This window comes from Trichosurus vulpecula, chromosome 1 (assembly GCF_011100635.1).
Source record: "Trichosurus vulpecula isolate mTriVul1 chromosome 1, mTriVul1.pri, whole genome shotgun sequence".
NCBI lineage: Eukaryota > Metazoa > Chordata > Mammalia > Diprotodontia > Phalangeridae > Trichosurus > Trichosurus vulpecula.
The window spans coordinates 13,465,675-13,525,550 of record NC_050573.1 but is presented as its reverse complement, the minus strand read 5'-3'; the positions used below and the strand labels follow the sequence as shown (position 1 = coordinate 13,525,550).

Here is a 59,876-nt window from a genome sequence, read left to right as displayed (position 1 = left end):
CCCCTACTGGCCTGGCCTGGCCTAGCCCAGCCCATGGATGGGTCAAAGTTAGGGTTCTTTGGGAGGGGGGGGACCTGCCTCCTTGCCTCCTCCCCAGCTGCTCCCAGCTCCCCATCAAGAACTTGCTTGGCAAGCCCAGGCAGCCCAGGGCAGTCAAAGCTGTTAGTCCTAGAACATAGGACCAGATGGGCGCTCTCTTAGAGATCTTGTGGACAAAGGCCATTGGGGTGGTGGAGAACTCATCACCCAGAGATCTGCTATTGGTTGTGCAGGCAGCCTAGGACGCTTTGCCGCTCCCCCCCTCCCCCAGAGCTTCCACTTCATCCTGAGTCCCATCTCACCCTTCCTACCTCCCAGGGCTACTGCCAGGAGCCTGCTTTTAAGGGTGATATAAGGCCTGTTGCTATTGCCGGTTAATCCAACCCACCTCTTTTTATCGGGGAGGAAAGCTGAGGAGGAACCATGTGGAGAGAGTCCAAGGTCACAGACAACTCTTCCTCAGCCCAGTCATCAGTTTATGAGCTCCAGGGGAGGGGAGGTCAGGGTACTGGTACCTGAAGGGGGGGGAGGGGGGAGGGGAGACACAAGAGAAGGGAGCGGAGGCAGGAAGAGGAACTTTTCTGACTTGCCCAAGGTTGGGAATTGCAAAGGACAAGAGAGGCTATATATTCACTCATTCTACAGATAGAGAAACTGAGGCACAGAGAAGAAATGCCAGTAAGAAATAAGGAGCTGAGCTACAATTGGAAGCTGGGTCTTTGGATCCCAGCTTTCTTGCTACAATCTCTTCCTGGACTGGGCCTTATTTCCTGACCACTGTTTGAGGGCAGGGAGCAGGGGGCAGGGGGCAGGGAGAGGAAAAGTCATTGGCGACCCTGTCCAAAGTTCTGACAATTCTCTGAATCCTTCAAGAATGGGGGAGAAAAAAATTAAAATAAAAAAAATTTTTAAATGGGGAAGATCCTAGGAGATCCCAGCTGGCAGGGGCTGCTAGGCTGGGGGTGTCCAGAAGGACATTGAGGACTTCTGAGTGACACACTTCACTGGGTTTCCAGTGGCTGGGCTAGCTCTGCCTCCCTGGCCCTACAGCCTGGAGGTAGGCATTCCACTCCCCCTTCTTCCCTGCTCATAGCCAGCTGCTCCCCCCACCTCCACCCCTTCCCAGCCTCCTGCAGCTCAGCTCCTACTCAGGGACTCAGGGGACTGTCTCAGAACAGCTCCACTGTAGCAGATAGGACTCAGCAGCCTCTCCCAGCATTAACTCGTGGGCACCTTGGCCTGCATGTCCACAACACCAGCCCAGAAGCATTCCACCACAGCAGGTCCCTCCAAAAGCAAGGGCAGGGCCAGACCCAGTGGGAGGTTCTAGTGGTCATGCCCTGGGCTGTCCTTGCTCCAGTCTCACATGGATGCTCAATATTATTGAAGCCTTTGGGCTGAGGATGAGGAGGGACCCTCATCCTCCTTCCTACTCTTTCCCTTGGCCCTGGCAATGGTCCAGGATCAACACCACCCCACAACCTTTGCCATCCTTCAAGCAAGCAATGAGCATTTATTAAGCACCTATCTCTGCCAGGAATCCTGGCGGGGGGTGGTGTGGTGTGGAGGGTGTTTCAAAGACTAAAAGGAACTAGTACCTGCCCTCAAGGAACTTATATTCCACAAGGGAGAAACAGCATGCACAGAAGTATTTGCAAAACTCAGACAAAACAGATACAGGGTAATCTGGAATGCTGAGAAAGACTGAGGGAAAGGCCTCCAGAATAAGTGGGTGTCTTAAAGGAAAGCAGGAATTCCAGGAGGAGAAACTGAGGAGGCAAAGAATTCCAGGTTTTGGGGAGAGCCAGTGCTGGAGCCTGGGAAGGGGAAATGGATCACCTTGGGTGAGGAACAAGAAGGCAGCCAGTGTGGCTAGACCATCATCATCACTACAGTCATAACACAGGAGCAATTGCCAACGTTTCAACCTGACACTCAGCAGCCTCCTCATCCTTCTCACCATCCCCATCATTCCTGTCATTCTAATCACCATTCCCATCCTCCTCTTCACCATCCCCATCATCCCCATAACCAACCCCATCACCCTCACCATCCTCACTATCCTCACCATCTCCACCATCTCCACCATCCCCACCATTCTCACCATCTCCACTACCCTTACCATCCCCACCATCTCCACCATCTCCACCATCCTCACCATCCCCACCATCCTCACCATCCCCACTATCCTTACCATCCCCACCATCTCTACCATCCCCATTTCCATCATCTCCACCATCCTCACCATCCTCAGATCCTCACCATCCTCACCATCCTCACCATCTCCACCATCCTCACCATCCCCACTATCCTTACCATCCCCACCATCTCCACTATCCTCACCATCCACACCATTTGCACCATCCTCACTATCTCCATCATCTCCACCATCCCCATCATCCTCACCATCCCCACCATCTCCACCATCCCCCTATCTCCATTCATGCCAGCAGAATGCCGTGTTGGCCCATGGTACTCAGCACAAAGAAAATCCCGAAGTTTCAGTCTCTTCTCCCATAAGCCACAATCCAAAACAGATTGAGATGCTGGCACATGTACAAGTTACAGGGCCAAAAGAAGAGAAGCCTTCCATAGCCTTTCTGTGCCCTAGACAGTGGGGGTGTCCTTGTGTTTGGGGGCAGGTAGGGGAAGGGTGTGGTCAGGGAGAACACTGGCAAAGGGAGGATTACTGGGCACTGGGAAGAGCACACTCTGGATTTGGAGTCTGAGGAGCTGGGTTCAAATTCCTGCCTTCCTCTTTTCAGGGTGACCCTAGTTAAGTCAGTTCTCTCTGTCTTAGCTATTCACCTGTGCCCGTGTAGTGGTGGAGGTACAGGATGGGGAGGGAGTATGGTCTCACTCTGGCTTTTGAGGTTCCTCCCAGTCCTAAGTCTGATCCTCCCAAGAGTGGGAGTTCTCTGTCTAAACTGAGAGGGAACAGACACAAGCTTTTCTCTCCGAAAACTTCAGGGAGGTGAGAGAAGAACCAGCAGTTGGGCACATGTCTGGCTGGGGTCCTACCCCTAACTTGAAGAAAACAGTCTGTCCTTCCAACCTCTGACCTCCAGGGATCGGCTGAACCTGTTTCCAACTCCCCGGACTCCATTCCAGGCATGCCCCTGTCTCAGGTTTCCCTCAACCCCACCTCTCTTTAGAATACAGATCAGGGACTAGCTCCTCTCCGATGGATTCTCCCTGGAGGTTCGCTTTGCTCTGCCTCCACATAGAGCTTGGGGCTGAGGCCAGAGACCCACTGGCTCCCCAATCTTCTCAGCAAAACAGCTCAGGCTTCCTCCATCAGTTGTCTTAGCTAAATGAACAGAGCTCACTCTTGCTGGAGAAACCCTGAGTCCTAGTCCAGGCTTTGTGACTAAATAAGTCTATGACCTTGAGCGGGTCCTTCCCCCTCTCCGTCTGGGCCTGTTCTGTCTTCCGTAAAATGAGAGGGCTTGGCCTCAAAATCTCCAAGGTTCCTTCACATCTGAACATTCCTGTCTACCCTTGACTCCCTGAATCTCTATCCCCCCAGGGATGCAGGCTTTCAGAAGAGGGCTCTGAGAAAAGATTTAGAGAAAAGATAACAGCAGCCTGGTCTGAGGGAGCTGGGGAAGGGGGGGGAAGGGGGGGGAAGGGAGGGAACCAGGGCGAGGGATGAGGGGAGGGACTTGGGGAAGGTGACTAGGGCAGGCTGAGTCCAGTAAGTCCCGAGGGATGGAGAGAGGCAGGGCTGAGACTTGGGAGGGAGGAGAAAGCATCCGGATCTGGTGACAGTCTGAAAATGGGGCGAGGGGGGGTGCATGGGAGGAGCTCAGAACCAGCAGAGCAGAGCTGGTCATAGACAAAGTCAGAAGGACAAGGAGTTACTCAGAGAGAAGGAGAGGGGATGCTGGGGACGCCAGCAAGACTTTCAGCCTCTGACTCTCTCAGGGAAAACCAGAAGGGGGAAATGATGCTCTGGAACCAGTGGCCTTTCTATAAGTTATGGAGAAAAGACGTAAGGGACCTTAGAACCTAGAACGTCAAACCCAAAAGGAACATCAGATCCCAGAATGCTGGGGAGAGAAGGGATCTTGTATTGTCGATTTGGAGCTAGAAGAGACCTTGGAGACCAAGCAGTACAGTTCTCCCCATTTTACAAATGAGGAAACTGAGACACCCAGAGAGGAACTAGCTTGCCCAAAGTCTTAGAAGTGAGATTTGAATCCAGCATGCCAGAGCAGGGAGGGACTTTAGAATAGGGAATACCAGAGCAGGAAGGGGCCTTAGAAAGTCATTAGAGCTTAAAGGAACCCAAGAACCGAGCAGGCCACATCTGACAGGGTCCTTAGCTGCTCAAAGGCTTCATTTCTCAGATAAGGAAACTCAGTCCCAGAGAGGTCGAAGGAGATGCCCAGTTGACTCTGTAGTAGGGCGGGGATCAAAATGCGGCTCCACTGACTGGGGACCCTGGAGATCCCCCTTTCATCCATCTCCAAATGCCCCATCCCACCAAATATCGGCCCTGGAGAAGGGTGAGAGTGCAAGGCATTGAACCCAGGTTCCTGCCCACCTTGGGCTAGGACAGGCCTGAGGCTCGGATTACATTAGGGGCAGGCTAGCTTGTTTCCTCCTAGGACCCTAGCCAGCGTCCTGCGCTCCCGATGATCCAGTATGCCTGTCCCAAAGGGGCCCCTGGAGTCTCTTGGGCGGACAAAGGTCTCCCCCACCCCATCCGGGCTGGGCTCCCTTAGTCCCCACCCCTACCCCACTCCTCCACCTGCTGCCACCCTGCCCCTCCCCACCGGCCCGTGGCCCAGACGGGCGCACCGTTAGGGCACAGGGGCCCTGCGCCTTTAAATCCTCAGCAGGTTAGGGCGGTGAGTGACATCACTGGCAGCCTCCCGGGGAGCCGGGGAGCCGGGGCCGGCCGAGCTGAGCCGCAGGAGCCAGCGGAGCCCGAGCCGAGTCGGGAGCCGGGAGCCGGGAGCCGGGAGCCGGGAACCGGGAACCGGGAGCCGGGAGCCGGGAGCCGGGAGCCGGGAGCCGATCGCGGGCACCCATGGAGCAGCAGCGGCAGCAGCGGGGAGGCGGCGGGGGCCCCCGGAGGCCCGGCCAGGTGGCCCCTCCCCGGGCCGCCCCGGAGCCCCGCAGCCGAGCCAAGGTAAGCCCCCGCGGCCCCCAGCCCTCCCCTCCCCGCCCCGGGGGCCACACACCCTGCACCAACTCCACCTGCTCGCACCTGCCCCCAGGGCCGGAAAAACCATCCCTGCGCCCAAGGGCAGCTGAGCGGCTGGAGTCTGGAGGCTGGCTGCGCTGGACTGGAAGTTGGGGCTCCCCTGGGCTGGGACCCCCGCAACACACACAACACACGCACATACACTTGGGAAACTCAGAGCCTAGCCATCTCCCCCTCCCTCTTAGAGGGGTCTGGCCAAGGTGGGTGGTCCCTGGTTGGAGTAAAGAGGCCTGCACATTCACCCTAGGTCCTGCCACCCCCCCTCCCCAGGGTTTTCTCGGAATGGGGGGAGACGGGGGTCGCTTCTCTCAAGCAGCGTTCACTAGCTGGGGAGGTGAGGCTCTCTCTTCCCCACCCCCACCCCACCCCCAATTGGGACATTCCCCCTCTACACCTTGGGGTGGGGGTGTCTCCTGAGACCTGCAATCCATCCCCCACAAGGGATGCCTGGTTGGGGGAGAGAGGCTGCTCAGAGTGGGTGAGCCTTTCTCAAGCTCTTGGTTACTTGACCCCAGAAGAACAGGGTGGCAGAGTGGGACCTCCCCAACCTGGGGACCACAGAGTCCTGCTACCCTTCTCTGAAAGAGGTACAGAGTGGGTGGGGAGCAAGCTCCCTTCAAGGCTTGACCTCAGAAAGGCATGAGGGGCAGTCAGGGGAGGGGTCACCAGAGGAAGGTAGGGTGGGTGGGGGCAAGATTGCAAGCCTTCCTCAGACACTGTGCAGCTTCTCCAGTCTGAGAGGCCAGCCATCAAGTCATACATGAGAGGGAACCGGGCAGGAGGAGGAGGCAGAGGCACCTCAGGGAGTCAAGTCCACATATATATGTCCCATTATATCCAAGGACGGCTTCACCCTGGCTTCCGGCAAATGGGGGCATCATTGGCGGCAGCTGCAGAGACAGCACCAGAAATTAGGCACCCAGGGTTCCTCGACTTCTTAGATCTTGGCAGTTTGGGGCCCCCAGGACAGGAAGGCTAGGCAAGTGGGGGGGCACACTGGTCAAGAAAGTGCTGGAGGGGGTGCTGTCAGATTGAAGTCCTGGGGCCTAGGAGGCCAGAAGGCTCTCCTGTCCCTGCTGGCTGCCGTCCAAGGGGCAGGGAGGGAAGAATGGGACAAAGTAGGGGAAATGAAGGGCAGGGGCAGGGTAGGGAGAGGCGTGGGGTCAGGAGGGGACACTGAGGCAGGGAAAGCCGAGGAGGTTGGCCTCTAGGAAGAGGTCAGAATGGTAGGATCCTAGAACGTCAGAGCCAGGAAAGACCTTGGCTCTCAGTTAGCAGTCTTCTAGCTTTGGAGCAGGGAAGGACCTTCAGGGCCATCTGGTCCAAGTTCTTCATTTTCTAGCAGAGGAAGGAAACTGAAGTCCAAGGAAGTGAAGAGCTTGCCCTGAGTCCCATGAATAGGAAGAGGCCAAGTCTGGATTCAAACCCAGGTCCTCAGACTCCCCAATCAGTGTTCTTTCTACTTCAGGAAAGGATTGCATGCTTAGAAGGGATTGCAGAGGTCATCTTTTACAACCCCCTTAGTTAGCTGAAGAGGAAACAGCCCCAGTGAGAGCAAGCGACCTGCCCCGTGAATTCATCGTGTGACCAGCACGAATTTAGGGCTAATTTTCAAATGTTCTCCTTCCCTGGCCTGGGATTTCTCATGCTCCAAGGTGAAAAGGAACAGTAGTCCAGGCAGGGGGCAGCAAGAGAAGGGAATCAGGAGGACAGGAAGGGTCAGTACCCAAGGCATGGGATGGTAAGACTTCAGGAGGCATGTGTGCAGGGGCCAGCCAGGACCTCTAGGGGCCTGTTTGCTCCCCACCTTGGCTTCTCCATGGCTGTTTCAATTTTCTTCCCAAACCTCAGGTCATGAGAACCCCTCTCCCCAAGCATTCTGAGAGCAACAAAGTCCCAGGGTTCCAAGAACCCCAAGGTCCCGAAAGCCCTAAGTTCTACAAGTTTGTAGGTCCTGTGGTTCCATGTCTGCTGGATGGTAGGGAAGTGGGAGGGGAGGGCTGAGCCCAGAGTGCAAACTGACCCCAAGCTGGTCCCCCTGGGATGGGAACAGGGCCAAAGACTCCCTGGGGTGGGACCCTGGTCAGTCACCCTCCCATTGTACCCTTTCCTGAGGAAAGGGGATGGGGCTGCCGTCTTGGCTTGGGAGACTGGCACCGTGAAGTTCTCCTCTGACCCACAAGGGGTGGGTGGGAGACTCTCTCCTCCCCATCCAGAGCCTCCCACCTGCCCTTCCCTGGTAAGTTAGAAGTACGACCCACCAGAAGCCTCCCTTGGGGAGTAGGCAGGAAGGAGGTGGGGAACCAGTACCAGCCACCCACTCTATCTTTCTCTGGTTCTCTTTGGGCTTAGGGGCAGGCACAGAGGTGAGGTGAGCCAGTTGGGGGGTTGGAGGCTGGTTGGGGTATGGGTCTGATGGTGCCAGGGGCTTGGGCCCAAGTTCAGGTACCCTCCAGGGAGAAACTCTTAAGGGCTGCTTTGGGACTGGTTTGATTTGGGGGTGGGGGGACACTTTAGCGATGACCCATTCCAATCTTGAGCTAGTCTGTACCACGAGGGAGGTGGGCTAGTGGTCTCTAAGGCCTGTCCTCCTCTCCATTCTATGGACCTCTGATCTTTGGAGAGAGAAGCTCTTACAGAGAGGGTGGTCCCCTCTCGGGGCTGGTAGACAAAGGCATGTCTAACTCGGGGTGAATAGGTATCGGGGAGAGGATCAGTGAGACAGCTGGGCTTGGACACTTCCCAAAAGCAAGGCAGGCTGAGATGAATGCTCCTCGTAAGGACCAGATAGCTTTGCGCGAAGCTATGAAATATCATTCTTGTTAAGATGGAGAAGGGGCAACATAGGCTCATAGATAGGGAACTGGAAGGGGGGAAGCTCAGAGGCCACCTAGGCTACCCCGTCACTTTACAGAGGAGGACCACACAGTGACTTGCCCAAGGTCACACGGGTAGGGAGTAGTCTGTTCGGAATTCAAGCCTACATCCCCTCTGTCTCTGAAGTCTCTGCTTCTGTAGCTTCTGCCTGGCATGGGTTAGTCTAGTCTGGAAGCAGAGGGCTAGGCTGAGTGACAGGCTGCCTTAGGTTCCTTCCCACTCTTGGGATATCTCCCCAGCCTTCTCCTATGGTGGAATCCAGCTCTTTAATCACCATGCAGGAGCAGGCAGCCCCCAGGCCCTTGGGACAGAGACCAAGTCCAGCACCCACGAGACTAAGGCCAGATCCACCAGCCAAGGAGCAGAAGCCACCTTTGTCTTCCACCGTGGAACAGAGAACAGCCCTGGCCCCCAGCTCTATTCCAGCGCCAGCAGAGCCCTGGTCAACGACCACCTCCACAGGGCCGAGGCTGTCTCTGACATCCCTGGGACCCAGCCAGGCTCCAACACCTGTGGAGAAATGCCAGCCCCCCACCTCCACAGGGCCGAAGTCGTCTCTGACATCCCTGGGACCCAGACAGGCTCCATCACCCGTGGAGCAGTGCCAGCCCCCCACCACCATGGGGCCAAGGCCGTCTCTGACATCCCTGGGACCCAGCCAGGCTCCATCACCTGTGGAGCGGTGCCAGCCCCCCACCACCATGGGACCGAGGCCATCTCTAACATCCCTGGGACCCAGCCTGACTCCATCACAGGCTGGGCTGTGGCCGGCAGCACCCTCTCCCTCCTCCTCAGTGGGGAACAGGCCATTCCCGCCGCCACCAGTGGAGCAGCACCAACCCTTGTCATCCTCCTCCTCCTCGGGGCAAAGGCAGGGTCCTGGATCCTCAGGGTTAAGTCCAGGACCACCAACTCTAGAGCAAAGGCCCTCCTCTCCCTCCCCCCAGGGGCAGAGCCTGGCTCCAGCATCCACAAGCCATAGTCCTGCTCTGTCCTGCCCATTACTGTGTCCAGCTTCATCCCCTGTGGAGCAGAGACCTCTGTCACCCCCTGGAGAGCCCTCATGGGCATCCCTTGAACCAGCTCCAGCCCCATCAGCCACGGATTGGATGCACACAGAGCCCAGACTGACCTCCTCTTCTGAGAGACTCCCTGTCCCCCAGCCCCAGGGCATGGGTGGTGCTGGCATCCCGTCACCAGCTGGGAGCACCCACACTCTAGGCCAGACTTCACCTGATCCCTCCCTCTCTCTCTCCTTCCGGCCTCGGCCTGAAGCCCCCCGGAATCCCAGTCCAGAAGACTCTCTCTTGCCTCGGCCACCCCAGGCCCTACCGCTGGACACAAGCCACAGCCAGTCGGAGGCAGGGGCCCGCTCTCCCGTCCTGCTGTCTCCGGGGTCACTGAGGCCAACATTCCCCGCCTCGACAGGAGGTCCCATGGCCATCCCAAAGCCACCCCCCTCCCCTAACCGTTCGCCTAACCGTTCCCCTGGCACTAGCCAAGCTAACGTGGCTGGGCACTTAGGACCACCACCCCCTAAGCCTCCGGAAACGTCCCCCTCTAAGCCTGGTACAAATGGGGCCAGCCCAAGCGGGCACAGGAGCCCTGTCCCACCAATGCAAGGCCTTCAGGCCCCTCTCCCTTATTCCCCCTCTGGATCTGCCTGGTCAGCACAATCTACCTGCAAAGGAGACCCTGGCTTCCGGTGAGAAGGGGGAGTTCCTAGAGATCCTGGGCCCAGGGATGGGGGTGGGGAGAGGGAGGCCTCACAGAATGGGGGCAGGGGTTAGCTTGGATACTAGCCCCGCATTTCTTCCCAGACAAGCCCCTGTGCCTCACTTCTGATCCCCCAGGGCAGCAAAAGTCCTGGCCCAAGGGACTGGAGGGGCTAGCGGGGGGACCTCAATCCATTCAATGTGCCCTCTACCTGACCAGGAGAGAAGATGCTCCTTGTGGAAGGCCTTGGGGATGGGAGGGAGGACAAGGGTGTACTGCTCCTCCCATGCCCAGTTTGGCTTGCCTGGCAGGATCACCATAGTGACATGGAACGTGGGTACCGCCATGCCCCCTGACGATGTCACCTCCCTCCTGCATCAGAATGGGGACGACAACGGTGGTTCAGACATGATAGCCATTGGGTGAGGGCCATGGGGCAGGGGCACTCTCCCTTTTAACACCCCCTACTTTCCCTGCTCCAACACATACCGAGATGAAACTCAACAGACATAGCAATTTTTCAAGAAACTGAGAGCCTGGACTGTCTTTGTATGCCACTTGGCCCAGTGCTTTACACACAGTAGGTACTTAATAAATGCTAGTTGACTGGTTGATGGATGCAGTGGGAAAGGTCTTGGATTTGGAACCAGGGAACCTGGAGCAGGCACTCTGATGTTACCTATGTGACCTTGGGCAAGTTGCTGTCCCTCTCTGGGCCTCAGTTTCTCCTTTTGTAAAAATTGGGAAGGTGGACTAGATGCCCTCAGATGCCTTCTAGATCTAGGTTTCTGATCTATGACCTTAGGGTCTCTCCTCTACACACCATTTAGAACCCCATATTCTTTCCAGACACCCACCAAGATCACTAAGTGCCCTGGAGCATCTCCTGTGCTCCAGGCACTGCACTAGGCATTAAGGACACAATCGTTCTCCTCTAAGAGTTTACATTTGCCTGGGAGATGCAATAGATGCTTCAGACATCCCTGGATTCCTCTTAGCATCCCCCACCTCTGACTGAGGGGGAGGGGAATGGAAGCAAGGAGCTAGAGAAAAGGAGGGAGGGAGGATAGGAGGAGTGTCCCAGCCATTCCCCTGCTTGGGAGTGGGGGAGGGCAGCTAGAGCTGGGGGGAGCACTCCTTTAAGGGTCAGAGCTGGGTGCTCCTCCAGCTGAGCCCCAACATGCTTCCCTCTTCTCTTCCCCAGGCTGCAGGAGGTGAATTCCATGATCAACCAGCGACTCAAGGATGCCCTCTTCACTGACCAGTGGAGTGAGCTCTTCATGGATGCATTGGGGCCCTTCAACTTTGTCATGGTAGAGACCACTGCCCCGGCAGAGGTTCCCTCCTCCTGGACCCTGTGAAGGGTTGGGAGCTTCCCATAGCTAGGAGTGGGTTGTGAGGCTGCTTACCTCTTTCAGAGTCCTTGGATTCTAATCCTGGCTAAACTGCTAGGCCTCAGTTTCCCGACCTATAAAATGAAACTAGATGGTCTCTGAAGTCCCTTCCTCTAGCTCTAGGATTCTGTGACCTCATGAGCAAATCGCTTCATCTCCCTGAGCTTCAGCAAATGGGAACCTCTGAGGACCCTTGCATCTCTAGTTCTGGGTGTCTGTCCTTGCTTCTGTCGTTTTCCACGTAGCCCCGCACGGCCTTTCTGCCGCTTCCTGGGAATTGGGTCCCCTGCTCGTCCCCCCTTCTCTCCTCCCCCCAGCCCACGGCCTGCTCTTCCCCAGGTGAGCACAGTCAGGATGCAGGGAGTGATTCTCCTGGTCTTTGCCAAGTATTATCACCTGCCCTTCCTCCGGAATGTCCAGACAGACTGCACCCGGACCGGCCTAGGGGGCTACTGGGTGAGCACCTGAGGGGACTGAAAGAGAAGAAGGGAGGGCCGAGTCTCCAACCTGACGGCCCCATGGGGCAGAATGACTGTCTGACTTTGGGGGACTTACGTAGTAACCTCTTTGGATATCAGCCTCTTCATCTGGAAAATGGGGTGATCACAGCACTTGTCTCATAGAACCGTAAAACTAGGGGCTGCAGCAGCCATTTCATTGTTGTTGGGGACTCCCAGGTGAGAAAACTCCCTCCAAGGATGCAGGTTTTTCATCTTGGAGAGAGTTGTCTAGAGCATGCATGTCAAACCCAAACAGAAACTGTTCCCTGCAGGCCACTTATTGACTTAGAAACCACAGATTAACATTATCTATGTTGTATGGTATTTTAATTTTGTTAGACATTTCCCAATTATGTTTTCATCTGGTTCATCCCCCAATGGGGAGAGGGGCTGTGAGTTGTTTCCTCTGCTTTAGAGCCCTGAGAGACTGTGACCTGCCCAGGGTCTCCCAGCCATCACGGCACATGAGAAGCAGTGTGGGGGAACAGACAGAGCACCAGCCTCCAGTCGAGAAGGCCTGCCTCTGACCCATGCTGGCTGTGTGACCTTGGGCAAGTCACGGAACCTCTGAGACCATGAGCTGCAAATGAGTGGCCGTTTCTATCTGTGAATGGAGTGTCCCCATTGGAAGTCCCAGGACTGTCCACACACAAGAAAACTGTGGTTATTATGATTTCAGGGCAACAAGGGCGGGGTGAGCGTCCGCCTCTCAGTCTTTGGCCACATGGTCTGTTTCCTCAACTGTCACCTGCCTGCCCACATGGACAAGGCTGAACAGAGGAAGGAAAATTTCATGACCATCCTCAACATGCAGCAGTTTGAGGGGCCCATGGCCCACGGCATCCTGGACCATGAGTACGAGGGGCCCTGGGGCAGGGTTAGGGCAGTGTTCCCATCAGTCAAAAGAGGGGCTCAGATCTCCCAGCCCTGACTGGGACCCTCAGCTGAGCTGCTTCTGCTTGTGACTGTGGCCAGGTCATTTCCCGCTTTGGAAAATGGGGATGGTGGAAATATTCATGCTCCCTCCTTGCTCCAGGGTTTTAAAGAAAACACCTTAAGGCTTGTGATGCCCCAGAGAATGGGAGTCATGATCATTCCAGCTCTCCTTCCTAGGACAGTGACCTAAACTCTATTTTTTTTTAAAAAGTTGACTTTCTGAGCAAAGGGGGCTGGAGGGAGGTGGGATACATAGGATGCCAGGCCTTGGATCTGGAAGAGACACCTCAAATCATCTAGTCCAAGCCTCTGATCCTATAGATGAAGGGCCTGAGACCCAGAGGCTAAGGACCTATTCAAGGTCACACAAGAGCAGAATTCTCACCCAGACCTCCTGACTCCAAATTCAGTGCTCTTTCCACTTGGAGGAGTCTGGCTTTGTGATAATGTTTTCTGGTTTTGGGGGGGGAGGGGGGAGTGTCATGGGGAGCCTCTATCCACCCCCAAGCCTCAGCCTTAGTCACTGGTAGGGTGCTCCCCACACTTACCCCCATACCCCTGCCCCACCATGCCCTCTGCATGGCCCCCTTCGGGTGAGCCAGGACCCTCACCCACATCTCTTCCCTGCCCCCCAGCATTGTCTTCTGGTTTGGGGACCTGAACTTCCGCATTGAAAGTTATGATCTACACTTTGTCAAGTTTGCCATCGATAACGACCAACTTCAGAAGCTCTGGGAGAAGGACCAGGTAAGGGCCAGGCCAAGGACCCCAGCCCATCCCAGCTCTGGCTATACCCCACACATCGCACACAGAGAGGGATCTGTCCAGTTCTGCTATTGGCAGCTACTCTGGCCCATCTTTGAGCCTCTGAGGCTTCGAAGGAGGCCCCAAGGCCTTTCCTCCCCCCACCCCTCCATTCCTTTTCCTACCGTGAGTTACATCAAGAGCCCTGCTCCAAGCCAGGCCCTGTCTCCTGGGCCTGGGGCCAGTGGGAGGGGGGCACTGGTACCCAGGCAGCCTTTTCCATTGTTAATTATTCAGGAGGTTGGAGCCACGATGGCCAGACAACCTCTTCCTCACTGGCCTCCCCTCCTTAGCCAGGCTTCTAGGTCTGGCCCAGTCTGTGGGGACCTCAGGTGAACTCAGGCCAGGGGAGAAGTCCAGGCCAGGGCCCAGGAACTGGGCTAGGAGGATTGGGCAAAAAGATCTTAGGAATGGGAGTGAGGAGTCTGGCCTCCATCGTATACTTGATGGCGGATCTCGGGCAAGCCCGTGGAATTCAGAGGCTGGAGCTGAGGCCCTTTGACGGTCCTCCTAGTACTGACATAGAATCAGAGCTTCAGAGCTAGAAAAGACCCCAGAGGTCATTAAGCACAAACTCCCCACTGGAGACGAGGAACTGGAACCCAGAAGGGTTAAGTGACTTACCCAAGGTCATGCGGGTTGTAAGAAGCCAACAAAGGATTCAAACTCAGGCCCTTTGCTTTCAAATCTAGCCCTCCCTGCTGTGTTCTGTGTTCTGAGAGCCCAGTTCTCATGCTCTGACCTTCTAGGCTCTAAGGTCCCTCCCAGCATTAGCTTTCTGTGTTCTAAGATCCCTCCCATCTCTGACATTCTAAGCCTTAAAGTCCCCCCTGCCCTAGAAGTAGCTTTCTGGGTTCTAAGGGCCCTTCCCAGCTCTGATGTTCTAGGCTCTAAGGTCCCTCCCAGTATTAGCTTTCTGGGTTCTAAGGGCCCTCCCAGCTCTGACATTCTAGGCTCTAAGGTCTTTCCAATATCTGCCATTGTGTCTAGCTCCCATAATTCTATGAGCTTGGTCTTGGTAACTGAAGGGCTCTAGGTCTGAGCAAACCTTGTCCCCTGGGTTTAGAATAGGCCCAGTGACCTGGGTTCAGGACTATCCCACACTATCCTGACTCTGCTCTCGTCCCTCATCCTAGCTGAACATGGCCAAAGGCTCCTGGCCAGTCCTCAGGGGCTTCCAGGAGGGGCCCCTCACCTTCGCTCCCACCTTCAAGTTTGATGTGGGAACCAACTACTATGACACCAGGTAAGTCTGCTCCCAGGAGCCCATGATGACGGAGGGCAGGGAGGCCCAAGGAGAAGAAGGGAAAAGGCATCCTGGACCTGCTCTGATTTCTGTACTCACTTTCCCTGTGCCTTTCCCCCTGGAAACAGTGCCAAGAAGCGAAAGCCCGCTTGGACGGACCGAATCCTCTGGAAGATCAAGGCACCAAGTGGGGGGCCTAGCCCCTCTGGCCGAGAGAGCTACCGGGTACAGGTGACCCAGCACAGTTACCGGAGCCATATGGAATATACTGTCAGTGACCACAAGCCTGTGGCTGCCCTCTTTGTCCTGCAGGTGAGGACCGTCCCCACCACCACCTAGGCCTCTCCTGGACCCCTTGTGGTTCCTGCTTCATTTCTCTCACAAGTCTGATTCTCCAGCTCTTCTACTGTTCAGTTTCCCAGAAGCCTTCTCCCTGTCCCTTGCCCTCCACCCACCAAAGCTAGGACCCAAGGCACCCCAAGTATCCATCCATCTACCCTGGTGGGAGAGGTCCTGTCCAACAAGGAAAAGAGTATAGGAGTCTGGAGGCCCTCAGTCCTCCTCTTGAATCTGCCATGAACTCATTGGCTAACCTCAGGCAAGTCGCCTCAGGGTCAGGGAATTGGGTCAGATCGGCAATTTCCAAATCATTCCACAGACTGTAAATTGCAGAGAAGGTATGACCTGCTTTGATAGAAAGGGTTGTCTCACCTGGGAGTTCCCTGAACCAGCGAAATCACAGGCCTGGTCCAAAAATTTAGATGGCAGGAACGATGATAATGCCACGGATACAGCTGAGTAGCAGTACAGTATTGGATCTGGAACCAGAGAAACACGCCCTTTGGCACTTATGACCATGTGACCTTGAGCAAGTTACCCTCTGAGCCTTGGGTTCAGGATATATAACATGACAGCATTGGAGTAGCAGGCCTCGGTGGCCCCTGGCAGCTCTAAAACTCTGATCCTTAGCCTGACGCGAGGCACGGTTTCTTCTCTTTTGTCCCAATATGACTTAAGCCCCCAAGTCTCTTCTCAAGTCTTTCTCCCAGGACTACTCCAGCCCTTCCCTCAGCCCCTTCCTACTTGGAGCAGCAAGCACAGGTTCCATCAATAGACTTCAGGTCCCAAAGGGAAACAAGCTAGATGGTCTGTAAAGCCTCCTGTAGGTTTAGCATTTCCCTGTGAGTGATGATAATTCATCTAATACAAACCACAATTACAGTTATTTCTATAGTTCTTCATGGCTACAAAACACTTTTATTATGTCATTTAATCTGTACAGCAACAGCACGAGTGAGGCAGGCAGGGAATCTTAACCCCATTTTCAAGGCTAGAAAACTGAGGATGACAAAGGCAGTATAGTTTGCCCAACGTCTAAGAAGGGAAATAGCATTCCACAAGTTCCCATTGAGCAGCTGGCTGAGGCAAAAGCAACCTTGGTGGCCTCCCTGGGTGAGGGCAGGGGATGGAGCTCTCCCTCCTGACAGTCCTACACTTTCCAAGATGACTCCCTCCTCCCTCCTCCTTCCGCCCTCCTCCCTCTATGCACCCCTTCCCATCGGTGGAGACAGTTTGCCTACAGAGACGATGTGCCCCTGGTGAGGATTGATGTAGCAGATGAGTGGCTGAGGCCCGAGCAGGCTGTGGTCCGTTACCGCATGGAGACTGTCTTCTCACGAAGTTCCTGGGACTGGATCGGCCTCTATCGGGTGAGACACCCACCTATGCCCCCCCTGAGAGCAGTGGGGAAAGGGTATAGGGCATGGCACAAGTGTCCGGCACCTTGAACCTGTCCCATGGAAGATACAGTCAAGCAGCAGGGCTGAGAGGGCCCGTAAGGCTTAGTGGAACCTGGAAAATCAGTGTGGGAGGGTTCTTAGAACACGGAATGTCAGAGCTAGCAGGGATCTAAGAACAAAATGTCAGAGGTGGGAGGGGCCTTAGAACAGGGGATGTCAGGGCTGGGAGGGGCCTTAGAACAGGGGATGTCAGAACTAGGAGGGGCCTTAGAACAGAGGATGTCAGGGCTGGGAGGGGCCTTAGAAACACAGAATAGAGAATATCATGGCTTGGAGGACCCTTTTTTGTTAATTTAGTTCCAAAATTAAGCATCTAAAGGAAGGCTTGTGGGGAGCAGATTCAGGGGAGGCTACTTCCAGCCCTCCTTCCCACCTGGGCATGAGCTGATGGGCAGGGCATGGTGCCAGCCACCTCCATTCACCCCCAGCTCCCCAGCCCCTCCTGGGCTACGTCTGCCTGGGTGGGGCTCCTAGAGGCTGGAAGGAGGCAGTAGCCTTGAGCGGGGAGAAGGTGCAGAGTCCTCTATGCTTTCTATCTTGACTCTGCCCCTTCTACCTGTGAGATTCTTCCCCCAAAGTATTTCCTTACCTGTAAAGTTGGAGAATGGGGGGTGGGGGCGGGGTTGGACCGGATGGCCTGGGAGCCCCTCTGGTTCTCAGCCTTAGCCCCATTTTCAGAGGCTTTTAAGCAAACATAACAAAACCAAAGCTGTTTTTCTCCTCTTCCCTGGAGGGGGCTGGGCTCTGTACAGATTTAAAATAACAATAACAGCCTATGACGCCGGCGGGCACAGAGACCCTTTGGCACAGGCCGCTATCACGCCCATTTGACAAGATGAGGAAACTGAGGCTCGGAGGCATTAAGTCACTTGCTTACACCCTGTTTAGTCTGGATCTGAGCTGGGATTCCAACACCAGCCTTCTGACTTGGAGCCCCCTGAGGGAAAAAAAACCCTCGTGACAAATATGCACAGAGAAGCCAAACAAACTCCTGCATAGGTTGTATCCAAAAATGTGCGCCTTGTTCTGCCCCTGTGTCCACCACTCTCCATCAGGAGGCGGGTAACGGGCTTCTCTGAAATGATGCTCGGTCCTTGCAGTGGGCGTGGCTTTCGGCACGAGGGTCCTAGCCAGAGTCAGGGCCCCGAGATCTCCAACAGCCCACCAGACAGACCAAGGCTGACCCCGGGGGAAGGGCAGAGTGAGAGCTCACCCCCTACTCTGCCTCCTCTCAGGTGGGCTTCCGGCACTGTAAGGACTATGTGGCGTATGTGTGGGCCAAGCATGAAGACGTGGACGGCAGCACCTACCAGGTGACCCGCTCCTTCACATCCTGCCTGGGGCTCTGCTGCCCCTCTGAGACCCCTGTGTACATCCTTCCCACCCCACATACACACACATGCACACACATGCACACACACACGCACACACACACGCGGGATCCAGCCTCCTGTGGAACAGTGTCACCTAACACCCCCCTCCATCTCCCGCAGGTCACATTCAGTGAAGAGTCACTCCCCAGGGGTGGGGGCGAGTTCATACTGGGCTACTACAGCCACAACCAAAACATCCTCATTGGGGTCACTGACCCATTCCAGGTTAGAGGACGGGAAGGAATGGGGAGGGGGGAATAGGAGGCAGGAGGGGGGAGAAGATGGGGGAAGGGCTGGGAGGGAGGAGGGGACCAGAGAGAGGGAGTAAGAGGCAAAGGAGTAGGAACGGACGGGAAGTATTTCCAGGTTCAGGGAAATCTATTGGTGCTGAAGTTCAAGACAGGGACCTGAGTTCAGATTCTGAATCTAACACTCTCTGGCCACAAGACCATGAGCGCTTCTCTGGGGCTGTTTTGTTCTGTCTAAGCATGAAGCTGGACAGCCCTGGAGGCTGTGCTGAGTCTCGGATCATATGGCTGGAGTGGAGCTTGGCAGGGCCAGGGGTAAGGGGCCTGCGTGGGCTGGCTCCTGCCTCTCACCATCTCTGGCTCACACTTGCCCCGGTCTGCCCTGACTCCTCCTCATTGTCCCTGATACCCAGATCTCCCTGCCCGCCTCGGATGAGGGCAGCAGCCCCACGGACAGCTCGAGGGCCAGCTCCGAGGGGGAGGATGACAGCACCCTGGAGCTGCTGGGCCCCAAGTCCCGGAGCCCCAGCCCAGGCAAGATGAAGAGACACCGGAGCCGCAGCCCCGGCCTGTCCAAGTTCCCCGGACTGGTTCTCCGGCCTTCGTCCCGGGAGCGGGGGACCAGCCGCAGCCCCTCCCCCCAGGGCCACCGGCCCCTCAAACCCCCCAGCTCCGGGCCGGGCACGGGAATGAGGGGTAAGGAGAAGAAGGGGAAAGCGGGCTTGAGCCCTGAGGAAGAGGATCCCCCCCTGCCTGAGATGCCCGGGCCCTGGAACTTCCCCCTACCCAGCTCCCTGCCCCGGCCTGTGCCCCGAACCCTGGGCCTCCTGCCATCCCTTAGGCTGGAGCCTGTCCTCGGTAGCCAGTGGCGAGGCGAGCGTGAGCAGGAGGACCAGTCCGGTGCAAAGAGCCCCAGCCGTCCCCCCCGGAGCCCTTCCCCCACCCCCAAGAGCCAGCAGGGGATGGAAGAAGCGTCCCTGGGGCCCTGAGTGGGAGCCATCCCCAGTAGTATGTCCCCCTCGCTGCATCCACCTACCCCACCCATGGCTCCTCCTGCAGGGCCTGCTGGCCATCTGGCTGCCCCATCCCGTGGGCAGGGTCAGGAGGGGCCCTGCAGGGGTGTAGGGCTGGCCAGGGTCTCTACCTCCGGGCTGCACCGTGAAGAGGGGCCCTCCCTCCCTCTCTCCATCCTGGACCCTAACCTGTGACAATCACAGCTCCCTTGCTTTCCCCAAGCCCAGAGCTGGGTGCAGGGGGGCTGGGGGCTGTGCCGAGCCCCAGCTGCTAGCCATCATCCTGAGGGTTGTTTATTAGGAATAAAAGTCTCAGATCTCTTTTGAGTCTCTTGTTTGGATGGGGTTGGGAGTGGAGGGGAAGGGGTGTGATTCTAAGAATCTCAGAGCCAGGCGGAACTTCAAAAGTCCAAGCTGCACGTCAGCTACAGCATTCCCCACAAGCAGGCATCCCGCCTCCCACATTTAGACCTCCACTGACAGGGAGCTCACTACCTCACAAGGGAGTTCATTCCACATGTGGCTGACTTTAGCTGCCATTTGTCTCTGTCCATTAAGGATGGTAGATTCAGAGTGGGAAGGGATCATCTCATCCAAGTCCCTCTTTAAAAAAAACAAACAGATAAGGAAAGAGATCTGAAAAGGTTGGTCACTAGCCCAAGGTCTCACAGGTCATGAATGAATAGCAGGGCTGGCTCTCCAGGTTCTCTCATCCCAGATCCATTAACCATGATGCCTGGTCCTGCCTTCTAGAGCCAAACCTAATTTCTTTTCCACCCAACCGAAGCAATGAGTGTTTATTAAGCACCTACTATGTGCTCAGGGCTTTACAATCTTCTAATTTGATCCCTTCAAGGTAAATATTATCCCCATAACAGATGAGGAAATGAAGGCAGACAGACATTAAGAAGTGACTTGCCCAAGGTCACACAGCTACTAAGTGTCTGAGACTGGATTTGAACTCAGGTCTTCCTGACTCCAGGCCCATATAAAAAACATCAGACTGGGCCTTGGGTCTCAGTGAACTTCAAATGACTTCCTAGGGCTTCCAGGTCTTTTTTAAGATGATATTCCCCCAGAATACCTTGAGGTTTTCACTCCAAGGCTTCTAAGGAACTATTCTTAACGCCACACATGAAGTGTATATTGTGTCCAATGCACTGTACGGATAGGGGGTGGGGAAACACTTAGGCCACATGTGTCCAGGTGTGTCCAGGTGCATCCAGGTGTGTCCAGGTTCATCCAGGTGCATCAGCACCTCCTCAGGGGAGACCTGCCTGGGGCACTGAGCCATTAAGAAGCCTTCCTGGGGTCACAGGCAGCCAAGGAGAATGTTTATCTACTATAAAAGTGAAAAATAGTCGCCCAAGGAGCTTATGTTCTTCCATCCCGGGGATGTGCTCCTACACATCCACAGACGAGTAAATGCAGAGGAATTTGAGGGGGGAAGGTTCGCTAATAACTAGGGGATCTATCAGCAAGCATTGATTAGGCACTTACTGTGTGCCAGGCCCCAGGGATAAAGACAAAAATGAAAGTCTATGCCTTCAAGCTCCCATCTGAAGGGAGAAAAAACACATCCACATCTAAGACAAGACAAAAATAAATTTGTGGTAATTTTGTGGAAGCCTGGTTATCTTGGAGGACCAGGAAAGTGCTCATGTTGAAGGTGGTTGTTTAGGCAGTGATGGTAAGAGGCAGAAAGAGGGGAAGCAGGAGGGCATTCCAGGCATGGGGAACAGCTGCAGCAAAGGCATAGAGGTGGGAGATGAAGGAACCAATGAACCAGAGTGATTAGTGATTGTGAACTCAGGGCTTCCTTCACTGTACCAAAATTTACAACAGTCACTTACCTGTCACCTCATAACATGGGGCAGAAATTAATCTGGATAAAGCCTGCTTCCCTCCATCAACATCCCCCCCAAAAAAGTGTGGTGGTCCCCCAATGACTTTAAGCCTATATCATAAGCCCCGGGACTTGGCTCAGCAGAAAAGAAAGACCTGCAGGCCACTGGGAACATGGGTTTGTCTGGCATGGCCGATGTAGCTGGCAAAATGCCCCAAGAAACACATCTGGGAGATCTTATCACCATCCTGGGTCATTAAAAGTGTCACTGAGAAGCTAGAGAGGATGAGAAGATGGCATGTGCCAATCACTGTGTGCCAGGCATTAGTGGGTACCAAGACAAAGCCAGGGGTTCCTGCCAACCAGGAGTTTCCATTCTAGGGGGAAAGTTGGAGTGCCCATATCACGTCAATTAGAGGAGGGGATGTGGGACAGACGTCAGCTGTGCAGGAGCCGAGTACAGGCTTCCACCGGAGGAGAGCATAGAAGGATGTTGCTGTTTGTCCTTATTCTTGAAGAGGATCATGATGTCAGGGAGGTGATGCCGTGACATGCAAGGGAGCTGGTTCTAAGTGAGATGGGTGACTAATCCTTGAAGGAAGCCGAGGTTCAATCGCTCCCCAGTTCCCAAGACAATTCCTTCCTATAGAGGCTGTCCGTGGAGACAGAGATTAATCCCTTTTCTGCTTTTCCTGAGGTTAGAACTACAAGTAATGAGTGGAAATTACAGGGCATTCAAAATGAGCAAAGACTTCCTAGCAATTAGAGCATTCTGACAATGGAATGGGCGTAGTATGGAGGTGGTGAGCTCCCCATCACCAGAGACCTTCAAGCCAAGGCTGGATGAACACTGCTCAGGGCTGGCAGGGACTGTAGACACCAAGGCCAACCCCCTTATTCTACACATGGGAAAACTGAAGGTCAGAGAAAGCAAGGAATGCTCTCAAGGTCAACCAGTTGGGAAACCTCAGAGGTGAGATTTGAACTCAGGTCTTCTGACCCCAGTACTGGGGCTCTGTCCATTGTACCAGATCCTCCACCTCTACGGTGAGCAGCAGAATGGGTGCCAGGTCCTGTCTCTAAGGTCCTTCCCTTCCCTAGCAGCTCTGGGAGCCCAGCCCTCTGCCTTGGAAACTGAGGCTGGGGAGGAGGGAAGGTCCATCAGCAACCACTGAGGCTGGGGGCTGCCCTTTTGGCCATGCAACCTGTGGTGCAAGGGGAAAGGAGAATGCTCTGGCAGTCATGGACAGTGGGGGGTGGGGGGGGGGACCTTCCCAGACACTGAGGAGTCATAGAATGGAACAGAGACCAGGAGGGTTGTGGGGAGAGAGGGAGTGGAACAGGCAATGTCAGAGCTGGAAGTGGGAATGTCAGAGCTGGGAGGGGCCTCAGAACAGGGAATGCCAGGGCTGGGAGGGGCCTCAGAATAGGGGATGTCAGGGCTGGGGGGGGGCCTTAGAATAGGGGATGTCAGGGCTGGGAGGGGCCTCAGAATAGGGGATGTCAGGGCTGGGGGGGGCCTTAGAACAGGGGATGTCAGGGCTGGGAGGGGCCTTAGAACAGGGGATGTCAGGGCTGGGAGGGGCCTTAGAACAGAGAATTCCAGGGCTGGGAGGGGCCTTAGAGCAGGGGATGTCAGAGCTGGGAGGGGCCTCAGAATAGGCGATCTTAGAACATGGAATGTCAGAGCTGGGAGGGGCCTCAGAACAGGGAATATCAGAGCTGGGAGGGGCCTTAGAACAGGGGATGTCAGGGCTGGGAGGAGCCTCAGAACAGGGAATATCAGAGCTGGGAGGGGCCTTAGAACAGGGGATGTCAGGGCTGGAGGGGGCCTTAGAACAGGGGATATCAGGGATGGAGGGGTCTTAGAACAGGGGATGTCAGGGCTAGAGGGGGCCTTAGAACAGGGGATGTCAGGGCTGGAAGAGGCCTCAGAACATGGAAGGTCAGAACTGGGAGGGGCCTGAGAACATGTCAGAGCTGGGAAGAGCTTCTGTTTTATCAAGTCCAACTCCATTTTACAGATGAGGTAACTGAGGCTCAGTGGAAGAGACTTCCCTAAGGTCACACAGCTAGGAGAGAGAGACTATGTATACATCTACACGTGTCTGTCTATCTGTCTCAGAGCTAGGACTGGCCCTCGTGAGTGCTGACTCCCAGCCCACAGAGAGATCAGGAGCACGGTGTCCTGGGTTGGGGGAGCAGGCACACTCCCTGGCCTTGCCCCTGCCCCAACTCCCTCCCTGAGATCCCCCTGAGTTCAGTGTCCATTCATTCCCAGCCCTGGAACAGAGTCTAACAATGTCCTCCAAGGCTGAGCCCTGGGGAGAGGGGTGATGTACTCTGGTCTCCATCCCCCCACCCTCCTCCAGACACCCTCTCCAGCCCTCAGCTGGGCTCAGAGAAGAGCAGCCTAACCAAGGGGGCAGGAGCCTTCCTGCCAGGGACCTTGGTGCTCTGGACAGAGGGATGCCAGATGCTTACCCTGGGAAGCTCAGACTCAGCCACCAAATGACCTTTATCATTCCATCCTGGGCCCACTTGGCCCGAGGTAGTTACCAGCCCCCAGCTTTACAATATTCCAAATATAAAACAGACAACACAGGATGGGGCCCCCAATAATTTACCCCCCTTCCCCTACCCCTCATCCCAAGGGCGGAGGCAGCCCAATAAGTTAAATGGCAGGAAGCCCAGGCTGGTGAAAGCCGGGCATCAAGGCACATGCTGAGCATGGAAACTGAAAGCCCGGAGCCAGGATGTGTCTTTTGGAGTGGGAGGCTAAAGCCTGCATTGGCTGGCTCAGACTAGCAAGAAAGGGTCCTAGCTCCAGACCTGGGAGGGCCTCAGAGGCCATCTAGTCCAGCTTTCATTGTCCATATTTCACAGACAGAGAAACTGAGGCCCAGGATGGTGGATCGCCTTGACCCAAATCGTCACGTCCCTCACGTTACAGATGAGTAAAGCAAGGCCTACCCAGGTGAAGGAACTTGCCCGTGATCATACGAAGAATACATGAAGAGCTAGGACTGAACTCCGGTCTCCTGCCTCCCAGTCCAGAGCTCATTCTGTTGTGCCAGTGATTGCTCACCCACTGCTAATAATGGCAACGCCCTCAGCCTTATGCCCTGTCTGAAGGAGCCGGGCCAGGCTGCCTGGTGGGGGGCAGTGATGCCCCCTGGTTCTCAGGGCGATGCGCTGTTTGTCCTGAGTAGGAAGGGCAGATGCTGCCCAAGAACATAGTGGATGGGGTGGACCCACTGCCAGTCAGTATGAAGCCCCAGCCAGGCCTGGCACGCCCCTCAAAAGGTCTGGGCTCCAGGGTGGGCACAGTCGGGCGTCAGGGGCCCCTGCACAGCTGACCCTGAGGCTCCCAGCAGCCGCCTCCAGCATCACTGGGGTGCCCACTACATGGCTGAAAGCACCTCCCGGCACCTGTCATAGAGAGTCACGGCCCCCTGAAGCTCCTGCCAGTGCTGCCAGGTCCCCCGTCTCCTCTCTCTTCTCCTCTTCATTCTCCGCTCCTCAGCCTTCCCTTCGACTCTACTCGGCCATCCAGCCTGCTTCTTCCATAAACGCCGCAGGTGCCTGGCGGGGACCACCACAGCCCGGAAGTTATCCCTGCAGCTAGGAAAGGAGAAGAAATAGGTCAGGCGGCATCTCTGAACCCTAAAATGGTGGGACTGGGAGCACCCTTAGGATAGGGAGTGTCAGAGCTGGGAGCGAGCTTAGAACAGGGAATATCTGGGCTGGAAGGGAGCTTAGAACAGGGGATGTCAGAGCTGGGTGGGGCTTAGAACACAGAAGGTCAGAGCTGAGAGGGGCCTTAGAGATCATCTATTCCAACATCCTCATTTTACAGGGGAGGAACCTGAGGCCCAGAGAGGTTCTGTTCCTTTGTACAGCCAATATGACTCAGAGCAGAGAATACTGAATCCAGAACACAGAGTGCCAGAGCTGGAAAGAGCTTTAGAGAGAGCTAGTCCAAAGTCCTCATGGTGGAGATGAAGAAACTAAAGCTTAGCTGGGAATGTGAACTTTCCGAGGTCATGGAGGAGCGGGGAGAAAAGCAAAGCCTGGGGGTCAGGCCTTCTGCACCCCCCCTTCCCTGGGGCGCCCAGTCCGCTCACCTAGAACCCCAGCGGTTCTGCCCCTCCATGCTGAGTTCACTATGGAAGCACAGAGGACCTCTCCTGCCACCTGCTGGACAGGGAGCCATGGGTCTCCAGGGCAGGGACAGTGTAGGCAAGGCAGGGATAGGAGCATTGGACACCAGAGGAGTGACAGTCCCAAGGGACCATAGAGGCCATCTAGTCTAACTTCTGCCCAGATCGAGGCAGGGGCTTGCCCAAGATCACATGGTCATTAGCAAGGATTGGGACTCCGGTCCAGTGCTCTCAGCACCGCATCATTCAGCCTCAAAGCCAGCACCTCTGTAGTATGTGACCACTCACCCATCGCTGGGCTCACAGTCTTCAGGGGGTCTCAGCTCAAAGCAAGTCAGCGCCAACAGCTTCCAAAGTTTGTCCTCAGCCTCGTTGGGACTCTTGGTCCTCAGCACCTTGGCCAGCCTGCAGGGGAGCACGCGGACTCAGCCCTTCCCGCTTGTCGCTACCCTCCTCCTTTCTTCCCTCCCTCCAGCTGCTGGCCCCCCAGGGCCCGGCTCAGCCCCCTCACCGTCTTGTACAGTTGCAGTGGAAGAGGGTTTGGCTCTCCGAGTTATACAGCTGGTACTTGGTCTCCCTAGGTTCGATCTTGTGCTGACATTGGTCCAGATGCTGGTAGCATTGGCAGGTTTCTGAAAAATCTGGAGGTAGAGAATGTGGTCTCTGAGGGACAGAGGAGGGGGCTGGGGCACGGATGCAAACAAGCCCCTAAACATGCACCCTCAAGACAGATGAGCATGAAGGGAAACCTGTTGAGAACATACACACTTAGGAACACACACCTAACACACAAGTAATCAAAATCACAGTGACCACACAGTGGTTACAGTAGAAAGAGGTGGGTTCGAATCCCACCTTGGATGCTTAGTACCTGTGTGACTTTGGGCAAGCAATTTCAACCCACTGAGCCTCAGTTTCCTCAACCGTAAAATGAGGAGGAGCTGGACCATGTACTCCCTGAGGACGCTTCCTGCTCTGGCCCATTTAGACAATGGGCTATGAAGCCTGAGTTTGTCTCCCTTCTAATACTTACTACCTGCATAGCCCTAAGTGAGGCAAATCACCTATCTGGGCCTCAGTTTCTTTTTTTTTAAATGAGGGGGGTGTACTAGGCGGCTCCTGAGGACGCTTCCAGGATCTATGATCCTATAACACCTGGGTTCAAATCCCAGCTCTGACAATTAACTGCCACTATGACCTCGGCCTCAGTTTCCTTATCTGTCAAATGGGGAGGGCTGTTCTAGATGGCTTTTGAGGTCGGTCTCTTCCGACTCTAAATCAAGAACACTATGACGCTCAAGACACACAAGCGTTTAAGGCAGGCCCACACAGCTGCAGGCTGCCTCGGCCGCCTGCTCCACGCCAAAGGATTTCGGGCAAAAAACGTAGAGGAAAACATGCTTCGTATGTAGAGGAAATCCTTCGGCAGAGGCAGCAGGTCATGCAAGCCCGACTGAAGGACACGTGCTCAGGTGTGGTTCCTTGTGGTTTGCCATTGCCTCCTCCGGCCCATTTTACAGATGAGGAAACTGAGGCAGACAGGGTGAAGAGACTTGCCCATGGTCACACAGCAAGTATCTGAGGCCAGATTTGATGAGTCTTTCAGGCTGGGTTCTCTGTGCACTATGGCGCCACCTAACTACCCTTAAGGCAGGGATTCAGTCCAAACCAAACTTGAACAAGAATTCCCTCTACAGATCAACAAAACAAGCATTTATTAATCGCCTACCATGTGCCAGGCACATAAAGAAAAGGAAAAATCAGTCCCTACCCTCAGGAAGCTAACATTCTAATGGAGGCAACAACATGTGCTGAGGTAAATAATCAATAAGCATTTATTGCGTGCTTACTGTATGCCTTGCACAGCGCTAGGGATACAAGGAAAGGCAAAACCCAAGTCTTTGCTTTCAGTGAACTCCCAGTCTAATGGGGGAGAAAGAGGCAGCCCATCCCACTTTGGGACATCTCTCACTGTCAGGAAGTCTGTCCTGATTTTCATCTTCAATCAGCTTCCCTCCACCCCCCTCACTCAAGTACAAGCCTTCATGAACACACTCAGGTAAACACCCAGGCACATGTATCAGTAACAACAGCTGCCATTCATTTTTACAGTGATTTAGGGTTTTGAAAGCCCTGTACATCCATTATCCTCTTTGAGCATCACAAATGTGAGGTGGGCTCTACAGGTGTTTTTTGCTTCCATTTTACAGTCACATCTCCCGCCATCACCCAGGGGACCACAGGCACTTTAGAGATCCCGACCCTTAGGAAGCCACTCACCTTGGTAGAGCTTCTTATCCACTGGGGGGAGATTGGGCTTTGAACGTGCATCACCAGGAGCTGGGATATCTGCTGGTCCCTGAGCAGCTCCATCTGTGGGGCCTGTGGCTGCTTGTCTCCCACCAGGCCTGTGGCCTCTGCCCTGAGGTCTCCCCTTAGGGTAGTGGTCCTCAGCCACCCTCACCTGCTTTCCCAGGGTGGTCACCAGGCTGGGAGCCAGGCCAGGGAGGGTTGGAAATGGTGGATGGGCACTAATGTTAGCTTTCTGGGGACTGCTGGGCAGAGGTGGGGGAGGATGGAAACCGGTCATGGGCCCCGTGGGCCCTACGCCTTGCATTCGATGCCTCTGTCTCTGCTGCTTCTTCCTGGAAGGCTTTGCTCCGTGGCCTGGCTGGGTCCGAGTCACATTATAGCGACCCTGTTGTAGAAGTCGGGCTCGGGGAATGGGGCCACGTTTCTTACACCTAGTGAGGAGACAGAGGGAGGAGAGGAAGGTCCATAGGCTCCTAGATGTCCAGCTCGAATGGCCCAAAGAGGCCATCTGGCCCTACCCCCTCCTTCTACAGTTTGAGGAAACTGAGTTTCCAGGGGCCTTGGGGTCTCTACCTGCACTTTGGGGACTCTCCAGCCACAGCTCAAAGAGATATCTTCACAGGGTGGGATAGTGCACAGCAAGCATTTAATAAAGGCTCTTTAACTGCCTGACTGGGAAAGGCCCCAGAAGACCAGCCTGGAGCCTGACACTGCTCTGAGACTCAGTTTCCTCCTCCGTCAAATGAAAATAGACATTCTGGTTCTACTGCCTCACAGTGGGGGAGAGCAAGCTAATCTGTGACCTCACATTACAATGTCAACGTAAGCAAGCACGGGAAAAGATTGTGACTTCCTATCGCTGGCACCAACCCACCAGTGGGGAGGGAGAGGGAAAGGCAGAAGCCTATAGTGCCTACTATGTGGCAGACACTGTGCTAAGTGCCTTCTGACAAATACTGTCTCTTCTCATCCTGCTCCCTGACTGTCTTCACGAAAATTCTGTTTTCTGTTCCAAGCCCCATCCCAGCCCTGACATCCCCTGTTCTCAGGCCCCTCCCAGCCCTGACATCCCCTGTTCTCAGGCCCCTCCCAGCCCTGACATCACCTGTTCTCAGGCCCCTCCCAGCCCTGACATCCCCTATTCTGAGGCCCCTCCCAGCTTGACATCTTATGAACCTGCTCTGAGAGATCATAGCCCTGGAGCTGGTGAGGATGGGCTGTACCTTCTACCTCTTCCCCTCCCGGGCCTCCAAGCCTCCCGACCAAGGAAGGCCTCCTGGAGAAGGCTGTCAGGAGGCTGCCTTACTGGTTTAGTGCCCTCAGGGATGGGCTGACATCTATTTGTGGGCAGGCAGATAATACAATAGAAGATTCCTAGATACATCTAATCCAGGCCCCTCATTTTGCAGATGAAGAAACTGAGGCCCAGAAAGAAATGACCTGCCCAAGGTCACACAGCAGTTGAAATAAGAACTACCCATTTCTCTACAGGTTAAGATTCCAAAGACTGTCTCCCCAAAACAATCCTCTGAGGATCAGAAGAGGGTGGTTACTTATCATTATTACCTCATCTCACAGGTGGTGAAATTGAAACTGGAACAGTCACACAGGTAGGAAATGTGGAGCCCAGAGAGGGAGGATCACTTCCAGGCACAACCTCTTACCCACTCTACAAAGGGCTCCCTTACACTGGCCATGCATCCCCAGAAAAGGCCTCATGGGGTGGATGTCCCCAACCCTCCAACTAATGGGGAGGGAAGTGGGGGCAGAGAAGGGGAAGGAGTCCCTGGAGGCACAATAGGGAAAGGGCACGGGGTGGGGGGGGGGGAGGAGGGATCAGCTGGGGTTTTGGTTAAGAGGAGGATTTAGGAAGGAAGCCCTAAAAGTCTGGAATGTGCTATCAAGCTACCTACCCGCCCCACCAGTACCACTGGATACACTCCTCCTTCTCCTCCAGCACAAAGCAGGGAATTTCCAGCAGATTGAAGAAGGTGGTGCCCACAAAGTCCGAAATTGCATCCTGTTGACTCTGGAGACAACCTTGGAACCTAGTACCCAGAGCCCAAAGGTTGGTCCCTTCAACCCATCAAGGCCGGGGGACCCTGAAAGTTGGGACAAGTTGGAAAAGCCCTCATCAAACTCCCCTGCCTCCCAGTCCTCTGCCCCCAGGAACTCAGAAAATTCAGAAGACCGAGGGATTAGAGATGGAAGAACCCTCATTTAACGCAGGGCTCCTCAGACTTTTTTATGGCATGGACCCCTCACTCATTCCCCTTTTCAGAACAATAGCTTTAAATGCATAAAATGAAATACCTCAGGTATCAAATGAAGGCCATTCTATTAAAATAAAGATGTACATTTTTCCCATCTAAGTTTACTCCCCTTTGAACTCTGTCCATCTGTCCAACCCCTTGGTTTTCCACGGGTGGGTTAAAAACCTCTACTCTATTCCACCCCTACCCCACCCCACCCTCCCATGTTCAAAGTAAGACAGCTGAACCCCAGAGAGGTCTAAGAGACTCACTCAAATCCAGGTTCCCCCAAGCGCCAACCCAGGGCTCTTCCCATGACACTGTGGTCCCCCTCTACTGGGATTCCTTCCTCACCCCCAGGAATAGGATCGATGTAGACCTTGCTCCCCATTTGACAAAGAAACTGAGACCCAGACAAATCACTTGACTGGCCCAAGATCACGGATGGAGCAGTAATGGAGGTAAGATTTGAACCCTGGTCCCCTGACTCTGCTTCCTGCATCCCGTGCCTTCCATTAGCTCTGATCCAGGAGCATCTCCCGAGTAGGGCAGGCCCCTGCGCGTCCACTCACCTGGAATCACAGTCACAATGGGAGATGGTGTGGAAGCGATAGTTGCGAATCCCATAGTTATAGCGGAAGGGCGCGATGGTGTGGGCACAGAGGTCGTGGTCCCGGCAGCAGAGGTCTGGCCCCTGGAAGATCCCTGTGGGATGAGATCAGGCTCGGCAGGCAGAGGGAGGACGCCCCATCTCCCCGCACTGCTCTGGGGGCCAGAGGAGCCCGGGCTTCCCCTCTCTGAGTCCTCCCATCCTCAGTCCTTGGGTCGCCGCTCCCCTCCGCGGAGTACAAGAGCTTCCTTTTCCATCATCCGCCCACAGGAGGAAGAGAGATTTGGAGCCTGCCGCCGAATCCAACCCGCTCATTTACCGAGGGGGAAACTGAGGCTCGGATTGGTAAAGCGATCTGCCCGCCCTAGTTATCGTACAGGTTGGAAGTGGCTGCAGGATTTGAACCCAGATCGTCCGACTTTAAATCAGTCCACCTTCCCACTGCTGTGTCTTGCCTCCTGCAGCCTTAGGCCAGTCCAAATCAGAATCTCCTTTAAATCAGGCCTTTCTGCTGGGCAGCCTGGCCCTCTCCTTGAAGACCCCCGCGGTGAGCGCATACTGACTTACCCAGTTCTGTGGAGTTCGCCGCAGAGTCCCCCACTCCGCACCAGAGAGTGCCGGGCATGGTCCAGCCCCTCTTCACACGCCGGTGGCCGGCGGCTGCCTGGTGCCGGCCTTCCCCTTCGGCTCGCCCTTCGATCCCCTCCCTCCCGGTGCGGGGTGGTTCCTCCTCCGTGCTGCTACAGGCGTCCTGCCGCTCCTGGAGGGCTTCCACAGCCCGCTGCAGCAGAGGACTTGGGGTGTGCGCAAAGATTCCAGACGAGGTCTTGCTGCCCCTCTCCTGAGCGCACGCAGCCTGGTAAGGCAGAACAATGGTAGCCCCCTCCCAAAAGGCACACTCGAGCAGGTACCCCTGCTCATCCCAACTGGCATGGAACAGAGCCAACCCATTTGGGCCCCGGCTCAGGAAATTCAGGGACTGGAGGGGAGAGGCGGGCACCGTCCTAGGCACTGCCAAATGACAGAAAGTGCTGCCCCAGCTGAAATTTGGCACTGCCCCGCCCTTTGCCAGCGCTGCCCCCAGGGGGACCAGTGCCCACAGGAACCAGCCTGGGTGTCCCATATCAGCTCCCCTCGCCTCCAGCCTGGTCAGAAAGAGCACCAGACCCTTGTTCCCTTCAGCCCACTCGCGGAGGGTCCCACGAGGCTGCCCAGCAGCGGAAGTGAAGCCCCGGTTGGGGGAGAAGCAGCTTCTGGTCCAATGAATGGAAGGGCAGGCAGGCAGGCGCCAGCACCAGACTTCCAGGAGAAGGATGGAGCATATGGGGTGATCTCTGCTCTGTAACTGAATCCACCAGCCACGCTGAGCCCCAGGGAGGACTCTGATTGGCTCAAAAGCTTTAAAGCCACCTGGCCCCATGCCCCACCCACCCTGGGAGTTTCTGCCTGTTACCTGAAAGCCGGGACTCGGAAGTCAGGAGAGGGAGGTTGGAATGACATCCTCTGATCCTTAGCCTGCTCCTCCTTAGTAAAACAGGGAGGTCCCCAAGCTTCCCTTTCCCCTAGAGCAGTGGACCTGGGAGCATTGGGAAGCTCCCTCGTTCCATATGGGAGGAAAGCGGAGGACTTTATTGCAAGGTGATGGGCAGGGCTCCAGTGCCAGGGAAGGGGCTGGTACCACCCTACCTGTCATACATCAGTTGGCACTGGGCCATCGAGGAAATTGGCTAGTAATGAGGTGCAGAGCCGAGAAAGGCTTTGGGCCACCAGGGTCGGGGGTCCCAACCAATATGGGGGTAAGTCCTGGATATGTCCCCAGCTCCCCAGCCCTGTCTCAGAAGCAGCCATCCCAGTTCTTGGTAAACCTTAGGGTGACAAGGGCCAGGCTGCAGTGCCAGCTGCCCAGGGCCACACTTGTCCTATCTTTCCTCACCCCACCCTCTGACCTGGGCCTTGGGCCTAGAACTCTAAGATTGAGCCAAAGTGCCTGCAATACAGCCGAGTCATCCAGTCGATGTGTTAGGGCATTGGGAGGCAGCCCACAGTGACGGAGGAGCCCTGCATTTGGAATGGGGCACCTGGGCTCCAGGCCCAGGCTGGTGCTTTGGCCAGTAGCAGCTCCGGAGGCCCAGAGAGGGAGAGCGAGGGACTTGCCCACAGCCACACGTCCAGTGAGCCCCAGAGATAGCTCACTAAGGGATTGACTGCTGGGCTGGAAGTCCAAAAGAGCTGAGTTCAAATTAGGCCTGCAACCCTATCGGCATGACCCTGAACAAGTCAACCACCTCTCTGAGCCTCCTTAATAAAATTGGGAAGTTTGACAAGATGGCCTGTGAGATGTTTCAGTTCTAGACCAAGGATACTATGATGTGTGTGTGTGTGTGTGTGTGTGTGTGTCCCCGAGTGCATGTGTGTTTATATGTGTGTGTGACTATACAATTCAAACAACTCCATTAACAGACAAGGAAAATAGCCAGATAAAATCATACACATCTTCACAGACACACATGAATCCAGAGGCCACTGAGCCCAACCCCTCACTTTACAGAGAGGGAAACTGAGGCCCAGACAGGGGAAGTGACTAACCTCAAGGCTCAGGACCCTTTCCTCTGGGCCACAATTCTGATTCTCATCCTGAGCCCCCATTTTCCTTTCTGGAAAAGGGGGAGAAAAACAACACCAACCTTTTCTTAGGGGGGAAGTGAATGTGGGGTTTGGGGAGAGGCTGTGGGTAGAGTAGCTATTTGTAGCTGGCAGCTGTTCCCTCCTTGGTCCTCCCTCTTCCAGCCCAAGGTCACCCAGTCAACCTGGCAGCTGTAGGTGGGGGGTGGGGCGGAGAGGGGGCGGGGGGGAGCAAGCCTCCATGGGGGAGGGGAGGCAGGCTGGTCTGAGCCACCAAAGGGAGACTTGAGGGGACAGACAGGCCTTTTGTCTCCATCTCCAGGGTCCTCAGCTGGAAGCTTTGGGATAAGCCCGGGACCTAGGGCCAGGAAGCCTGAGTCCTGGTTGTGATGCTGCCCTTTGCTTTCTGTGGACTCTGGGCAGGGCAGGCCTCAGTTTTCTCATCAGGGCTATGTAGAAGCACCTCTTAAACCCTCGCCTTCTCCAGAACTGTGAGGCATCACCAGGCAGCAGCATCCAGAATCTAACTCATCTCTGGATCTCAGTGTCCTCCACTGCAAATATGCCAGTTAGACTTCCTGATCCCTTCTGATCCTTTGTTATGGGTTTGAATCTTGGCCATTTTCCCTTTGTGACCTTGGGCATGTCTTTTCACCTTTCTGTGACTCAGTTTCCTCTTCTGTAAAAAGAGGTTGGCTCAAGATGTGCTCTGAGGTCCCTTTACACTTTAGAGCTTTGGTTCTATCAACACTGTGAATAATTAATAATTGATAATAATGCCTCAGCTCCTGCTGCTTTCTAGCTCTGACATCCTCCTCCTCCTGCCCCCAGGCACAGCCTCATCCTTCTTAACTCTTATCAGAATACAAGTCTGTCTCAGTAAGAAAGAGTCTGGGATGGGGAACCAAGGCCTCCTCTCCTTGGTGGTGAGCAGATGGAAGGGCAGGGAAGAGAGCCAGAGTCTCAGGGCCTTCCCCTCCTCAGCTGGAGCCTCCCCCCAGAAGCGGAGGCCAGTATCTCTCCTCAGCCCCACCCCTCTGCCCTGCTTTGCTCTCTGAGGCACCAGGTCAAGCCTGAGACAATGAGGAAAGAAATCAAATGGTCTGAAAGAGCATATGGGCCACCTGGGAATCAGCCAAGCCCAGGCCTTGCCTGGCCTGACCCAGGAGAGAGGGAACCTGGGGCACTCCCTGGTGAGGGCAGGGAGCTTTTCATTGTGGAGAGAGAGAAGGGGGGAGGAAAGGAGGAGGCCCAGAGATCTGAGGGCCTGGACTGGGGAGAGGAGACCACCTGCTCAGACCAAAGGAAGCTCTGCCCTTCAGGAACGTGTGACCAGGGCCCCTGCGTAAAAGGTTTAGAAAGGGGAAATTCCAAAGAGAAACCAATCAGTGACTGTTCATTATCAGGTCCTTCTCTGTTCTATGCTAAGATTCCATTCACAGTCCAACACAACAGAGCAGACGTCCTGCCAGTCAATCTGTGAGCGGTACCCAAAGCATGGGAGTTCAGAGGAGATTGGGCTGGGGAGTCAGAGTGGGGCTTTCTGGAGGAGGTGGCCAAAATTCCCACAGGCAGAGGGAAAGGGCATGTTACATTGAGAGCCAGGAAAGAGACTTGGTGACTGAGTCAAGGATTAGGCCCGGGTTTGCTGCTCCAGAGCCAAAAAGAGAATCCTTTTCAGGTTGGCCTTGGGCTAGCAGTTAAATATGGTTCTACCCAACCAGGACGCCTTGTGTGAGTGAGGCACAGAGGCCTTCCCTGGGGAAGGAGTCAGGAGCGGTGAGGAGGGACACAGGGAGGGAAGGAAGGATGGGCAAGAGCACAGCCCAGTGAAAAGGGAATCAGGAGACCCGGGTCGGAGGCAGATGAGTGTGCTGCTCATTTACCATGTGATAGGAGGCAAATGTCTTCTGCCCTCTGGGCCTCGAGTGACCTGTCAGTAAGAATGAAACAGTTGGACTAGGTGGTCCTTCTGGTTCTGAGCAGCGTGGTCTTAGGGTTTCAGAGTTAGGGCTCAACTTGGTCATTTGCTGCCAGCCTCAGTTTCCTGTCCCTTAAAAAGAAGAGATTGACCTTGATGGCTTCTGAGGCCCTGTTCAGCTCTGGAACTAGGAGTATGAGCCCGAGAGGGCACAGGCTGGCGCCTGCCAAGGCCCAGAGGGAGGGCTGGGGGACCAGTTAATCATCAGGGAGTTCTTTCCAAAGGGTTTACCAGGGGACGTCACATGGGATCAATGTGGAAAGTGAGGTGGGAGCTGGATGGCAAAGGGCTTTCAATGCCGTGTTTTATGCAGAAGGCAACAGGGAGCCATACAAGGTTTTTGAGCAGGGGAATGACACGGTCAAACTTGTGCTTTAGAAATATCCTTTTGGTGACTGAGAAGAGGATGAACTAGAGAGGGGAGAGACCAGTGAGGCAGACCCACTGGCAGGCCATCAAAGTAGACCAGGGAAAAGGAGATGAAGATTAGGATCAAGGCTGCGGCCGGCCGTGTGAGAGGAGGGAAGGGCATGGGCAGCATGGGGCTTGATGTATCGAGGAGGATCAACAAGACTGGCAGCTGATCAGATGTGAAGAGAAGAGCAGGGAAGAACAGGGTTGACTCTGAGGTTTAGACACTGGAGAGATGGCTGCTCCCTTAACAGGCATCGAGAATTAGAAGGAGGGGAGGGCTTACACTTTAGATGGGTTGGGTTTGAAAGGCCTGTGGGCATCCAGTTGGAGGGGTCTAGTGGGCAGCTGGAGATGAACGCCTGAAAATCAAGAGAGAGGTCAGGGCTACGCATATAGATCCAGGGACCATCTGCATAGAGGGGAGAGCTGACTTCATGGGAGCTGATGAGGTCACCAGGAGTGAGAGGACAAAGGCTCAGTTAGTACCCAGTGAGGATCACTGATTGGGGTTGTTTATTCCGGGAGGGACAAGAGCATCTTCCAGCACTGGAAGGGCCACCATAAGGAGGAGGGGTGAGGTTTGGATGGCTTGGCCCCATTGGACAGGGCTGGGGGCATCGGCTGACTGCAGAGGGAGATTGCTCCGGCGCTGTCTGCTCCCCCTTCCTGGGGGTCTCCCATCTCTGGGCAAAGCTGAAGAGGAAATACTCTGTCCCATGCAGCTTTACATGAGTTAGTCACAGATTCCCACCATGCTTGGATCTGTGACCTAACCAGGACGGGGTGGAGAGAACAGGCAGGTAGTTTCTGGAACACATGTGTAGACACGTTATCGGAAGCCCTGGATCTAGGGCCTGCCTCCTCCACTGATTCACTTTGTTGTCCTGAGAGTCTTCCTCCCTGTTTCAACAATCCGGCTAGCAGCTTCTGTGGGGGTGTAAGATCCACCTACAACCAGCACCCAGAAAGCTGCCAACACGCTACAAAAGTACAGGTTCTTTTGATCTGCTTTAATAAGGAAAGCAAGGTTAAGGGGTTGGCAAGCTTACTTTAATTCAGCACACAAATATCATTCACTTAGTTCAGGGGAAGAGACCAGCACACTGAACTTCAGAGCAAAATACAAACAAATTACAAACATCAACGGACAGACCCAACATAGATTCATAGTTACCAACATCTAGGTTTAGCCCGGGAGCTCAGAACAAGGGCTGGCCCAGAGTCACACGCACTACCACGGCTGTGGGTAAGAGCTCCAAGGAATAGGAGGCCAACCCCTGGTTTTATATCTTTTTCAGCGTCAGGGGTGAGTCACACATGAGACTCACCCACGTGACCTAGAATCGTCACAAAGAGGTGACTTAAACCCACGTGGTCTAAGAGTCTCTGCTGTCCCAGACATGTAAACTAGGCCCTCCCTGGAATTAGCCCCACCTTGGGCACCACCTTAGCTGCCAATCCACACCCAATAAGGTTTTACACCTAATAGGGATTTGGGCCTGGGGCTTAGGGGCTTAGCACTTAGTAAGGCTCAATGAAATACACTGAATTACTCAAAGGAAACAAAAAGCCAAACTCTTCAAGGGCACTTGTTGAACTAAGTGCTAAGGAGCCCATTTTGCCTACCAACACACTCTCCTCTCTAGAGATGGTTTTCTTATCCACACAATGGGGGGGGATACTAATTAATAGCTTGTCCTATTCCCCCATGGGGAGCTAGGGGGCGCCATGGTGCATAGAGCTCTGCACTTAGAGTGGGGAAGATTCAGTCTGACTTCAAATCCAACCTCAGATACTTACTAGCTGTGTGGCCCTGGGCAAGTCACTTAACCTTGTCTGCCTTAGTTTCCTTATCTGTAAAATGAGCTGGAGAAGGAAATGGCAAACCTTTTCAGTATCTCTGCCAAGAATACCCCAAATGGGGTCTCTGAGAGTCAGACGTGACTGAACAACCAAACCTCATATTTTACAGACCAATCACCAAGTGTTTATTAAGTGTTTACTGTGTGCCAGCCATTGTGCCGGTTGCTGGGGATATAAAGGCAAAGCCAAAGAAAAGAAAAAGAAACAATCCCTTCCCTCCAGAGGCTCACATTCTCCAGGAAGAGGCAAAGTGCATTTTGTACGAATATGGAAAACACATACGAGCAAATACAAAATAATTGGGGGAGGAGGATGAGGGGGTAGGGGAGGGGGCCCTGAGAAAGGGCCCTGCAGAAGATGGGTTGAGCAGAGTCTTTAAGGAAACTGGGGATTTCAGGGGGTGAACATGAAGAGGGGAGAGTGATCCAGGCAAGGGGGATGAGAGATGAAAGGCCATCTGTGAGGGAGGGACAGTCTGGCGGCACTGTGGAGTGGAGGAAGAGGATGAGTGAATAAGGAGGGTGGCAAGATCATTGGGGACCAAGCTCTGAAGGGCTTTAAATGACAGAGGATTTTATATTTGGCCCTGGAGGTAATAGGGAGCCCCTGGAGGTTATTGAGGAGGGGGTATAGGAGTGGAATTTGATTCAGTCAGACTCATGTTCTGGCAGGTGTGTGTGTGTGTGTGTGTGTGTGTGCACGCATGCTCGAGCTCAGATGAGGGGAAGTGACTAAGGTCACTAAGCTGACAGTCGAGGCCAACTTTTCACTACACTTCACTCCCTTTTAATGACTCACATGTGAAATTCTAACTAGAAGGCAGCCTGGAGTCCCTGTGGACGCTTGGAGTCTGAAGCAGTCATCAGTCAGGGGATGAGCATTTATGCTGTGCTCCTGATGTCTGATAAGGGAGGGAGGGAAGAAGAGAGACCAAGTGCAAACAGCTCTGGACAGATAAGTTACAAACCAGATAAAGGCACCAGCACTAAGGGACATTGGGAAAGGTAAGCCCAGAGGAGGAGGAGATGAGGAGGGAGTGTGCTCCTGGCAGGGGACACAGCCAGGGGAAATGCCCGGAATCTGGAGATGGGGTGTCTTGTGTGAGGAGCAGCTGGGAAGCCTTGCCGCTGGGTCACAAAGCACATGGGGGGAGGGAAAGGGTAGAAGACTACTGGGAAGTAGGAAGGTGGGCAGCTTATGAAGGGCTTCACAAGCCAAAAGGCCCTAGGTTCAAGCCTTGCCTCTCCCACACACGACTGGGTGGCAACTCCCTCAGATCCTCCATTACAGAAAAGGTGCCCATCTGTCCTGGCAAAATCCCAATAAATAACCAACATTTCTCTAGTGTCTTCGAGTTGGCCAACCACTTTATGAGTATTATCTCACTTGAGCTTCCTAACAGTTCTGCGAGGTATTGAAGTATCTTTATCTCCATTTTACAGTTAAGGAAGCTGAGTCTTAGAGGAGTGAAGACCCTTGTACACAGGCTCACACAGCTAGCATGCCCTACCACCAAATCTAGCCCTCCACCCACCACCCCTAAATTGCTGCACACACTCAGTCTCCCATCGTGTCCAACTCTTCGTGACCCCATTTGGGGTTTTCTTGGCAGAGATACTGGAATATAAAATATATGGAGTAAAAGTCATGTCTCTCTCCAGCTCATTTTACTGGTGAGAAGACTGAAGCCAACAGGGTTAAGTGACTTTGCCCACGGCCACCTAGCTAAGTAAGAGTCTGAGGCCAAATCTGAACTCACGAAGATGAGTCTTTCTGACTCCAGGCTAGCAGCTCAATCCATTGCACCACTTAGGCTGCTCTCCATCAGTAGTTATGAGCAATAGGTGTTTGCTGTACACAACAGGCACTTAATATGTGTTTATTTTGGTTCATTCCCCTCCACAACCCCATCAGAAAGTACCTTGATATTACAAATGGCACCTCCAAGAGAAATCACTTGCCCCAAGTGAGGGGAAACCCTGCCTACCTCCCAGGGCTGGAGAGGTGAGACTCAGGTGAGGTCTCGCTGGGGAAAGTGAGGGGAGCGGAGGGGAGGGATTAGGAGGAAGCTCTCTCAGTTTGGGAGGATGAGCCCCTGAGGGTGTGGACAGGAGGAGGAGGAGGATTACAAAAGAGAAAGTCGAGTAAGGAGCAGGAGGTGGCCCTTGAGGTTGATCCAGGTCTGGGCTTCCCCAGGGAAATACAGTCTGGGAGGCGGGGTGACCCCACTCAATTCCTCAGGCTCCTACTTTGTGCCTGGTGAGAAATGCCTAAAAGTCTCTGTCCTCAAGGAGCTGACGCTCTACTGGGAAGAATGCAGGCACACAGACAAGGAAATATTTTTAATTTTTTTTATTTATTTCATTAAACATTTCCCAATTATTTGTAAAAAAAAAAATCTACCATTCATTTTTTTAAATGTTGAGTTCCCACTTGTCTCCCTTCCTCCCACTCCTCCCCCATCCATTAAGAAGGCAGGCCAGATGATATCAGTTATGCTCCTGAAGTCAAACAAAACCTATTTCCATATCAGATAAGTAAATATTTTTTAAAATTTAGACAAACATTAAGTAACCATAATAAGCTCATAGGTCAAGAGCCAGAAGGGTTTCTAGTTCAAACTTCCACTTGATCAAGAGGGAAACTGAGACTCAGAGAGGGGTCCCACAGCCAGTGAGGAGCAGACCCAGGGGTCATCACTCTAAAGACCCACATGGTTTCCAAGAGCACTTGTAGCCCCAGACCTAGGTTCCCAAGACTTGGTTCTGTCACCCTCTTATTGTACAGAAAAGGAAACTGAGACCTCAATCAAGGAAGCTGAAGCTGGAAGGCGGCCCCAGTGGCCCTTCAGTCCAATCCCTCACTTTAGAGATAAGGAAGCTAGGGCCCGGATAAAGGGATTTACCCAAGGCTACTCAGTATAGATGGGGAGGACTTGTCACTGGCCCCAGATGGCTCAGAAGGAGAAAGTGAGGCTGGAGACCTTGTATAGCCCTGCTTCACTTAAATCCAGTTCACTTGCATGTCATGGCATCATCTTCCTGACATCATGGTTCTCTTTCAGAGTGAAGAATAAACAACTCAGTACTTGTCAGAGATGAAATTTGAATCCAGGCCCTCTGGCTCTTCCCTCTGCCCCTTACTACTCCCCTACCGGGGGCCCTTCGAGAGAATAGCAGAGATGGAATTTGAAGATCCCACTTTTTGTTTTCTCTGAGTCCAGTGCTTTTCACCCCTCAATAGGACAGCGGGAGACCATCGTTATTCCCTAGGGGTGAGGAGAAATCTTTGGGGTCAGAGAGCTGGGCCCAGCTCACACGTAAGGGCCTGGAGCCACAAAAGCTGGTGTTGAGGAATCCTGGGGGCAGGAGGGAGGTCTCAGACTGTAGAGCCCTCTCAGACTGACAGCTGGAATAACAGGTGTCTGCCCCTCCCCCTTCCCCTCTGGGACCCTGCTACTGACCTTTGTCCCCTTGAAGACCTCCAACACCACGTGGTTCCCTTGGAGACCTCTGAAAGGAAAAGGGATTGAGCTTTGGAGGGCTGCAAGGGGCACAGGGCTTGGTTAGGGGACCACCTGGCCATGGTGCTGAGTGGGTATGGGAGGGTCCATGCTGTGGGCACAGGACAAAGGACATCTGAATGAGAGCTTTAGGCAGGGACCAACCCCTTCAGTAACATAGGGCAAAAGACTTGTCCAAGGTCACACAAGTAGGGGCTTGAAGCCAGGCACTCAGACTCCAGGTAGTTGCCGTCACTCCCATGTTTGTTTACCGTGGTCACTTCTTCCAACAACCCCTTGAGGTAGGTACTTGTTGGTCCTTGTTGCTCCTGATGCTTCTGAAGAGGACAGCCAGCTCACTCCCTTCCTCCCCACCACCAGGCTGGGGTTGGGACTGCAGCCTCCAAAGGTCCAGCCAGGGACGTCCCCAAGGAGCCTTAGGCATGGCAGTCTTCATGGGGGACTCCAGGGCTTGGCACATGGTGACATGAAGCCCTCGTTGGGTCTCCTATGATATCTTCCCTCTACCTCTGGGAAGCTGACGTGTTTCATGGGGAGGGGAGAGATCCCTCAGATAAGGATAAGTGGTTTCTCTCCCCTCTCTCAGGCTAAGAGGAGCTAGGAAACCAGCTAGGAAACTCAACTTTTCTAGCCTTTCACCACCTACTACCTGGGCAGTCACCTGACCTCCCTGAGACTGTCGCGTCACCTGTAAAATGAAGGAGTTGAACCCAATGGTCTCTGAGACCCCTTAGACCTCAATCCTGAGAGTTTTTGTGACTGTGGGGCATGTGTCCCGGCCCTTCCTTGGGCCTCAGTTTTGTCATTTGTAAAATCAGGGGGGTTGGGCTACTTGGCCTCTTGGGTCTCTCCCACCCCTAGGGCTCTGATCTCATGACCCAAGCTGTGTGACCTTTATTAGGCTTCACCTCCTGGGGCTAGAAATCCTGCTAAAAATATTTTTGTCCTGGTGGATCCTCGGCTTCCTTCTTTGATCTTTTTGGGTAGAGACCTAATGGAGGTATCCCTGGGTCAAAGGGTAGGCACAATTTAGTAACTTGAGAGGCATAATTCCAAATTGCATTCCAGGATGGCTAGAGCAGTCTATAGCTCCACCAACAATGCATCACTGTGCCTGTATTCCCACAGCCCCTCCAGCATCTGTCAACTTTTTGTCAACTTTGCAAATCTGAGGAGTGTGACTTGGAACCTCAGAGTTGCTTGAATTTTCCATTTCTCCAATTATTGGCGATTAGGAACTTTTAAAAATATGGCCATTGATGCTTCGGATTTTTTTTCTCTGAAAATTGCCTGTTCTAGTTCTCCCTTTTTTTTCACTATTTGCCTTGAGTTTCTAGATCTTCGTTCTTCCAAATTAGTTTTTTCTTATTTTGTCTAGTTTTGTAATGTATCTCCTTCATAGTCCAGTCAGGATAGCACTAAGTGTACACATTATCTTCGGTGGAATGACATTTTAATCTCCGCTGTTTCTAAATGTCTTGTTTGCAATTATGTTTAGAAAGATTTTAGGCAATTCCCCTACCTTCAGATGCCCTGGCCAGTTCAGCACCCCCCTGACTGTGCCTCTGGTAGCTGTAGGAAGAGAACCGGGCCTGGTGTTTTGCATACAAAGAAATACAAAGTCATTTCAGGAAGGAGAGGGCACTGAAGACTGGGGAAGAAAGGCAGACGTTGCGCCTGAGCTAAGGAAACTAAAGCTTTTAAGAGGCTGAGGTGAGGAGGGAGGGCATTCATTCAGGAGGAACAGAAAGCAGAGTAGGCCAATTTGGCTAGCATACAGGGTGCATGATACAAAGGCACGTAGCTGGAAAGCCCGACTCCCCTGCCCCCTTTGGCTCTGACTTCTCCCCAGTTCTGACCCTTCCCAACTTCTCCCTCACCTTCAAAGCCTGAGCTCTAGACCAGCTAAAGTTGGGCTGGGGCAATGAGTGCAAACTTGGGATGAGAGACCCAATGCCCACAATGAAATTCCCAAGGAGAAAATCACTGAACAAGTCCCAAAAAGGAGACATGGAGGCGGAGGGCTTCCAAGTCTGCCCAGGCAAGAAGCCCACAGAGGAAGCTTGGAAGGGTGCCCTTAGAAGGGCACCTCCCTGCACCCTTGTCCTGTATCTTGATCTCAAGTCAATTTAAATTCCCAGACTGAAAATTAGGAACCTAGGTTTTGAGATGGAAGGGACCCCAGAGCTGGGGCCAAGTGAGAGAAGTAAGGCTCCCTCTCACCCAACTCCCCCAGGGACCCGAGCTCATTTCTATACATTACTATGCTCTAGGGTAAGACAGATGACCACACAATTTTCCCCCATTTAATAGTATTTTATTTTTTCTAATCACACATGAAGATAGTTTTCAACACTCACTTTTATAAGATTCTGAGTTTCAATTTTTTTCTCCCTCCCTTTCATCCCCTTCCCCAAGATGGCATGCAATCTGATGTAGGCTATATACATGTACAGTAATATTAAATGTATTACCACATTAGTCGTGTTGTGACAGAAGAATCAGAACAAAAGGGAAAAACCACAAGAAAGAAAAAAAAAAGAGGGAAAGAATAGCATGCTTCAATCTGCATTCAGACTCCACAGTATCTTCTTTGGATGTGGATAGCATTTGCCACTGAGAGTCTTCTGAAATTGTCTAAGATCTTGCATAGCTGAGAAGAGCTAAGTGTATCAAAGTAGGTCATCATGCACTGTGGCTGTTACTGTGTACAATGCTCTCCTGGCTCTGCTCATTTCACTCAGCATCAGTTCATACAAGTCTTCCCAGGTTTCTCTGAAGTCTGCCTGTTCATCATTTCTTATAGCACAATACTATTCCATTACATTCACATACCACAACTTGTTCAGTCATTCCCCAGTTGATGGGCATCCCCTTGATTTCCAGTTCTTTGTCACCACAAAAAGAGCCGCTGTAAATATTTTTGTACCTGTGGGTCCTTTTTCAATTTGTATGATCTCTTTGGAATACAGCCCTAGAAGTGATATTGCTGGATCAAAGAGTGTACACAGCTTTATAGCCCTTTGGGCATAGTTCCATAGTTCTCCAGGGTGGCTGAGTCAGTTCACAACTCCACTAATAATGCATCAACATTCCAATTTGATGACCACACATTTAAGGGACTCAGGATGGCATGGATTCCAGGGGACCCAAATAGTCCCTGAGGCCTACTTGTTAAGGTGGGAGTTTAGGGGAGACAGACAAGTAAGGAGGGAGTAGTGGTGAGGGCCCATCAGTATGGTCTCATCCAACATCTGCCAGTATATCCTAGGAAGAAACAGAGATAGGGAAGGGAACAAGGACCAGACCTGTGATTTCTTTGGGGAACTTCCTGATGAAGGCATCCCCTCCACTTGGGTAGGTGAACACCTTCCCTGAAACTTCTAGGGAGCCTAAAGTCCTAAGAGGTTACTCATCTAGGGTCACACGTGGGACCCGAGGCAGTAGCATCAGTGAATGGTCTGGGACTCCAGGGGAAGAAGGACAAGGAGAGGGCCTCAGACTGGGGGTTATTGGTATAGAGGGTTCCCTGTGAGGAAACTCCCTTGACCCATGCTGATTGACATCGCCTCTGGGGCACAGAAAGCGAAGGGACTTGTCCCAAGTCACATAGCCAGCATGGGTCAGAGGTGAGTGATGAACCTCCATCTCCCTGGCTTAGAGGCCAGCTCTCTCCTCACTGCCCCACCCAGCCTCTCCCAGGGTAGAGAAGAGAAGAAGCATGTGCATGTCAAGCACAGGGAAGGAAGTAAAGTAAGAAGGAAGAAAGGAAGGAAGGAAGGAAGGAAGGAAGGAAGGAAGGAAGGAAGGAAGGAAGGAAGGAAGGCAGGAAGGAAGGAAGGAAGGAAGTTCAGAGATGAAATAAAAACTAGGACCCTCTGGGAAGAGTTTGCTGAATGGGGCTGCCATTTAATCATTGGTCACACATGAAGGCCTTAACCACAACCTGGCTGTGTAACTCTGAGGAAGTGACTAAGGCCTTCCCAGCTCTGACATCCCCTGTTCTGAGACCCCTCCCAGCTCTGACATTTCCTGTTCTCAGGCCCCTCCCAGCTCTGACATCCCCTGTTCTAAGGCCCCTCTGAGCCCTGACATTGAAGAAAAGCTCTGGAATTGGAGTCAGAAGCCCTGATTTTCCATCTTGACTCTATTTTTTTCTCCCTGTGCAACCTTCAGACCAGTCACTGAACTCCCCCAGAAGAAGACCAGGTTCTTGGGCTATGTGTTCCCTGCAGAGCCTGGGAGCTTGGGGATTTGGCACTCAGGTTGGAGGCAGGGTCACCGTGTCCAATGGCCTTAATTTACAGATGAGGAGTCTGTAGAGGAGTGAAGTGCTTGTATTAAGTTAGGGGCAGAGCCAGGCCCAGGAGCCACATTGCCAGAGGCCTCCAGAGGCCTTTTCATCTCAAAACAATGAGTTGATGTTCTTTGGGCCCTCATAGTTCTGCCATTTATTATTTTTAATCCTGGAAGCACGAGGGAGCCCCATGGCCAGATCTGAGCTTCAGGAAAATGACTTTGGAAGCAGTGCCTTGGATGGGTGTTAGTGGAGAGAGACTGGAGGCAGGGGGATAGAGTGAGACCATGCTCCACTCTCACATTCTGTGCTCCAGGACCCCTCCAAGACTGGACATTCTGTTTTCAATGTTTATCTGTTAAATGGAGATGAGATTATCTCCATAATTGTCGGAGTGCCTATGAATCATTTTGGTAACCCTGAAGAGGCCATAGGAATTCCATTCAATCCAACAAGCATTTATTAAGTGCCTACTATATGTCAGGAATGGCATTAAGCTCTGAAGATGCAAGGATTAAAAAAAATAGTTACCAACCTTAAGGAGTCCACATTCTACCAAGAAGACCCAACATTTGCACAGGGAAGGAAATTCACAGTCCGCTCATAGCATCTCCTCTCTCCTCCCCTCCCCAAGGCTCTGGACTCCCATGGCCCAGGTCCAATTGGCCAAAGGAGCCATTTTCTCTTTAGTTCCACCTGAAGTTTATCCCAGGAAAATCTCCCAACATATCAGGTGATGGTAACGATAATTAGTATTGTTTTCTAAATGCTTCACTTTCCCCTCTTTCCATCCCTAGCCTTCAATCCGATCCCATCTCCCTTGTCCCCAGGACACTCTTCTCTGGCCAAACCCCAGCCTTTGACTCATCCTTTCATCTGCCTCCTCTGCTCCTCCTCAGAGGCTGGTGAATGGAGCTGGAAGAAGGCACACGACCAAGCCTACTGGAGACCTCATAAAGTCATGCTGTTCAACCCCAAGTGGGCCCTCCCCACAGCAAGGTAGCCCTTTCGTCCTTCCCTAGATAATTATCTCACTCTGCACAGAAGCTATTGTGAGCCTCCTCTCCTCTCTTCCTCCCTCTAGCCTCTCACAGGAGGGTCTTACTTGTTCCTTTACTGAGAAAATTAAAGACATTTGACATGAGCTTCTCCCTCTCTCTTCATCTCAAAACCTCTAAACATGATCTCCCACTCTCTCTTCCATTCCCCCAGTCTCTGACAAAGAGGTGGCCCTTCTCCTTCCCAATGTTGACCCTTCTAAATAAATATGCCCTTGCTCCCATCCCCTTCCACCCTCTCCAGTGGATTCAGTCTTCAATCATCTCCTATCTCAAATCTTCATCGTCTCCCTATCTTCTGATTTCTGCCCTGCTACCTTCAGCCATGGCCGAGTCTCCATCGTCCTTAAAAAACCTTCCCAAGACCCTACCATCCCCTTGAGCTACCATCTTGTATCTCTCCTCCCTTTCACAGCCCAACTCCTTGAAAAAGCCTTCTCTCTAGCCGCTTCTACTTCTTCTCCTCCCATTTACTCCTCAACCCTTTGAAATATGGTTTCTCACCTCACTCAACTGAAACCATCCTCTCTTAATCACCAGTCCTCTCCTAATCGCCAAATCTGTCTTTTCTCAGTCTGCATACATCTTATCCTGTGTTCTGCTTTTGATACTGTTGGCTGCCCTCTCCTCCTGGACACTTTCCAAAACACCCTTCCCTTCTGATGTGCTACTTGTCTGACCAGTCTCTCTCATTCTCCTTTGCTGGATGAAGAACCAGGCATCTCTGAGGGCCAAAGGGCATCTACTAAGAGTGATTGGTGGAAAGCGCCAACCCCCCCCCCAACCTGGGGGAGCACTGTCCCTCTGTTCACACAATCAGAGAATAGGCTCAGATTTCAACTTTGTTAACGAGGCCCTCTTTTCCTCTCTCTCAGTAACCGCATCAGCCCTGTGGGTTTAACCATACGGTGGCTCCCAGATCCATATATCCAGCCCCAGTATCTCTCCTGAGCTCCCATCCCACATCACCATACGTCAAGCTCAACAAGTCCAGAACTGAGCTTTCTTTCCCTCCCCATCCCATACCTCTTCCAAACCCTTTATTCAGTGTATACTGTATTGTGTGTGTGTGTGTGTATAGATATAGATATATACACAAATATATACATACACACATATACACATACACATTTATATGTATTAACAGGAGAGATAATATGGACACATACACAGAATGAAGTATATGTGTGTGTGTGTGTGTGTGGATATAGATATAGATATATACACAAATATATACATACACACATATACACATACACATTTGTATATATTAACAGGAGAGATAATATGGACACATACACAGAATGAAGTATATATATATGTGTGTGTGTATGTGTGTGTGCGCGTGCACATATACTTTATATATACATATATTCTATATAGTTCATATATAATAAAGTATATGTGTGTGTATATATACATACATACATGTCATTTGGTCAGTTACCAACCAACCAAATACACTACATTATATATAAAGTATATAGAATATATAAAAAGTATATTATACATAAAGTAAATAGAATATATGGAAAGTATATTACATATAAAGTATATAGAATATAGAGTATATTATACATAAAATATATAAAATATAAGAAAAGTATATTATACATAAAGTGAATAGAATATATGAAAAGTATATTATATATACAGCATATAGAATATGTAAAAAGTATATTATATATAAAGTATATAGAATATATGAAAAGTATATTACATATAAAGTATATAGAATATAGAGTATATTATACATAAAATATAGAGAATATATAAAAAGTATATTATATATAAAGTATATAGAATATAAGAAAAGTATATTATACATAAAGTGAATAGAATATATGAAAAGTATATTATATATAAAGTATAGAGAATATATAAAAAGTATATTATACAAAGTATATAGAATATATAATTATATTATACATAAAGTATATAGAATATAAGAAAAGTATATTATACATAAAGTGAATAGAATATATGAAAAGTATATTATATATACAGCATATAGAATATGTAAAAAGTATATTATATATAAAGTATATAGAATATATGAAAAGTATATTACATATGAAGTATATAGAATATAGAGTATATTATATATAAAATACAGAGAATATATAAAAAAGTATATTATATATAAAGTATATAGACTATATAAAAAGTATATTATACATAAAGTATATAGGATATAAGAAAAGTATATTATACATAAAGTGAATAGAATATATTAAAAGTATATTACATATAAAGTATATAGAATATATTAAAAGTATATTACATATAAAGTATATAGAATATAGAGTATATTATATATAAAATATAGAGAATATATTAAAAAGTATATTATATATAAAGTATATAGACTATATAAAAAGTATATTATACATAAAGTATATAGAATATAAGAAAAGTATATTATACATAAAGTGAATAGAATATATGAAAAGTATATTACATATAAAGTATATAGAATATATGAAAAGTATATTACATATAAAGTATATAGAATATAGAGTATATTATATATAAAATATAGATAATATATAAAAAGTATATTATATATAAAGTATATAGAATATATAAAAATTATATTATACATAAAGTAAATAGAATATATGAAAAGTATATTATATATACAGTGTATAGAATATGTAAAAAGTATATTATATACAAAATATGTAGAACATATAAAAGTATATTATATATAAAGTATGCAGAATATATGTATATATATATATAAAGTATGTGTGTACGTATACACACATACACTTTATTGTGTGCAAGTGTCTGTATCACCTCTCCCATTAGAACATAAGCTCCTGGTGAGTAGGAATTGCTTCCTTCTTTGTATGTGTACTGGCAGAACTCCACCAAGTGCCTGTCACTCCTGGGTACTTAGTGATTAGTGCACTGAGGGTCTCTCCCAACTCTAAATTCTCAGAGTCCCTTAATAAGTCTGACATTCAATGCTCTCTCTTCCAAGGCCCCTTCCAGCTCTAATACTCTGTGGTTATAATAGCAGAGATTAGGGCTGTCAGGGACCTCAGAGGCCATCTAGTCTAACCCCTTCATTTTACAGATGGGGAAACTGAGGCCCAGCAAGAAGGGACTTACCCAAGGTCACACAGGTGGTAAATGGAACAGTCAGAATTTGAACCTATGTGACAAACCTTCCCTCCCTTCTCTGTAAATTTCCAGGTTTGGGTGAGATGATCTCCAGCCCCTTCTAGCTCAAATAGAATACATCTTTTGTTCTCCTCTGCTTTGCATAGCTGTGAACTAAGCCAGGCAAGTTTTATTAACCCCCTTAAGCTCACCCTTTAGAACATGAGCTCCTTGGAACAGCTAGGTGGTATAGCAGATAATGCACTGGCCCTAGAATCAGGAAGACCTAAGTTCAAATCCAACCTCAAACACTCATTGCCTGTGTGACCCTGGGCAAGTCACTTAATCCTGACTGCCAAAAAGAAAGAAAAGAAAAAAAAAGATTGAGCTCCCTGAAGGCAGGGACATCTTTGGCCTTTCTTGGTGTGATGATTGGCACTTGATTTAGGTTTGTTGACTGTTGGTTGTTTTATAAATTAGGGAATTGTTAACTAGAAATGTTAGTCAGAAATAGAAAGCCAAGTCTTCTGACTCCAAGTCCAGGGCCCTCTGTCCTTTCTAGTCATGTGAACTGGAGAGCATAATCTCCTTCTATCCTGAAGGCCAGACCCCATCCCTTGGGGCCTGGCCCTAAAGAAGTGGGATCAAAGGTCTTCCTCCCCTGTTCCCTGGAGGAAGCAGGATCCTGGGAAAAAGGCTTTGGCCACAGTCTCACTGATGGAGCTTGGCCAAGCTTGGACTGGCCTCTGCTGCCCCCTTGTGGAGAAGTAGCCTAGGTCTTGCCCTCCACAAAAAAAAGTGATGACCTGGTCAAGGTTTATCCTTAAGCCAAGTGTTGATAATTAGAATAAAAAGAATACAAGTAATCAAAAATTAAAGTTTCCAGGTCACTCTAAGGTTATCCTAGTATTTCCTATACCTTATTTCATTCTGCCCTCAGATGACTTGTATAAAATTGTGTTACACAAAACTCTCTTTTTGATCTAGGGCAGTTTCTTCGCCTCTAATCTCCAGGTGGTCCCCTCCTCTGTGGCTTTAGGAAGTTCCTTTTAGACGAGAAGTTACGAGTTTAATCATAGTCATTCCAAGGAAAATTCCTAAGACAAAGGCAGAGGTTGGGCCCTCTGCCTAAATTTACATTTCTATTTCTGCTAAAACCTCTGGCCTCTTTGTGGTTGAGGCAAAATTCAGGTTACTGGAAACGTTTGGCTAATGGAACAACAGATTTCCATTGTTGTGTCTTTTAACTAGGCAGGCACCGGGAGGAGAAGCTGGAGAAAGAACAGACCCTGACTAGGTGGGGGCGCTGGCGGGGAGCAGGCCCAGGCTTCTGCTTGGTGCTTCTAGGTCATGGCTTGATTTTAACTTTCCCTTGTTGGCTCTTGGCTTAGCTCTGTAACACTCAGCTTCTTCCTCTCTGCTTCCAGATGCTTCAAAATCGGGGGCTTGTTCTGAGATAACTCCTTTTTGTACAAATTACTCAGGCTGGGACTGAGTGATTCAAGGTGGCCATACAGGCCCAATTCACACCCAGTTCTGGTTGACTGATTTATCAATAAGCTTCTTAACTAACAAGGGAAGTCTTGCAGTCTTTCCAGATTCTTAGAATTCATGCACTCATAGATTTAGTGCTAGTTCAACCCCCTTCTTTTACAAATGGGTAAACTGAGACCAGAGGGCTTAAATCAAGTCAGCCAATAAATATTAAGGACCCAGTGGAGAGGAAAGGTTGGAATGGGATCATTTATGCATGTAGAGGGTATATCGGTAAGAAGAAGGGGCACATGAGACAGGAATGAAGGAGGAGAGAGTGGGGGAAAGGCATGTAGTTGATGGAGTTGAGGAGGAGGGGAGAAGAGGGAGCTCTCAGAAAACGGCCTCTTTTTTTAGTGAAATATGAAGCAAGGCTCTCAGTGGAGATAGGAAGGGAAGGGCGAATTAGGGGAGGTTTCAAGAGGGATGAAAAGCTTTAGAAGAGCAGCTATGGTGAGTGGGATAGGGAGTCAATGAGGGAGGTGTTGAAGGATTGCCTTGCAGCAGTGAGGGCCTAGTTGAGATCACGTCACGTAAGTCTAGTGGATCTCATCAGCACAGTTTCATGATTTTCTCCAGCTTAGTTCAGAAGCATCTAAGTGGAAGCACTGGCAATGGATGGTGGGAGAAATCCAGGGCTGATGCTTGGCGGGACAAAACCGGCAATAGTATAAAGGCACAAGGCATTGTAGAGAAGAGTACAGAGTTGAATTGGTCCATTAAGGGGTCAGGATGGGCAACAGAGGGGGAGTATAGCCAGGGCAGGAGTGATGGCCAGGGAAGGAACTGAGGGGTAGAGGCATTGGAGGTTCCCGTGAGGATGGGGTTGCAAGGCAGAGGGAAAGGTGGAATGACAATGGTGACCACCTAGGAGTTCCTGAACATAGAAATGGGTGATAGCACAGTCGAAGATATGGCCATCTCTTATGTATAGATGGGGTAGAGGAGTAGGTCATGGGAAATGAGTAAGTTGAGGAACTGGGACTTTAGGGTGTTTGAGGGAATATCAATCTCTTGGCTCCCTGGCATGAGGGCAGGAGGTGGATAGAAATAAAGACTATGAAGTCACTGAGGAAAGAAGGGGAGCATCCCAAAAGCTGGCAAACAACAGCTGCCAGAATATTGAGTAGTAGGTGGGGTTGGAGTGAACCCCAAAGGAGAAGAGCTTACTCAGCAGTGGAGCCAGGAGAGCCTAGAAGAAGCAATGGGGAGCAAGGAGAACCCCAAACAGTCTCCCTCTCTCAAGTCTCCCCCTTTTCCAATTCAGTCTTCCTAAAGCCAAGTCTGACCAAGTCACCTTCATCCTCAACAAGTTCCAATAGCTCCCTATTATCTCCAGGATCAAATATAATAAACAAACAAATCATCTTTTTGGTTTTCAAGACCTTCATAAAATGCCCCCCTCATATCTTCCCAGTCTTCTTACACCTTCACATACTCTGTGATACTGTGACTGGCTTCTTTACTCTTCACAATCTTCCATTTCCCAACTCCAGGCATTTGCATTGGCTGCCTCCCATGCCTAGAATTCTCTCACATCTGTGTCCTGCCCACCAGGCTTCCCTCAGCTAAAATTCCACCTTCTGCAAGGATCCTCCTTCATTTGAGAGACTTCTCTCTAAGACTGCCCCCAGTTTATCTTGTCTATGTCTCATTCGGACAGAGTTGTTTGCACTTTGTCTCCCCCATCAGATTGTGAGATCCCTGAAGGAAGAAACCGCATGTCTTTTGCCTTTCTTTGTTTCACCAGCACTGAGTACAATGCCTGGCCTATAATGGGAGCTCAATAAATGCTTATTGACTGACTGCCTGACTATTCCAACACCCCCATCTCAACTAGTGAGTCAGGGAATGCGTGAGAGCACAGCCAGGGCAGGGAAGGGTGGTCAGGGAGGCTGTCGTTAGGAGAGAGCCAGAAGATGAAGGGTGGGACAGGAGAAGATTGAAGGTGAAAGCCAGTCTGGTGCCAGAGCACAGTGGAGGGGGGGAGGCTGGTGGGGCGGGGCGGGGGGGGGGTGGGAAGGAAGGAGGGAGCAGAAGGAGATAGAGAAGGGGGTTTGTATTACGACAGCCAGGCTTCAGGATCACTGGGATGGGGAGGGCTATGACTGGCTGGGAGTCTGTGAATCATGCCTGTTGGGTTCAGGATGGTTATTAACAGCAGTATGGATTCAGCCTCAGGGTGGTATCCTCTCAGGGTGCTGGGTAGCTCAGGCTGGGGACCAGTGGGGGGAACTGATGAAGCAGCATTTCTCTCCCATCCCTGCAGGCAGGTCAGGCCAGGAAATGGGAGAAGGGTGCAGAAAGAAATGGTGTCCCTACAAGTGGGAAGAGAACCAGGGCAGGAGACAAGCACTGGATGGAATAGTGACGCTTTCATCCCTCGCTGGCATGAAGGGTCTCCAGCAAGTGGGAAGAGGCCATTCGGGGACACCAAATCACTAGCCCAAGGTCATACGTCTAGGAAGTGACTAAGCCAGGATGCATCTTCTTAGCTCCACGCCCAGTACATTTCCCACCATACCACACTTCCTCTCTATTCATCAGAACAAATCAGATTTTAGCTCTATAAAAGTGAACTGAAAGGAATATGTAATTTACTTCAGTCTCAAGAGGAAATAAATCATACATGGCTCAGGCTAACCCACTAAAGCAGCATTCTTCTCTATAAAATAAGGGGAGTGAAGTGAGCAGAACCAGGAGAACGCTGTACACGGTAACAGCAACATTGTAGGATGAAGAACTGAGAATGACTTAGCTGTTCTCAGCAATACAATGATCCAAGACAATCCCAAAGGACTCATGATGAAACATGCTACCTGCCTCAAGAGAGAGAACTGATACTGTTTGAATACAGACTGAAGCATGCTTTTTTTCCTTTCTTCCTTCCTTCCTTTTCTTTCTTTCTTCCTTTCTTTCTTTCTTTCTTTCTTTCTTTCTCTCTTTCTTCCTTCCTTCCTTCCTTTTCTTTCTTTCTTTCTTTCTTTCTTTCTTTCTTTCTTGTTAGAGCCTTGTACAAAATGGCTAATCTGGAAATTTTTACATAATTACATATGTATAACCTATATCAGATTGCTTACTGTGTCAGGGAGAGAGGACGGAAGGGAGGGAGAGAGGGGTAGAATTTGGAACTCAAAATTTAAAAAAACCAAATGTTAAAAATTGTTTTAACATGTAATTAGGAGGGAAATAAAATATTATTAAAAATAAAATAAAATAAAATAAAGAGGGTGGACTAGGTGAACTCTAAGGTTGTAAGAAACTTTCTTTCCTGGATGTGCCACAAATCTCAGAGTCCTCCCAAAAGACTCCTGATTATGTGGGTTGTTCCATCTTTGTCTTTCCATTCCCAGCTACCAGCACCTTGCCTAGCATATAGTAGACACTGTCTACTCACAGGTTGTGTTTGTCCTTCATTCTTGAAGAGGACCATGGCATCAGGGAAATGATGCCATGACTTGCAGTTGACTTTGATTTGAGTGAGGGAAGGCTGTGCAAGGTCACCAGTCTCACTTTCTCCTCCACAGCCATCTGGGTCCAGCAGCCTGGTATTCATCAGGATGACTGGAGATGACCCAGCATGCAATAGAAGACCCTGGCCCTTTCAAGCTAAGGCCTTTTCATATACTCACTTAGAGAATGAATGAGCAACTGGGCGGTGGGGTCGAGGGTGGAGGGGTCACTTTGCCCCCTTGTGGCTTTGCCTGGGAACTGCCACCTCTTGGTGGTGATGCTCTTTCAACAGATCAACAGCCCTTTATTAAGCACAAACTATATGGGGACGCAAAGGCGAAGTGAGCCATTCCCTGCCTTCAATGAGATTCCATTCTAATAGAAAACACATATAGAATTGTATATGGAATAGATATTAAAATATCAAGAAAACTATTTTATTAAAAGATGAACAAATATGAAAAGAAGAAATGCAAAGTACATCAACAAAAGGGAGCAGGACTCTTACAAGTGAAGAGATCAGAGAAAGGCTTTGTGTAGAAGATACACCTGAAGGAAGTGAAGGGGCCTTTAGGAAGCAGAGACAAGGTGATGTCATGGGATGTCATCTCAATACAAAGACACAAAGATGGGGGATGACTGGAGGGACAGGGGGGAGAAACAGAGGCAGCAGTCCACCTGGGTTTCCCAGGGCAGGAGGGGCAGGAGTGTCCAATGAGGCCGGATAAGTTGGGGCCAGGAGTAAACAGATGGGTTTCTACTTGATCCTAGGGGCCAAAGGAAGTTGCTGGGAGTGACTGAGTAGGGCAGTCGCCAGGTCAGATCTGCACTTCGGGATAATCACGGGGCAGCTGGGCAAGCAGACTCCTGAGTTAGGAGGCTCTTGCAATAAATAAGCTCGGTGATGACACCTTCCTTCTGCCTCCAAGGAGCAGAGGCACCACCTTCATCCTTCTTGTTCTAATTGGTGAACAGATTTCGTCATTGTGGGCACACCCTCCACCCTCCACCTCAGATCCCAGCCCACCTCAGCCTTAGCAGACCTGAGTTTGTGGGTCCAAATCACAGAATCATAGATCCTCCGAGCTGGAAGGGCCTTCGCGAGCCACCTAGTCCAATCTATTCTTGATGGAATGGCCCCAAACCTGAGCAGTGGGCCTCCAGTCTCTGCTTGAAGACTTCTGGGAAGGAAAACACATTATCTCTCAGGGCAGCCTTTTCTACTTGGGGACAGCTCTGAGTTTTAGCAAGTTTTTCCTTTCATCAAGCCTAATTTTGGCTCTTCCTAACTTTGGTCCATTACTCCTTGTTCTGACCTCAGGGACCAAACTGACCAAAGCTAATGAGAGCCCTTAAAATCTTTAAATATAGCTAACATGTCCCCATCCCCAACACCCACCCCCAGTCTGCTGATAGCTAATATGCCCAGTGCCCCCGATGATTCTCATATGGTGTGACCTTCAGGCCCTTCCCTATTGCCACTCTCCTCTGGATGCTCTCATTCAAAAAGTAAGCAGTGAATAAGCACCTACTATGTGTCAGGCACTGTGCTAGACCAAGACAGATAGAGGGATGTATATTTGAGTCTGGAGACAATACGAAGCTATTGGAGTGTACTTATCAGGGGAATGAAAAGAATAGATTTGTGCTCTAGGAAAACCAGTTTGTCAGTTGTGTGAAGGAGGAATTGGAGAGGGATTACCCTGAAGGCCAAGAGACCAATTAGGCAGCTACTGTAATAGTCCAGATGAGAGTGAGGCAAGACCATGAAGCTTCTCCTGCCATATGGCTTTCCATCATGTGTGATCCCCATACTTTTATACCCCTTTTTATTATGTGTATAAAACCCATGCCTTTGGGGAACCTCACTCCAAAGTGAGTGGATCAGACTTCTGGAATTCTCTGGCTTATTACCCCCACCCCCACTGAGCCCCAAGGACAGTCTCTATTTTTTTGGAGGGAAGAAGGCAAGGCAATCAGGGTTAAGTGACCTACTCAAGGTCACACAGCTAGTGTCAAATGTCTGAAGCCAGATTTGAACTCAGGTCCTCCTGACTCCAAGACTGATGCTCTATTACTGTACCACCTAGCTGCCCCTCTCTCTCTATTTTTTAAATTCAATTTTATTTCCCCTTCTGAATTCTCTCCCTCCTTGTTCCCCTCCTCCACTCATTGGGAAGTCAAGAAAAACAAAACCCATTACAAATATGTATAACTATACAAAACAAATTCCTGCTTTAGCCATGTCTAAAAATAGAAGAAAAAAAAGAGAAGAAAATAGACTTCAATCTGTACTCTGCATCTATCAGCTTTCTTTCTAGAGGTCGATAGCATATTTCATCATGAGTCCTTTGAAATGTGGTTGGTCATTGTGTTGATAGACTTACTCTTTCAAAGTTGCTAATTTTTACAACGTTGCTGTTATTGTATAAATTGTTTTCCTGGTTCTGCTCACTTCAGTTTGCATCCATTCATAAAAGACTTCCTAGTTTTTCTGAAATGATTCCTTTCATCATTCCTTACAGCAAAATAGTATTCTGTCACATTTACATATCAGAACATGTTCAGCCATTCCCCAAATTGATGGGTATCCCCTCAGTTTCCATTTCTTTGCCACTACAAAAGCAAGGCACTCTCTTCAAGATCAGGCTTGGCTTCTGTCTAGAGTTTCTACATAACGGATAAACACCTACTATATGTCAGCCACTGTGCTAGACAAAGACAGATAGAGGGGTGTATACTTGAGTCTGGAGACAACAGGAAGCTATTGGAGTGTACTTCCTCCTTTCCTCATAGAAAAGTAGTCCATTTACAAATTTGATCAGGTATAGAATGGCTATTTATTTCCTCTACCACAAAAAAAAGCTTAAAATACAGAAGATTCATTAGTGTTCCTTGATAGTTAAAATATAAATGAGAACCTATCACAAAAGACTCACAGGAACCCATAAATAGAACATGCATGAGGTACCCAAAAGACTCAGAGAAGCCCATCAACTCTTTTCAGACTTGTGATGTCTACACAACTCACAAGTCCAGATCTCCTAGTGAGCCATGGTTTGCTTAGTCTCTTTATCTGTATTATTCTGGTAGTAGTCATCTCCTCTGAGAAGCATAGTACAATGTACCTCCCAAAGACTAATTAGTACTTGGACTGAGGCCTTCCAACCTCATGAATTCACAAAATTGCCATCAAGGCTAGAAATAGCGATCTCACTACCACTGTTCTGAGCTTAAACAAGATTTAGTGATTCATTGGATTAGTGGGTGAGAGGGACAAGTTGAGGATGACTCCAAGGTTACAGATCTAAATTATTAGGATAGTGCTGCCTTCAACAGAAATAAGAAAGTTCAGAATGGAGATGGTTTTAGGGTGACAGATCATGAGTTCAGTTTTAGACATGTTGAGTTCAAGACATCTTGGAATATGTATATTGAATTGTCCAGTAGGCAACTGATGATGTGTCACTGGAACTCAGGAGAGAGACTAAGGCTGGTGAGATGATCTTTAAGTCACCTTCACAAAGATGACAGTTGAACCCATAGGAGCTGATGAGTGCAGAAAAGGAAGAGAAGTAGGTCCAGGACAGAGTCTTGGGGTATGCCCACAATTAGGGATAGGGTTATGAACAAGCAAAGGAGACTGAGGTGTGATCAGGCAGATTGGAGGAGAACCAAGAGAGAACAATATCATGAAAGTCCAGAGAGGAAAGAATATCTAGGCAGAAAAGGTGGTTAGTAATGTCAAATGCTGCCCCCCACAAAAAAAGCTTGGTAATTAAGATATAGTGGGCTCCTTCTCTCCACCATCACCACGACCAGTCTGTTGCTCAGAGACCTGGCCCCCAACTTTGAGGTGGACGCCATGGTCAGTTGTATCTGCTTCTATAACTTTTTAGGAGATTCAGGAAGCATTTTCTTCTCCCACCCTCAGGACTTTACCCCAGTTTGCACAATAGAGCCAGGTTGAGCTGCAAAACTGGCACCAGAATTTGCCAGGTGAAATGTTAAAATGATCACCCTTTTCACAGATTCCATCCATGGTCATCTTGCCTGGAATAGGGATATCAAGGCATACAACAGAGATGAGCCCCCAAAGAAGCTGCCTTTCTCTATTGCTGATGATTGCCAACGAGACCGTGCCATCAGATTGGGCACATGAGACTCAGAAGAGTGGGATGGTGAGGATATGTCTGTGACGGTTTGTGTGGTATTTATTTTTGATCCAGACAAATCTCCTGCCCAGCAACTACTGGTACGAATATTGATTGGATCCTCAGAGTGGTTGATGGCTTTATTTACCAGTGTATGAGAAGGCTGCTACCCCTGTAGACTGGAAAGCTGGAGATAATCTCAGGATGCTTCCAACCATCCCTGTAGATGAAGAGTCTTCACCAAAGAGCTTCCTTCAGGCAAGAAACGACTATGTTACATTCCCTTGCTGTATGTAGGTCACTCGATCCAGACAGTGCTAGGAGCTGGCTCACTTGAAGATCTTGAACAGAAGGGATGCCAGCCTGCCAACAATGTCTTCTAACAGCAACTGACATAAACATCTTGGTGTGATTAAAATCAGACGTCTATATTAATGATTTTTTAAATAGGTTTTTTGGTCTTTTTCAGTCATATCCAACTCTTTTTGACCCTATTTGGGGGTTTTCTTGGCCAACATCCTGGAGTGGTTTGCCATTTCCTTCTCCAGATTGTTTTACAGATGAGGAAACAGAGGCAGACGGTTAAATGACTTGCCCGGGGTCACACAGCTAGGAATTGTTTGAGGCTGGATTTAGACTCAGTATACTAATGACTTGTTAAAAGAAAACAGCTGGACAAAGTCACCTGTGATTCCTTTCAATGTTCCTTTACCAGAATTCTATTGGAATTGCTGAATTTTATCATGACACTCTGCTGGCTGTCTTTGGAATGTGCTCTTTTGGGGACTTAAATCTTTGCCACATCTGTTGCAGTCTCTGTCATCAGCCAACTAGTATTGTTGGCATTCAGGAGCTCTGCAAGTGTCACTTCTTTAACTGTGCTAAACAAATCAGCTCTTCTTGTAATTATCCATTTGAGGGAGAAGACAACTTAACACGTCAGTTTTGGAGCTTCACCTCCCTTCTGGCATTTTCTAAATTTGTGACCCACACATTATAATAATTTAGATATTCAGATGGAGATTGGTGGGTTTTTTTTCTCAATATCGAGTGTTCCAACCAGTTAAGAAAAATTTGGAGGCACTATGTTTCCAGCAGATAACAGAGAAGTAAAAGACAGTCTTAAAATATTGTTACACTGGGCAAGGAACTTTCTAACAATATTATAGTATTTGTTACAGTTGAAGCTACAGAGTAGCCTTGTAGTGACTGCCAGTGAAGGACAGAATTTGTTGTTGAGTCATTTCAATCTTGTCTGACTCTCCGTGACCTCATTTCGGGTTTTCTTGGCAGAGATACTAGACTGGTTTTGCCATTTCCTTCTCCAGTTCATTTTTCAGATGAGGAAACTGAGGTAAACTGGGGTAAGTGACTTGCCAGGGGTCAAAAAGCTAGCATCTGAGGCCGCATTTGAACTCAGATCCTCTTGACTCCAGGGCCAGCACTTTATCCACTGTGCTACCTCGATGCCCTGAAGGAGAGAATGGTGGAGGAATATCATTACAGTTGTCTTTAAAAAAAAA

General features: G+C 50.9%; 2 protein-coding genes and 1 pseudogene across 2 annotated transcripts; 2 read left to right on the top strand and 1 right to left on the bottom strand.

Moving 5' to 3' along the window:
- The first annotated feature begins 7,229 nt into the window (after window positions 1-7,229).
- On the top strand, window positions 7,230-19,481 carry INPP5J (inositol polyphosphate-5-phosphatase J). Its single transcript, XM_036737007.1, has 14 exons — window positions 7,230-7,493; window positions 8,413-8,681; window positions 8,763-9,836; window positions 10,159-10,269; window positions 11,052-11,160; window positions 11,581-11,697; window positions 12,421-12,596; window positions 13,313-13,424; window positions 14,618-14,727; window positions 14,856-15,039; window positions 16,299-16,436; window positions 17,762-17,839; window positions 18,020-18,124; window positions 18,561-19,481. Exons 1-14 carry the CDS (start codon window positions 7,230-7,232, stop codon window positions 19,134-19,136), a joined length of 3,423 nt encoding a protein of 1,140 aa, XP_036592902.1. The 3' UTR covers window positions 19,137-19,481.
- A 4,929-nt stretch (window positions 19,482-24,410) lies between these two features.
- On the bottom strand, window positions 24,411-31,764 carry PLA2G3 (phospholipase A2 group III). The gene is made up of 7 exons (XM_036759649.1): window positions 30,912-31,764; window positions 30,307-30,439; window positions 29,396-29,530; window positions 27,450-27,913; window positions 25,681-25,810; window positions 25,458-25,574; window positions 24,411-24,630 (listed from the first exon to the last, which is right to left on the bottom strand). The coding sequence occupies exons 1-7, from the start codon at window positions 31,762-31,764 to the stop codon at window positions 24,411-24,413; spliced, it is 2,052 nt and encodes a 683-aa protein (XP_036615544.1).
- A 12,601-nt stretch (window positions 31,765-44,365) lies between these two features.
- On the top strand, window positions 44,366-58,736 carry LOC118850236 (annotated as a pseudogene).
- Window positions 58,737-59,876: the final 1,140 nt, after the last annotated feature.

Bases quoted from the DNA above. Each gene is read 5' to 3' on its own strand.
- INPP5J (XM_036737007.1), top strand. From the start codon at position 7,230: ATGGTAGGGAAGTGGGAGGGGAGGGCTGAGCCCAGAGTGCAAACTGAC. The intron at 11,698-12,420 runs GTGAGCACCTGA...TTATGATTTCAG, and splicing joins CCGGCCTAGGGGGCTACTGG to GGCAACAAGGGCGGGGTGAG. The intron at 14,728-14,855 runs GTAAGTCTGCTC...CCCTGGAAACAG, and splicing joins ACCAACTACTATGACACCAG to TGCCAAGAAGCGAAAGCCCG.
- PLA2G3 (XM_036759649.1), bottom strand. From the start codon at position 31,764: ATGGGGCCAGGTGGCTTTAAAGCTTTTGAGCCAATCAGAGTCCTCCCT. The intron at 27,914-29,395 runs GTAGGTAGCTTG...TCTCCTCACTAG, and splicing joins CAGTGGTACTGGTGGGGCGG to GTGTAAGAAACGTGGCCCCA. The intron at 25,575-25,680 runs GTGAGGGGGCTG...GCTCCCCTGCAG, and splicing joins CACTGCAACTGTACAAGACG to GCTGGCCAAGGTGCTGAGGA.